We start from the raw sequence: 72,089 nt of genomic DNA, 5'->3' as shown, positions 1-72,089 counted from the left end.
TCTTTTGTCCTGCTGTCCATTTGGGTCTCTGGGAGGGAGACACCATGATGGCTGCTCCGAAGCCCCGAGGGGAACAATCACACCCGTCCATTAATTTTGGCAGCTCAGCTTGATCAGGCAGAGGCAGTCTTGAGCTTTAGGTTTTCTGAGCTGTTCTCCAGCTCTGAGGGGTTGCAGTAAGCCTACCACGCAGGAGCGAGACCACTCACTGCATCCCGGAAGCTGGTGGGATCCTGGTGAGGTGGACCACTGGCTGGAGGACAGACCAAGGATGGGGCAGAGGGTCCGCGGCCTGCAGGCAGGAGCAATGAAAGGGGTCCAAGACAGCACAGGGGAGAAAGGACCACCTTCTCCACTCCAGCCTCCCTTACGTTGCTGAAAGAAGCCTGTTCTGTGTCCCCTTGGACAGACCCCTTACCACTCTGGGCATAGATGGGGTAATCTCTCGAAAGCTCCCTCTTATCATGAAATTCTATGATTCTACAATTCAAACCAATGTCAAACTTCCTCCTAATGCATACAATTTGTAATATTAATACAACTTAAAGTCATAGATAAACATAGTATCCCAAGAGAGTTGTGACAGAGTTATGAGGCCTCATACTTAATGCATTTCAGACATATTGCCTCAACAAAAACGTCCTCTATCATTATATTCAAAAAAAGACTTAACCGAGGGACGCCTGAGTGGCTCAGTCGGTTAAGCATCTGCCTTCTGCTCAGGTCATGATCCCAGGGTGCTGGGACCCAAGTCCCTCATCGGGCTCCCTGTTCAGTGGGGAGCCTGCTTCTCCTTCTGTCTGCTCTGCCTACTGTTCTCCTGCTTGTGCTCTCTCTCTGACAAATAAATAAAATATTAAGAAAAAAACATTTAACCGAATTAGCAAACTCCTATTTTACTGATTGCAAGAGCAGATATTAAAACTCTGTATTCCTTACTGCTCAGCCCTAAAATGCTACAAACCACTGATCTAGGCAACAATATGACGACTCTCAAAATAATTATGTTGAGCGAAGGAAACCAGGCACAAAAAGGGACATTTTGTAGGATTCCATTTCATTAAAATTTAATGATGACAGAAGGCAGATCCGTGGTTGCTTGGGATGGGGGTGCACAGAGGGGATTACCAAAGGGGCGTGAGGAGACTTTTGGGGGTAATGGATGTGTTCACTATGTTGATTATTGGTGATGGTCTCACAAGTGTATACATATGCCAAAATTTAGGAAATTTGTATGCTTTAAATAAGTGCAGTTTACTATGTGCCATTTATGCTCCAATAAATCTGTTTTGTTTTTAAATATTTTATTCATTTATTTGACAGGGAGAGAGTGAACACAAGCAGGGGGAGTGAAAGAGGGTGAAGCAGGCTTCCCGCTGAGCAGAGAACCTGATGTGGGGCTCAGTCGCAGGACCCTGGGATCACGACCTGAGCCGAAGGCAGACACTTAATGACTCAGTCACCAGGTGCACCACTAAATCTGTTTTTTAAAAGATTAAATTTTACAGAGTAAAAGAAACTATAAATTCCTTCCTTTGTCAACTTCAGTAAGAAATACATGCTGAAATGGAAATGTTGACCCTCTCATCGTTTCTCGGACTTTTGGCTAAGATCAAGAGTAAATGTTGACTCTTAGCTATTATATATAAGGAGGAAAAAAATGAAAGAGTGCATCTGTATATGTAGGATATATAATATATAATGTGTAATTGTAATATATATATTTATATTACATTATATTATATATAATACATGCATATTATATATAAGTATATATAATATTAACATACTATATATACTTATTAACATATTATATATACTTATTAAAGTATATGATCAAGTAAGGCCTTGCCCTTTAATGGTCACAACACTGAATTCAGACTGACTAGACTTGACTAGAAAGTTGTCATCCCACAAAGTAATGAAATGTTAAATCCTTAAGAAGCCATACTTTTCTAAAGTATACATGGTTTGAGATACTTAAACCTCAAGGATTTAAGTAATAGTATTATCACTTGTTTAGGTTTCACTCAGTCAGTCCTTGAGATGCTGTTTATCTCCTTTGGAATGCTCTACCTGCAATGAAAGTAGGCCGTCACCAGTGAGCAGTTATTTTATTGATTCGTCTCAATTTTAGCCAACAGGTGTAAACAGCAGGTCTTCCACCTTGGGTGTGGCTAAGTGAGAGAAAGCTGCAGAAATGAGCACTGACCTTTAAAAGAGCAAATGAAAGTTCTTCAAATGTATGCTCGTCAGTATTACTCATGTTCATTTATTTTAATTTTAAAGGCAATTTAAGAAATTAATATAGAAGTATAATTTGATTCTTTCCATGCAGATTACTAATTGTTATACCTCTTAGTCCTCTTCTTTAGAGAGGAAAGTTTTTTTTTTTTTTTTAGAGAGGAAGAGGGAGCAGGAGAGGGGCAAAAGGAGAGAGAGAATCCGAAGCAGGCTCCACACCCAGTGCGGAGCCCAGCCTCACGACCATGGGATCATGACCTGAGCTGACATCAAGAATTGGATGCCTAACCGACTGAGCCACCCAGGTACCCCGAGGAGTGTTTTTAAGAAGGAAACACTGCAACTAAAAGAGAGAGCATGAGAAAAGCGTGTCAGAGTAGCAAAAACAAAAATCCTTTGTTCTGGAGAAATCTGTGGATTCAAAAAGATTAGCAGAAGATCAGCTCAATTCATATAACGGCATACACATTTTTAGTAGAACTTCGAACTGCTTTTTGTTTTCAGGCGTTAGGCTAGTGGACAATGGGATTAAGGCCATGTGCATTAGACTTTGCTTGTGTAACATCCAAAGCTGACTTTGGATTCTGAAGTTGACTTTTCTCTTAGAAACAGTGAAGCTGTTAAGCTGAGGTTCAGGGCACATAGTGACTCAATATTTCTAGCTCCATTTCAAATTCACTGAAGGCCCTCTTCATTCTGGCGTAGTTGGAATCTTGAACTTATAGGGTCAGTGACTATCCATGTTTCATTGTCCTGTCATCATACGAAAAGAAGTGGAGAATGAGGCCAGAAGACCAGCACGGGAGAAGAGCCTGCGGGAGTATGGTTGGGTTAGAAATATAGAGGAGATTGTTTTACTGGGGATGGTGGGTGGACCTCCTGGTGGGGAGGTAGAGGGCAGGACAAAGGGTTTGTACTGGATGTTTCCTCCCCTGGAGAGAGCCCCTAGGTTTTTTGTTTGTTTTATTTTTTTAAAGATTTTATTTATTTATTTGACAGAGAGAGACACAGAGAGAGAGTGAACACAAGCAGGGGGAGTGGGAGAGGGAGAAGCAGGCTTCCAGCCGTGCAGGGAGCCTCATTCGGGGCTCGATATCAGGGAGTTGGGATCACAACCCAACCGAAGGCATTCAATGAGCCACCCAGGTGCCCCTAACCCCTAGGTTTAACTTTGAGGGAAGCACCCCTCTCCCATCACCAGCCATGTTTGGGTGGGACTGGCCCCCAACTCCATTTTAGAAGGGGCTGTTAGCTTAAGCCACCCTGGGCCCCTTAGTCACTGTGGTCTTTTCCAAAATAGGCACACAGTGCAATTGGAAGGCAACTAGATGCACGGAGGCCCTGGGACAACTGGGTGGGGGTGGTGAGGACAGTTTGCTTTCCCTGCAGTGGGAATATCACCGAAGACTCTCCTCCTCTGAAGAGTACTGATAAGGACTGCATGCCTGAGCCACTTGTATTCCAAGCTCACTTAGGATCCCTGGACACCTCACCCACTTGTTCAAAATCTACCTTTGCCACAGTCCTCTCAGAGGGCTGTGTCTGCTGATGTGTGTAGGCATCCTGCCTTGATGGGAGCAGCTTTTATTCTTTTATTATTTCCAGACCACTTGGGCCCCAGTAGAAAAAGGGCCACTGACTCCCAACAGGGCACTTGCTCCATATAGGCGTTGTGCTGAGTAATTTGTGTGTATCATCTGCTTTCCTTTTAGTAGGTACTACTCTCCTTCTCCTACCTATTTTATGGGTGGAAAAGATGAGGGTTAGAGGAGATAAGAAATTTGCCCAGGTTCATATCAGCGACAATGTCAGGGGCCGGGCCTTGAACTCTCCCAGGGCCACACTGCAGGGTAAAAGCTATGGCTGATACTGTTAGTTATTAGTGGGCAAAGCCAAAGAGGCTGGTCTAAAGTCTCTGAGGCATAGGGAAGCTGTAGCCAACGTTTCCTCGTCGCCAGGAGAGGAAGGCAGAAAAACAAACATTGCTTAGCAGCACACGTCCTTCTGCAACAATTCTGTGAAACCCCAGGATCATTTATTTCTGATTAGAAACTTCCTGACCAGATCTGCTTTGGGGAAAAGAACGGAGATTTCCTCAGCTCCTGTCACTTTTGCACTGGCAGTGTGTGTGCTAGATGTGGGGGTGGGACCAGGGGCAGGACCAGAGCCAGCCAGAGAGGGAGGCTGAAGAGAAACGGGAAGGGTTTTGAAGGACTCTCTGAAATAAGGGGGTGTTTTTGTTTTATTTTTAAGATTTTTAAAAATTTAATTGACATAGAGAAAGAAAGAGACAGCACAAGCACAAGCAGGGGGAGAGGCAGAAGCCTGATGCGAGACTCGATCTCAAACCAGGGAATCGTGACCTGTGCCGAAGGCAGACGCTTAATGAGTGAGCCACCCAGGTGCCCCTGAAGTCATGAGTTTTGAGCAAGACAGTGACTTTGGGGATGGGTGGGTGGCTCAGTAGTTAAATATCTGCCTTCGGCTCAGGTCATGAATCCAGGGGACTTGGATTGAGTCCCACATTAGGCTCCTTGCTCAGCAGAGACCCTACTTCTCCCTCTCCCTCTGCCTGCTGCTCTGCCTACTTGCGCTCTCTCTCTGTCTCTCTGTCAAATGAATAAATAAAATCTTTTTAAAAACAAAAACAGTGACTTGGACAATTGTCTGAAGGACAAACGTGAATCTGAGATGTAGCACGAGTTGAGCTCCAAGGAGGTAGCCTGGGAGCGCCCCAATTCTAAAATGGGCAGATTCCACAGCACAGAATGAGAAGAAACTGGTGCCCAGATCTCCCCCCTATGATAATGGCTTTGACATTCTGTATCTCTTGCATCACATGTCAACAAATTGATTCCTTTGACAAACATTTACAGATGTCCTGCTGTGTGCTGGGCACTGTCCTAGGAGCTAAGGGTATAGGATAATATACAAGAGAGACCCCCTGTCTTCTGGGAGCTTATAGCTTAATGAAGAAAATAAATATTTGAGAAAATAAAACATGGGACGCTAAGTCCTAAATTGGAGCTATGTGAAGAATTCTAACAAAGAAGCTTGAAAAAGATAATAAAATTGGGGCTGAGTCTTGAAGGATAAGTAGGGATTTTTCAAGGACATTATAGGAAGGGAAAATTCTAGGGGGAGGAACTGAGGTTTGCAGGGGTGTAAAAGACTGTGGTCTGCCTATAGATGAGCGTCATTAATCTGTGAGACTACAGTGTCTCAAGAAGGATTTTGTGGGGGTGGGAAGTAGTATGGGAGAAGTAAAGCCTCAAGACAATTCAGACGTCAAAAGGGCATTAATGTGGAATAGATTTGCTTCTCTTTTTTGAGTTGACTGAGAGGTAAGATAGTAGGAGGTAAGCTGTGATATGCACCAAGGTCTCTCTGTCAGGGTATAATCAGGAAAGAGAAATCACATAGTCATTGCAACAGGAAAAGTACAACATAAGAAATTATTAACTATAACAGGAATTTGCAGTAATGAATGATTAACTAGTAAGAAGTAAAGAGAACTCTTAAGTATAGGAATAGCAGTTCTATTATCTATGTTATATCTAATAGCAATTACCTCTAAGGTTTAGTTAGAGCACTGAAGGAAGAGCCCTCATGGCCCCCGGTTGGGACCTTATGGAATCTGTTTGTTTTTTAAGTAGGCTCTGGTATACTTAGCATGGAGCCCAACGTGGGGCCTGAACTCATGATCCTGAGATCAAGACCCAAGCTGAGATCCAGAGTCAGAGGCTTAACTGACTGAACCACCCACGTGCCCCAAGACCTTGTTGGAGAGGGTTTGGCCAAGGCTCACCCGATGGCCAAGAAGTCTCTTGCCCTATCCATCTGCCCTCTGGAGTGCACACCACTGTAACACTGCGTGAGAGTGGGACCAGGGGAATCCGGCTGCTGGGCCACCGTGCACCTCAAGGATAGGACAGTAGGGAAGCCCGCCAAGCAATGGGAGTTGGGCACTATGGGAATCACCTGTGCTGCGGAGCCTGAGGTTGGAGGAGGGTGCACGGGAGCTCAGGTATGCTGAGGGAACCAAGAAATAAAATCCTGTTCTTCTCTAATGTCTCTCCAGCACCCTCTACTGACAAAGCTCCAGGGTCAGCAGGTGGCGGACAAATACTAAAAGGCCCAAACCCATTTTCACAGACCAGGCCAAAAGGTGGAATTGGAGCTCAGAGGCAAGACATCTGTAACCGGCATTCAAGGACAGCTGAAAACACTTTGGACATACTCTGAGAAAATTGTTTCTGAGCTAAATTCACACTTTCAAAGGGTCGAAACTAATAAAATCTTATCTAGTGGTTACAAATCTGTCCTGGAAGATTTGTACCAGCACACCCCACTTTCTGTTGTTAATATGGGAGAAAGTTGTTTCAATCTGTATTTGTCATTAAAAGTTGTGTCGTGAGGGGCGCCTGGGTGGCTCAGTGGGTTAAAGCCTCTGCCTTCGGCTTGGGTCATGATCCCAGGGTCCTGGGATTGAGCCCCGCATTGGACTCTCTGCTTGGGAGGGAGCCTGCTTCTCCTCCTCCTCTCTCTCTGCCTGCCTCTCTGCCTACTTGTGATCTCTGTCAAATAAATAAAATCTTAAAAAAAAAAAAAAGTGGTGTCGTGGACCCTATTTTTGAATGGTAGTTAAGGACAGGAGCTTTGGAGTCGACATGTCTGGGTGTGGCCACGTACTTGACTGCCGGGTGCACACAAGTATTATCAGACGGCTAATAATAGCAGCTCAAGAGACTGATAGCTAGCTACTATGATAATAACACTTAAAATAATTTACTACCTGTTAGACGTAACAATGGCTTGAAAATATCATTTGCTCATCTAAGATTATATATCAATATTAATTAAATCTTGGCATGTGGCAGAGACTGGTTATAGACGTCATGAAGTCATAGCATTACGGCAATTAGCATGCATCTCTCTTTTCTCTGTACTTCTGAAATGCCTTATTTGTGGACCTCATATAGCACTTATTTCATTCTCTGTGGCATCGTGATATGACACAAGATGGTTTTCACAATGATTCCTTCATGAGGAATACTGTTTAGTCATTTTCCTTTTCCCTCCAGACTTTTAAAAATTGTGTATTTTGCATAATAGACACTCAGATAATTGTTAAAATGGAATTCTTATTTTGTCAGCAGTCTTTCCTTATTCTTGCATGTCTTGAAATTCTTACAAATGCCTTATAAAGCTGTGAAAAGACAAAAGCGTTTAATAATCCTGTTTTACAGGAGATTCTGAGACTGGAGTGTCACCTGCCCACGGTCACATAGCTAGTGTAAAGACAGGCCCAGGACTAGAACCTCAGTTTCATTTATGTGTTAGTCATTTGTCAAATATTGAGCTAGGTGCTGTGTTGGGCTCTGTGGTTCTACGAATTAAGCACGAAATCTTTGCTTTCAAAGAGTTGGCAATATACTGGGGTGGGGGCAAGTAAAAATAATCCTGTGAATACCAAGCAGTGTGACAAGTGCACTACAGGAAAATGTGGGCTGGTGCTGAGCTGACGTCCAGACTGGCGTGATGGCCCAAATACGGAAATATTTTTACGTCATTGTTCAATAGCCCGCTGCCCTGCTCCTGTCTCCCAGACATTCCCATGATCCAGAAACTAAGAGATTAATGCACGAGTATCCAGAACTCCATTCCAGTTGTTGGGATCAGGCCGCTGTTCTGATTATTCGTTCCCAAAGCAAAGTCAGGTTTTTATTTATCTTTTATGTAATTTCAATATCATCCCTGGAAATATGCATGAAGAGTTAGAATTCGATGGGATTGTAACTCAGGAGAGGGACCTAATTCAGAACAAAAGTTTAGGGTGCCTGGGTGGCTCAGTCAGTGAAGCGTCTACTTTTGGCTCAGGCCATGATCCCAGGATCCTGGGATCAGCCCCAAGTCGGGCTCCCTGCTCAGTGGGAAGCCTGCTTCTCCCTCTCCCACTCCCCCTGCTTATGTTCCTTCTCTCACTGTTTCTCTCACTGTCAAATAAATAAAATCTTAAAGAAAAAAAGGGAAAAAAGTTTAAAAAAACATTTTCAAGAACTATAAAAATACTTTTTAAAAAAATCTGATTATAACAGAGAATTTATGAAATCCATATGTTATGTAAGATGATAGCCTGGGGTAAACTGAGTGAAGGATACAAAAAAACCTTTCTGTATTATTTTTGCCACCTCCTATGAATCTTTAATTATTTGAAAATAAAAAGTTTTTGTTAAACGTGAAGGAAGCCTGTCTACCTAGGTTGGTATTGTTAATACAAAGATATTCAATATACCATTGCAAATGGAATTCTGCTTGTGCTGAATTAAAACACACAAATTTTAGTGAAAAAAAAAAGATCAAGTCTAAATTAGACCTGATATATTTCATGTCACCAGTTTGCAGTATAACACAAGAAAATCTTTCAACAGTCAAATATAAAATATAAAGGACTTAAGACTTATGGAAAGTCCCTCCTTCTGAGGATCTCCATCACAGAGGCCCATTCCCCATGTTGCCTGTGGCACCTGCGGCATGGCCCAACCCTGGAAACGCAGGCTGCAGAGCAGTGCTGGGAAACACTGACTCACAGCTGCTATCCACTTGGAGAGCTCGGTCAGGAAGGTTCTAGAGTCCACCACGTGTACAACCTGCAAGTATTCTGTCCAAGCACGGATGCAGTCATCATCCGTAAATTCTCCCAAACTAAAGGCAGACCCCACCATGCAGATGAGGCACGATAGTCCACAGGACTTCCCCTTTACTCTCTGAACGGTCTAACTGAAATTACTAGAATTTTAGAAAGCCATTTATCCCTCTTCTTCAAAGTCACAGGATGGCTAAAGACAAGCTCAATTTGCATTACTAGGCAGAACACGAAATCTCAGTCAATGGCATCAGTGTACGAATATAAGGTGAGCTGCCTGGCTTTCTTAGAGATCTGCGGGTAAACGCTTGCCTTATATAAACATAAATAAAGAGCCCGTTGTGGTGAGTTTCCCAAAACCAAAGAGTCAGCTCCAAAGGCAACTCCAGAAGCTAAAACAAATGACAGCTCCCTTAGACGAACTGAATGTACACACAGCACACACATGCACACACACGAACCCCTATATACACAATTGTGCACATACACTTACATATTTTAGTCTAAGATTTTTCTTACTATAAATATATATATGTATATATATATTTGAGTTCTTCTGGTACCCCACAAGATAATAAAATAGAGCAACATAAACACACAGTTACAAATAAAGAAAGTTAAATTATTTTTAAAGATTTTACTTATTTGACAGAGAGAGATCACAAGTAGGCAGAGGCAGGCAGAGAGCAGGCTTCCTGCTGAGCAGAGAGCCCAGTGTAGGGCTTGATCCCAGGACCCTGAGATCATGACCTGAACTGAAGGCAGAGGCTTAACGCACTGAGCCACCCAGGTACTCCAGAAATTAAATTTTAGGAGTATCTTTTTAACTCTCCTCCTACTGCATGTAAATACACACAAATGAACATATACATGTCACTCCAATGCAACCACTAAGTAAGGTGCATAAAAATCATACTTTAAATGATATATGTGAAATTCCCTATCTGCCAAAGTGCAGATGTGCTGGCAAGAGGAGAGGCTGGGAAGGAAATAAGCTGCAGGAAGTTAACATTTGAAGGTATGGTAGCTGTCTCCAAAGATGTCCCCCATGAACCAGTATTCCTAGTAGTGACACCTCCACGTAGTCCCCTCCCACGGTAAATCTGGGCTGGCCCTGCTACTTGCTTTAACCCATAGAACACAGTGGAAGCAACGCCGAACAACAAAAGCGTTTTGTAACAATCAGTTGCTATAGAGAATTTAAAATAAAATGTATTGGGGTGCCTGGGTGGCTCAATCGGTTGAGTGTCTGCCTTCTGCTCAGGCTATGATCTCAGGGTCCCGGGATGGACCCTTGTGTTGGGTTCCCTGCTCAGCAGAAGAGAGTCTGCTTCTCCCTTTCCTTCCCCGCGCCTCCTCCCCTCTTGTGCTCATGCTCTCTCTCAAATGAATGAATGAATGAATGAATAAAATATTTTAAAAACAATAAAATAGAAAGTATTATATATCTTATTGTCTGTTTTGTCTATTCATCTTTTATAAAGTACAAAATACAACAACACATACATATGTGTGTATTTCACATGCACAGACATACACACACACACACACACACACACGCGCGCGCGCGCACACAGAGCTTTCCCCCAAAAAGCCGGTTGTTGCACATTCACCAGCACCGCTGGGCTTGCCTCAACTCAGCATACCTTCCTGAAGTCGTAATCATCTGGAAGAAAAACTAAGTCCTCAATCCTCTTACTCTGAAATTCAGAGTTACTAAAATCTGCCAGAGGGGACTTTGGTGACCCTTTGATGCCTGTGATAGGAAGCACAAAAAACTCACTGCAATAAAAGTCCCCGTGAGGTTAGAAAGAGCTGGCGGCAGTGGGCTTGCTTCAGCACTACGCGAAAGCAAATAAAGGTCCCTGGTCCATGAGAAGCCCTGGCCCAACTTCCAGAAAGGCAAACTTCCAGAGAACGGCAGTGTTGGGGATGCTGAGCTGCCGTGGCTCGGAGCTAGGGGTGATCTGGACGGAGAGCACCTTGGCATCAGGACCATCAGCCTCTGTCCCAAGTCTTGCCCGCCAGACTCTCAGCAGGCAGCGAGACCTAGCTCCGGGGGACAGAATTGAGCAGAAACTTCTCTGCACGCAGCGCAGGTTTCCACTGGAGCAAGCGGGCAGCATCCGGGAGCACACGCCGAAGACTTCAGGCTCCAGCAGGTCAGTCTGACTTTCAGCTTCCGGAACCAAGCTGTGCTAATAATGCCCCAAGTCCCAGGAGGCTTTGGCTCTAAGTAAAGTTTTAGTGTCAGATGAGATTTATTTTCTAGAGAAGTAGCGGAAGCTTAATTTTAAAAAGGGAGAGGGGAGGGGGAAAGCGGAGGGAGAGGAGAAGGAATAAAACCTTTTGCTTGGTTTTTAAAGACCAGCATTAAGTTGTGTTCAAATGTAGCACCTCAGCAAAGTACATGACATTCATCCTTAAAACGGAAGTGGAGTGGGGGTGAAGGTTCTCACATAGTCACATCTTGGTAGGTCCCCGAAGGGCAATGTCCCAGCTTACAGGGGAGCTTGCCACCAAAGCCCGAGGTGGGGAACTGAAGGTAGAGGGTGTTTCCTAAATAAAGGAAGAAGGGACTTTAAAATGTGTGGTCTTTTCAAAGACCTGTTTTCTCGCCCTCTAAATCTGAGGCCCAACCACAGACAGAGCCCGAGTTACCGAATCATAGCTGTAGATCTCAGCTAGGTCATTCAACTGCTCTGAGTCAGGGTTCTCTCATATTGGTAAAATACACCTACCTCGTTGGATTATTGTGCAGGTTAAATATGAATACAGATGACGTGCTTGGCACACAGCAGTCAGTCAGTAAATGGGAACCAGAATTGATTCTACCGAGGCTTTTCAATAAGCATGAAATTAGCTTCGTACTAGATTTTTAGGTCTAAGAAAGTGTTCAGCTTTATTTAGGGTTCATGTCTTTAAATTCTTCTCTAAAATTAAGAATTGCTTCGGGGCACCTGGGTGGCTCAGTGGGTCAAAGCCCCTGCCTTCAGCTTGGGTCCTGATCCCAGGGTCCTCGGATCGAGCCCCTCATCGGGCTCTCTGCTCAGCGGGGAGCCTGCTTCCATCTCTCTCTCTCTCTATGCCTGCCTCTCTGCCTACTTGTGATCTCTGTCTGTCAAACAAATAAATAAAATCTTTTTTAAAAAGAAAAGAAAAAAAATTAAGAATTGCTTCATTAATGGGTTTTACAGAAAAGTAATTGAGGGTGTTCGATGAGCACAGTTTACCTGGGACTTAGGAAAAAACAATTCCGTTCAATATGTAGTCCTATAGAGATATGATCATGTTTTTTTCTTACCTAAATTTCAGGCATGGTGTATAGAAACAAACAGCCTCTAAAGGACTGTGCAAAGCAAATTTATGAGAACGTGGGTATTTTGGGGGAAAGTACCCCTGGTGATTCTGATGTGCACTCATAAATATTTATTCCAGTGAATGGATTTCCACTCCCCTAAACCCCACAGTGGAAAACCTCTGGGAGCATGTTCAAATTCTGTTGCCAAGCTGTGCTCACTTGCCCTAATTTCCAGTTAACTTTAGCATGCCCAGAGGGTACGTGGCACAACACTTTTAGACCTTCTAAGGACTTAGCAGCCAGATATGTCATGATAGGTCCCTGGCTCTGCCTGGGCTTGCCCTGCCCTCACCTGAGCCAGCACACACAGTACTTATAGGTGGCTCTGCTTTGTTCCTAGAGCCAATGAAAGGGAAGGGCCCAACATAAGTCCAGTGTCATCTTGAGAAGAAACAGAAGTGGGATTCATTTTGCACCTTTCACAGGGACTAATATGTTAAGTTAGTATAATTTTGGGTCCTTAGCCTCTTCGGACGACCCTGTAGAATTCTTTATAACCCCATCAGGACATTGTTGCTGGGATGGGAGTTCCACCTGCAATCCCCAGAGAGCTGGTTTGGCTCTGACTCAGGTGCACGCCTTTCTCTACTGCGGTTCCTGCATTCTGTTCAGACTGGGCTTCTGGCTTCTTCCTGACTCATCTGCTAGGGTTTCTGCCCGAAACATGTGACTTCTCCCTCTACTAACAGGCTAGCAGCAAACGGTGGCCAGCGGTGATTCATGGACATGTGTGATGTTCCCTGGGAACTTCATAAATGCTGGGAGGGAGAAAAATCTGACAGATACCATAACGTCTCCAAATCAATGAAGTCAGGGCCTGGAGCTTGGAGGGTCTAGAGGTAATGTTCAAAATGATCCCCAGAATTCAAGCCAAGTATCAGGGAGGTTATTCCAAATTTCAGTTCCACAACACTCCCCAATGTTTTCAGGAAAACCCTGGAAACAATTTGAGTCCCTGCTAGTCAGTTAGGGAAGGTCTTGGAGCAACAAGTTGAGCGGTATTGGTGGCTTAGGGGGAGTCGGTATTGGGATGTTGTGACTTCGTATATGTATCCCAACCTGTGAAACATGAGACCTAAGAGCTAGGGGTGGTTCTGTTGTTCTGATCCAGCAGCCTATGCCTGGCAGGCCCTGGGTGTTTCCAAGCACTATCACTGCTTCTTAGTAGAGCCGACACCTGATTGTATCACTGCTGAGACTTCATAATCTGAGCCTCAGCAACTCCACGGGGTGCTGTTTTAGGTCTTCAGTTTTACTGGGCATAATAGAAATATTCTTCCATTAGCAAGGTAGCACTGCTCTGTGCTAGGCTCCTGAAAGGGATGCTCCATAAGAAAGATTTCTGGTGTATTCTCCAGGACCATACTGACATCATTTGAATTAAGACCAGATCCTCACCCCCACCTCACACTGAATACACTGAGGCCACCAGGGTCAAACTGATACCCCTTAGAGTGAGGGGAACCAACCCCTCTGTTCATTAGTGCAGAATCTGCCATGCTCCGGGAAGTGGTTGGGACCAATCTCCTCTGCCCTCCCCATTCCTGTCTACCATGCCACATTAGTCACTTGTTTTACATTACCTCCGTGGTCTGGAGGGATGGTCCTTGGATCAGAGAGCATTCACATCACTTATAATACAACATGTCATACAAATTCTCAGGCGCCCTGCCCAGATCCACTCAACCATAAATCTGGGAGTGGGTCCTAGCGGTCTGTGTTATAACAAGCCCTCCCCCCAGGATTCTCAGGCACATTAAAGTTTGAGAATGCCAGCACTGGGACACCATCACCATATGCTCCGTATTTCTGTGTTCCCTGCTCCCCTCGCTGTTTTCCAATGTGCCCCCTGGAGCAGCTGCTCTGTGGTCAGCAAATTCACCTTCACCCTCCACATCTTCCAGGGATGTTCTCCATACCTCCTTGCATTAACTGAAACCCTCTTCTCTTCTAGAGAGTCCTTGGTGGTGGTGGATATACACTCATATCTATTTACTGCAGGACAGCCCCTTGTCCTTCCTCTCCATCAGTATTTCAAAGCCGCTACTCTCATAAAAACACCTACTCCATGGAGGCTCATGTCCTGTGGTTACTCCAACCTCCCCCCTCTCATCATTCAGGTCTTTTGTACCAGGCTCATCCTCGGTCACTTTGAAGTCTCTTGTGATGGCGAACACCCGAGTCCCTCAGTTTCTTGACAACCTTATCTCCAATGACCTTCTCCTTGGTCCTCTAACATAGACTTGCACAAGACACATAGAAACTGTGTCCCTCTGCTTTCCCTCTAAAATCACAAACACAAGGATCCCATTCCTGACCACAAATTCTTGCATTACTCTTCTGCTTGACTAGCTTTTCCCATTATGATCATTTCCCAACCTCTTTGGAATATCTAATTCTAAACCTTCCCCTTTCTCTTCATCTAGTCCCCTCTTTTGTTCCTTTCCCAGCTTTGATCGGATGGTCTATCATTTTGTCAGTCTTTGGCATACATCTTCATTGACTTTGTCTTTCTGACCTTCTGTCTCTACTCTGGCAAAATCCCATCATAGTTGACATCAGCCATCAATAAATCAGATATTGAATAAGCACCAACTTCATGACAGGTATTTTTATAAGCACTAAAGAAAGATGCAAAATGGACAAGATGGATCATGGCCTTGGCCTTGTGAAGTTTATCCCCTATTGGAGGGTAGATGGGGGATGAAAAAAACAGGCTTAGAGATATTTAATACATGTCAGGATCATGATAAGTGCTTCCAGGAAAAATAAGTGCCAAGAAGGGAGACAGAAAGTAATGGGAGTGGGAGGATGGGGAGAGGAGGTGGTGCTATTTTAGACACCATGGTCTAAGAAGGCATCAGGAGGAGGTGACTTTTGAGCAGAGACCTGAATAAGCTGAGAACCAAGGTGTGGGAGGAGGCTCCAGAGAATAGCAGGTGCAAAGATCCTGGGGTGGGCAGGTGTTTCACCTGTTAGAGGAAGAACAAGGTGATAGCGTGACTGAAATGCAGACAGTAGTAGAAGATGTGGTGGGAAGGGTGCCCAGAGGACACATCATGAAGGCCTTATGGATCCAAACGAGGACTTGGGAGTTTGTTCCAGAGGAGCTACTGAAGGGTTTTACGCCTTTGTCTGAAATGATCTGACTTTCCTTGGAAAACATCACTCTGGGGACTGTGTAGAAATTATACTGTGGGGAAGGCATGAATGGAGCAGGACACAATGAGGGAATTCTGCTGTGATCCAACTGGGAGATGAAGGTGTAACCATAGAGTTTCTCTGTACTTTTCCCTGAAAGTGTAGTCCCTGAACCAGCATCATCCATATCATCTTCTAATGCAAATCCCCAGGTTCCCCTCATCGACCTACATTTATTAAACTTCTGATCTTTTTTATTTTTCTAAGATTTTTTATTTATTTGACAGAGAGAGAGAAATCACAAGTAGGCAGAGAGGCAGGCAGAGAGAGAGAGAGAGAGAGAGAGGAGGAAGCAGGCTCCCCATGGAGCAGAGAGCCCGATGTGGGGCTCGATCCCAGGACCTTGGGATCATGACCTGAGCTGAAGTCAGAGGCTTTAACCCACTGAGCCACCCAGACGCCCCTAAACTTCTGATCTCTTACATATCCTCTCATTCTCAGAAAATAACTCTCACTTCATACTTCATGGGGCGGGGGAGGGGGGAGGAATACATCATGTAAGAATTCCTCCATTTCTGCCTACCATATCTATAAAATGGTAAATAAAATTAAAATAAAAAGTAAAATAAAATTTCACTCTATTCATATGAAAGAGGTATCCCTGCTTTTAACTGTGGCCTCTCTGTCTTATCTGTGTTTATGGTCCATGCCTGTTCAGGTCCCTGCCAACATGTTAAAAATAATTTCCCCCCACCTCTACTTCCAGCCCTCACTCAGTCCAAAAGCTGAACAAAGCTCTTGGAAGAACTGCTACATCCATTCTCTCTGTCCTCTGGTCCTCCTCCCTTCCCCAACCTACTTGAACCCGGCTTTGGTTCCCACCCTTACACAGGAAGATCTCTCACCAGGTTCCCAATGATCTTTTGCTGCTAAAACCATAGAAAACATTGAGCCATATCACACAAGTATATCTGTGCTTTGTGTTATTAGAATACTTCTGTATGAGATTTATAAAGAGCTGTCACCACGCCAACCCCACCCCGTTACCTCTTCTCTTTCCCTGTCCCAGACCCTCCTCCTTGGACCTCCATCACCTAGTAACTGAGGGGTTAAGCCATCACAGCAAGGGTCCCCCTCGCCCAACTCCCATATCAGGCTAACAGACTTTCTGATTGGTTTGCGTGTTACATTTTTTAGTATAACCCATCTCAGTTAAAATCAACAGATTTTCCAGAATCCTTCTTGACTGTTCAGAATCATTTAACACACTCAGATACTTGAAATAGTCTCTTTCTCTGATCTCTGTGATCCCACACTCTTTTCTTCCTGCACTTTTCAGTTTGCTGCACTGACTTTCCCCCATTGACACAACCTTTAAATGTTGATATTGTTCTGGATCCTCTTCTCTTTAAAATCTCAATAGATCTCACTTATTCTCACCTCAGGCTTTCAATTACCATCTGTATGTGAATAAATTCTACATTAAATGTTTAACTGAACCTCTCCTCTGAACTCCAGACCTGACTCAAATATCTGCTTAGCATACCATTTGGATGTCTCATAAAGTCTACAAATGTTACATGAAATTGCACTTCCTAGCTCCTAGCTCCCCATCTGGTCCTTCTGCTGAGTGTGTTCTACCATCCACCCAGATGTACAAATCAGACAACTAGGAGTCATCTGTAACTCCTCCCTTCCCCTCACCACCCCCTCATCTTCCATCAATTACCATGTTCTATTTAGTCTCTTTCTTTTAAAAAAAAAATATTTATTTACTTGTCTAGAAGGAGAGAGTGCACACACACATGAATGGGAGGAGGGGCGTAGGGAGAGGGAGAGAGAGAATTCCAAGCAAACTCCATACTGAGTGTGGAGCTTAATGTGGGGCTCAATCTCACAACCCTGAGGTCAGGTCATGACCTGAGCTGAAATCAAGAGTCAAACACTCAACCAACTGGAGCCACCCAGGCTGCCCCCTATTTAGTCTCTTTCTAACCTACATGGGATATATATTAAATCCATTCCATTGGCTTCCATATCCCCTCCCGTCTATGGTTCAAGCCACCATCCCCTCTCACCTCTCTGATCATAGAGGCCTCTTGGATTCCTGCATCCATATCTGCCTCTCTCCATTGTATTTTCTCTAAAACAGCCAGAGTGATCTTTTGCAAAATGCAAATCTGATTAAACCAATATATTCTGTTTCACTCCCCTGGGATTCAAAATGAGGTCACATTCCTCTTAATGTTCAAATCAGATAAGTTAGAGCCTTCAACTTGTCTGCCTGGTGTGATAATTTCAGATTCCAAAGGTTCAAATTGTCTTCATAGATGGAACTGAAAAATCTGCCTATATTCTTTTTGACTGCTTGGCTGTCTGTAGAACACCAGAGTGTACTAGTCCTCTGCCATAGGATAGTCCTTGCCCATTGCAGTATGATCTGTAGTGACCAGGCACTGATGTCCACCAAATACCCCAGGGTAATCTTTACCCAGCAAAAGAAAGTGTTTCGATGGTCTAAGCCTAACAGTGTTTCAGTTCTGGAAGATGGGGGAGGAAACCTTGCTTTACAAATGTCATAGCCCACTACGATGGCTCAATGTCACAGTAGGCATGGGACCCAAATGTTAGACCTCTTCCCCTCTTCATACACATGGACAAGGAGAGATGGTGGGTGTCAGAACCCGCTTACATTTCCCAAAACAAAGCCATAATACCTTTGTGAATTTGTGCATGCAGACTGATTTGCTCTCACCCAGGCCTTAAGACCCAAATGCAAAGGATGTTACCAGAGGCCAGCAGCCTGAGCTCCAACACTAATCAGAATGGACCTGAAGCTTAACCAGTCAGGGTATAGTCTACTTCTATTTGAGAAAGAAGATAATTTTCAATCCAAATGTCCTTGACACTCTTTAGTTCCTGTCTTTAGTAGGTGGTCTGACTTCTAACTCAAGGTAGAAACATAGGAGAATCCCAGGAGTTGCCTTCTCCCTCTGTCACATATAACCAGCCACAAATCCTTGACTATTCTACCTATGAACACCCATAGAATTCAGCTCTGACACTTAGTTCAAGCCCTTCTTTGTTCTTTTACCATTTTAATCATTCCTACATGTCACCCTGGCTTGACTTCCAGTCTTAACCTCCATATTGCCTCGTTGATCTTTCTAAAATATAAATCTGATCCCTCCCCTGTTCTGTTTAAAGCTCTTTAATTAATCCCCTTTTAACTACTGCAAGGATGGGATTCTTAGTCTGAGATGCATGAAGTAGGAGTCAATGGATGGGCATCAGAGGAATTGTGAATGATGTACAAAATTTTGTATGTGTATTTCTCCGAGATAGCGCATGGTTTTCATCAGAGCTTCAGGGGGATATATTTCCATAGAAAAGCTAAGGTCTACAGTTGAAGCTCAAGCTGTTTAGCTGAGATGAAAGGGATTTTCATGACCTGGTTGCTACTGACCTGGTCAATCTTATCATTTGCATCTCCTTCCTGCCATCCCTCTCCACTTAACACTCCAACAATATAAAACTGCTTAGGATTGCTAAAACACACCATACGATCTTATGCCTTCCTGTACTTTTGGGCATCGTGCTCCCTCTGCCTGCAATGCTCTTTTCTTTATCCCCTCTCATCTGCTTGTAAAATTTATCTTTCAAAATCTGGCACTGGCAACATTTTTAGAGAGATTTCCCTGGTTCCCTCCTATAAAGAGTTAGCTGCTCTGGCTTATATATGAGCCACGTCTCTTTCTTGTACAGGCTTGTACAGCACCCCCCCCCCCATCCAGCTTCTTTGGTTCAACATTCTGTGCCTCAGGCTCACTCATGTTCCTAGTAATAGTTTGTTAATTTTCGCTGCTGTATGGTATTCTGTTGTATAATTTATCATTTTTTACTACTGACAGACATTTGAATTGTTTCCATTTTCAGCTACTAAGAACAGGTTGCTATGAACTTTCTTTTTTTTTTTTTAAAGATTTTATTTATGTATTTGACAGACAGAGATCACAAGTAGGCAGAGAGGCAGGCAGAGAGAGAGAGAGTGAGGAGGAAGCAGGCTCCCTGCAGAGCAGAGAGCCCGATGTGGGGCTCAATCACAGGACCCTGGGATCATGACCTGAGCCGAAGGCAGAGCCTTTAACCCACTGAGTCACCCAGGCGCCCTGCTATGAACTTTCTTATCCCTATCTTTCAGTTACGTTACATATGGTGCTCGCTTTGGCAGCACATATACTAACATCAGTTACCTTACATATGCATTTCTATTAAGTATGTATCTAAAAGTACAATTTCTGGGTTATGGGGTATGTGATCATCGAGCTGCCAAATACCATCGAGCTGCCAAATACTGTCCTAAAGTGGTTGGGTCAGTCCTAAAGCAGTTGGGTCAATTTCAACTCCCATCAACTGTCTGAGAGTTCAGCTGCTGTACATTCTTGCCATTACTTGGTCATTTCATTTTTAAGTTTTAGCCATTTTGGTGATATACTGGTACACAGTATATACTATACTGAATTTTATTTATGTAGCGGTCTACTCTTCTTAACACTGATTTCCTTGAGGCCATGGGACTCTGTCTTAGGCAGCACTGTGTACCGACAGGTAGTGTCTGGCACACTCCGGTGCTAAGGAACTGTTTGTTGAGTGAACAAAGAGTTGGAGAAGCGAGAAGGGGCTGACAAGTCTTCCTAATGCGAAAATCAAGCTTTTAAGGTGAGTGACTGTCTATTTTTGCCTAACTTTGAGACAAGTCCTAATTATCAGACTTGTTTGAATGTCTGTCCCCTACCAGTATTGTTCTTCTGGTACTTTCTCAAGGAATCACTAGCTAGGTACTCCTTAGCATTGACTGCGAATTTATATACCAAGGCAGTGACAATTCTGACCATAAAGTTAAAAGACACCTTGAAAATAACTGTATTTCCCTACTTTTTGGCAAAATCACATCTAAGCCACCCAAAGCAGAGAAGAGGCTAATCCTTATTTACAGATGTTAATCTTTACTTAAGTCCATGATTAAAGAAGTTAATCCTTGTTTGAACCTTGTGGGTTTAATGCACATCACTTTTTACTGAGGTAACATTCACTAGGATAGCTTTAGTAAAAAAAATGGATAATAAGTGTCGGCGAGGATGTGGAGAAATGGGAAACCTCATATGTGGCTGGTAGGAGGGTAAAACGGTGTAGCTGTTTTGAAAAACAGTTTGACTGTTGCTCAAAAACATGAATGCAGAGGTGCCTGGCTGGCTCAGTCGGTAGAGCATGTGACTCCTGATCTTGGGGTTGTGAGTTCAAGCCCCTCATTGGACATGAAAATTACTTAAAAAAAAAAAAAATCTTTAAAACAAACAGAAAAACATGAATGTAGAGTTACTACTTGACCCAAATATTCTTCTCTAGACATATATCTAGAAAATTAAAAATGTATGTTCACACAAAAAGTTGTAAACAAATGTTCATAGCAGCATTATCCATAATAATCAAGAAGTGGAAACACCCCAAATGTCCATCAGCTGATGAATGGAATCCCTACAATGGCATACTACTCAGTCATAAAAAGGGATGAAATATACGCTAGAACATGAGCAAATCTTGAAAATATTCTTCTAAGTGAAATCAGCCACAGAGGCCACATATCATATAGGGCCATCTATATAAAATGCCCACGATAGGCAAATTCACGGAGACAGAAATTAGGTTAGTGGTAGTTAGAGGCAGGAAGAAGGAATAAATGGGGCGTAATTGCTCATAGGTATGTGTTACTTTGGGGGGTGATAAAAATGTACTAAAATTAGATAATGGTAATGCTTGCATGACTCTACAAATACACTAAAAACCACTGAATTGTACACCTTAAAAGGATGAATTTTATGGTATGTTAATTGTATCTCAATAAAGCTGTTATACAATACCTCAAACTATTACACTTACTTTTTTGCATAATTTGCTTCTTACCTGAACTATTTGCTATAAGCTTGCATTATTCTTGCAAATTTCAAGAAAACAAAGGTTTTTAAAAATACGGGTGACCCTTGAATTGTGGGTGTTAAGGACCTATTTAGCCACAGCAACTCCATCTTGGTTAAAAGCCATTTTGTTGTTTGTGCAGTAAAACTTAAACTGACACTGCCCCACCCCCCCCGAGAAACTTACTTAGAAGCAAGTCTGGGAAACCAGTAAAATATGGTCAGCTAGTTCCTAATAACAGAACCCAGAATACAAGGCCAGGTCGGCCAGTTCTTAATAACAGAGCCCAGGATACAAGGACGAGTCGGGCCAGGTGGAGACATCCAGTCAGTTAGAAACACACATACCTTTTCCCTAACCACCAAGGAATGTAAACCCCGCTGTTTGGGCGCCAACCTTGAGCACCAATTCTGACCAGAGTAATAAGTTAGGTCAAACAGCTACTATAGGGTAAATTGTAATTCAATTGGCCACCTGCGTGTGACCTAACATGACTACAATCTCATTGGCCACCTATGTGTGGTCAGACTTTTGCTCTATTAAAGGTATCTGTAAGATGGGGACGGGTCGTCCTCTTCGGAGGCAGCCCTGACCGGTCGGTCAGTCAGTCAATTCTTGAGCCTCTAAGCTGGGGGTGGTCTCTCTCTTTGGAGAGGCCTGGTCAGTCTGACATCTAATGCTTAGCATAGAATAGAGCTTTGTGTAACTTTCACCTTGTCTCAGTCTCCCCTGACCAATCAGTCTAACTTCTAATACTTACCATAAAATAAAGCTTTAAACAACTTTCACTTTGTCTCAGTCTCGTTTTGTTTAATAATGGACTTAACAGTGGGATCATGGTCTGAGCCAAAGGCATACACTTGACTGAGCCATCCAGGCACCCCAATATACACGGATTTTTGATTATGCAGGGGAAGGGTCAACTGTATATTTAATTATGATTTGTATTTTATTCCTGTATTATTACCTCTTCTTTTTCTCTCATTGAACCAACCCATACCGTCCTAAAGGATCACGTATATGATCAAGTAGGACAGGACTGCCACAGGCATTTGGTTTAGACAAGAACAACCTGGGTAAAACTTTGCTGGTTTCTTCCCTCATTATTCTCTGGAAGCAACATCTTAATCCAGTAAGACTGGCCCAATCAATGTCCTCTCTTATTTTTCTCTTCTGATCTCTTGAAGAGGAAACTACGAAGCAAAAAAAAGATGCATAAAACATGGTATTAGAGACTACTACTGTCACCTTTGATTACTTTTTATGAGACTGACACGCTGCCTACTGCGCTAAGGAGGCACCTACCTTTGATTACTTTTAAAAATTTCGTCTTCCCCTTAGTTTTTTTTCCCTCACTCCAATGGTTTTTAAAAAACTTAAAAATTCCTCTAATCCTGTACTTCTCAAAATGTGGTTCCCAGCTGAGCAGCACCCACATCACCAGAGGACTTGTCAGAAATGTAAATTATAGGCTTCAGGGATTTGAACGGGCTGGTACTGGGGGTGCCCCCCAACCCCCAACCGCCGCCCCTGCCCCCAACCCCCAACCGCCGCCCCTGCCCCCAACCGTCCGCGAGCTGGGGGGGGGGGGGGCGGGGCTTAAGTAGTCCGCCAGGTGAGTGTGGAGTCGGCTGGCTTTAGTTCCTGCCCCTCTTCCCCAGCCATCAGCTATCCAGGCATAATGCACATTATTAGTAGACTGCTGCAGATCTGCTGAGTCACCTTTCTTTCCCTTACCCTACCTTCCCTTCGCCACTCTGCTTGGATTCTTCCCTCAGCCTGTTTCTCTCAGCATTTTCTCTCCCATCTTGGAATCTGCTCTTGCCCAAATCGCAACACGTGTTTCTGTCCTTTCCCACATACCTGGTGATTGTCAACATCCCCTACTTAAGAAACCCTCACAGCACGTCCCCGGGGAGAAAGAGAAGAGGGTAACCGTGAGAAGAAAGATTTTTGTTTGAACATGTATGGTACTTACTCTGGCAAAAATAAGCATGCTACTTCAGTGGAGCAGAGACTGACAAACTTCAATGTGCAGAGGGGAGTTTGTGGTTTTTAAAATGCACGTTACTAAGCTTCAGATTCTGGGCTCCAGAGGCAGTATCTGGGTTGGAGTTCAGGAAGCTTCATTCTCACAAGTGCCTCAGGTGATTTGGAAGGTGTAGACCTTGCCCACTTTGAGAAAAAACAGGTAAAGCATGAATCTTATGGGGGTGGGATGGGGGGGGAGCTTCCATACCTCTCCCCTTTGCAGAGTCTCCACCCACTGGAAGTTTCTACAAAAAGAAAGTAACACAGGACCCACATCTTTTAGTGACATTTTCCATGTCATTAATTTAGCAATGGAGTGCTTAGGAGACTTTTAAATCAAGTACTTAGACTCTCAAAAAAGAAAAAAAAAAATGTTCTTAACACCTGAAGGGTAAACTGTTAATGTAGGGGCAGTTCTGCTGTGGAGTGGTAAAGTCATTCTTGAAATAATATATATCCTATATAATTGTAGAAATAATCCTGAATAAGCTAATTACCTTTGCACTTATGTTCTCCTAGCATATAACTGAGATACATAAAGTTTCATTCCTTCTAAAGTTGTCACTTTGGAGGAAGCTTTCTCAGATTATTGTTCACAGTGGGTTATAAGTATTAGTGGAAGAAACGAATATATATATTATATATTACCTGAGAAAAATCATGATTGTGCATCAGTTGCCAAGGTGTGAGATGATAATCTCACAGTTTACAGTTTACAGTTCAGTGTTACATCCTTCCACATTTTCTTTCTTTAAAAAAATTTTTTTTAAGACGTTATTTATTTATTTGAAAGAACACAAGCAGGGAGGAGGAGTCAGAGGGAGCCCAACGTGGGGTCTTAATCCCAGGACCCTGGGACCATGACCAGAGCCAAAGGCAGATGCTTAAATGACTGAGCCAACCAGGCACCCCCTTTTAAAATTATATTATTTTTTAAAAAGATTTTATTTATTTATTTATTTGAGAGAGAGAATAAAAGAGAGCATGAAAGAGGAGAAAGTCAGAGGGAGATGCAGACTTCCTGCTGAGCAGGCTGCCCTGGGACTTAATCCTGGGATTCCAGGATCCTGACCTGAGCTGAAGGCAGTCACTTTTTTTTTTTTTTTTTAAGATTTTATTTACTTGACAGAAATCACAGGTAGGCAGAAAGGCAGGCAGAGAGAGAGGGGGAAGCAGAGAGCCCAATGTGGGGCTTGATCCCAGGATGCTGGGATCATGACCTAAGCTGAAGGCAGAGGCTTTAACCCACTGAGCCACCCAGGTGCCTCTGAAGGCAGTCACTTAACCTAACTGAGCCACCCAGGTGCCCCCCCCCCAACCTTTCAAAATTATTTTTAAAAGATTTTATTTTTTTGAGAGAGTGAGCGAGCAAGAGAGTGAGCACAGGAGCAGGGACAGAGGGAGAGCAAGAAGCAGAAGCCCCTGCTGAGTAGGGAGCCTACCACAGGGTTCAATTCTAGGACTCTGGGATCATGGTCTGAGCCCAAGGTGAACACTTCACTGACTGAGCTACCCAGGTGCCTCCTAGCACATTTTCTTTCTTAAGACTCCCCCACCCCATCATTGTCATCCCAATATTTTTACTTGTGAAGTACTGGAGGAAATGGCATTTTTGGCCCCATACAATAGAGCTGCCCGATTTCAGCAGTATCAGTATTTTGGTCTGGATAATTCTGTGCTGTCCAGTGAATTGCAGGATTAGAAGCACCCTTAGCCTCTGCCCTCTAGATGTCAGAAGCACCTGCCCCCCACCCCCCCAAGCTGTGACAGCTTAAAAATACCTCCAGACATTGTCAAATCTCCTCGGGGGAGCAAAATTGCCACAGGTTGAGAATCATTGAAGTAGAACATTAAGTGAAGAAAATACAATTCACATGGTAACTCTATGGAACATTTTGATGTCTGCGGTCAAAGTATTTTTGCTTTTATGTTGAAAATAGTGTGTAGCTTCTTGAGAGTGTTTAATTAGAAATGACAGTGTTTTGTGAAACCCAAAAAAACCCCTATTCTGGACATATTGTACCTCTACAAAATATGAAGCATATCTCTAAAAGTGATATTAACTTAAAATTAAGGTGGACACATGAAAATGTAAGTGGACAAGAATGTTATCTCAGTATGTGAGAGGTAGTGTGGGCCAACAATAATAATAATATCAATACTGTGCTGATATGCTCATACAGTAGGCAATATTGACCAAACATTTGTGCCAGGGGGCACCTGGGTGGCTCAGTCGGTTGAGTGTCTGACTCCAGCTTTTGGCTCAGGTCATGCTCTCAAGGTTGTGGGATCGAGCACCATGTCGGGCTCCTCGCTCAGTGTGGAGTCTGCTTCAGATTCTTTCTTCCTCCCTCTTTGTCTCTCCTTGATTTCTCTCTCTCTCTCTCTCTCAAGTAAATAAAATCTTAAAAAAAAATTTTGTGCCAGGCACATTATTGCTTCTGAGAACGCAGAGATAAGAAAACAAGTGTCTTCTCTCGGAAGGCTCAGAGTCTAGTGGGGAGACTCAAGGACATGTGGATGAATAATTACAATTCTGAATTACCATTTCAAAGGGCAGAACTGGAAAAAACTTATAGCAATGTTTACAGTGCATTTGTAGTAACATGACTGAAAAACAAATTAAGAGGCTTGAAAAGCCTTAGCTGTGTGGGCAGTTCATACCTGGGCTAGGTTTCTGTCACTCTGACACAGAGAGTTAATGTAATTCAGATGAAATTTCCCCTCTTTTCCTTATCATAAATGAACTTGGCATTAGTTTATTGGATGATTGAAGTTGAAGCAGGTGGACTATATTGCCAAAATGATCAGGATAAATAGTTCAGTTATTCACTTCACTTGCCTATGAAGACTTCAGCATGCTATGATCTAATGAATGAAATGAATGCCAACTTGGGAAAAAGATTTTATCCATTTAGGGGTGCCTGGGTGGCTCAGTTGGTTAAGTGGCTAACTGCAGCTGAGGTCACGATCCCAGGGTCCTGGTATTGAGCCCGCTTCTCCTCCTCCTTCTGCCCCTCCTCTCTGCTTGTGCTCGCTCTCAAATATTTAGAGAGACAGTACAAGTAGGGAGGAAGAGCAGGAGAGTGGGGAGCCCAATGTGGGGCTTGATCCCAGGAACCTGGGATCATGACCCGAGCTGAAGACAGCTGCTTAACTGAGCCACCCAGGCACCCCCAAAAATACATTAATATTGACTATAACTTTTTTTTTAAATAAAGATTTTATATATTTATTTGACAGAGATCACAAGTAGGCAGAGGAGCAGGCAGAGAGAGAGGGGGGAAGCAGGCTCCCCACTGAGCAGAGAGCCCGATGAGGGGCTCGGTCCCAGGACCCTGGGATCATGACCTGAGCTGAAGACAGAGGCTTTAACCCACTGAGCTACCCAGACGCCCCTTGACTATAACGTTAAAACCAACTTTTTTAGAGTGTTTTCCATTTACAAGCATCTCATTTGTTGTGCTTTGCAAATACTGAGTTTTTTTTTTTTAATTGAAGGTTTGTGGCAACCCTGTGTTGAGCAAACAGCATCTTCTTTATGTCTGTCTCTGTCACTACTTGGTAATTCTCAGTATTTCAAACTTTTTCAACATTATATTTGCTATCGTGTTCTGTTCTGTGATCAGTGATAGTGACTTGCTCAAAGCTCAGATGACGGTTTGCATTTTTCAACAATATTTTTAAATTAAGGAACATACATTATGTTTTAGACCTATTACTGCACACTTAATAGACTATAGTATAGTGTTAACAAAACTTTTATATGCACTGGGAAACCAAAACATTCATGTAACTTGCTTTATTGCAAAATTTGCTTTATTGTGGTGGTCTGGAACTGAATGCAGAATATCTCCAAAGTATACCTGTATAGACATATGCTGCTCTCCCTCTCCCACAGGTTTGCTCTCCCAGTGGTTTGCTCCCACTGGTTTACTTTTTCTTGTTTCTTTAGTGACACAATGCCCCCAAGCTACTGCATGGCTTTGGATTAGAAAAAAAGGCTAAAAAAAAAATTTATATATATATATATTATATATAATATAATATATATATATATATATAAATAAAGGATTAAAAATCCACATAAACATAGCTTCAGTCCTGTCAAGTAGGAAATAGACAAATTCGATTAGCTGGGACCATGGCATTGAACTGGGAGGAAGTCAGACTAAAGACATTGATTTGCCTTAAGATGTATTGGTCTTCCTGGACTTGCTGACCTGAATGCACAACTATGAAAATGTCTGAAACCCAAGGAAATGGGATTGGGGTCACTGTATTGTAGGAAGTGACAGCATGGACAGGTATGCACATTCACCAAACATTTCTGGTTCATCTGGCTTCCTGCAAGGTATTTGATAGGGTAGCACCTCTTGGTTGTGGGATCATGTGATTCTTTCTGGCCAATGGGGTGTGAGCACACAGGTGGCAAGACTGGGCTATTGACCAGAGATACTCCCTACTTCGCTTTCCTTATGACCAGCAGCACATGAGATATGGCTTCTTCATCAACCTCAATCTACTGACTACAGTGGACATAGCCCTCTGCTGAACCATGGTGGATACATGTTTTCAGCAGAAAATTGGCTTCTTCCGGTATGAGTATTTTAGGTTTTGTACACCAGACTGTCTCTGTCACTACTATTCAACTCTGCTCTGTTGTGGCATGAAAGCAGCTGTAGGAAAGATATACATGGATGGGGCTGCAACCCTCCAAAAAGCTTTACAAAAAGGCCACTTGACCCTGGGACTATAGTTTGCAGACCCCCTTTTGTCACAGACCTTTTAGGATTGTTACTGCAGCGTAACTTAGCCTATTTTGATATACTGGGGCTGTGAGATGGCCCCCCAAGTGAGATCTTTTGTCACCTGTGTTGTCATCTTTCCTGCTCCCTCTCCATAATCTTTCCTTTTTCTTGGAAGAACAGCGTAACTTAGCTGACTGTGGGTCTTTATGCTTCCATACCTGTTACTGTATCATGTGCCCATGAAAGGCACAAGAGGCCTCTCTTTCACACAAGCCCTCTTCAGCTCAAACCTGAATCCTTCATTAGCGGTCTCCAAATCATTGGTTTCCATACTTTAGAATCACCAGAAGGGGGTTTAAAAAGCAAAAACAAAAACAGGGTGCTGGGCTCCACCCCTGGAATTTCTGGGGAGAATTTATCTAGTAGAATATGACATGATTTTGACATTGGTCAAGTTCTAAGGAATAAAGCAGTGACTTTTTCAAACTTCTGTGTGCACACAGATCAGCTGAGGATCTTGTTAAAATGCAGATTCACACAGTAGGTCCAGGATGAGGCCCGAGGTTTTGAGAGTGATAGTGGCCAGGGTGAGCACACTTAAGACATACAAGGGGCTAAAGGATTCTAATCTTCCCTTCTAGCCTCTAGGTGTAGCACAGTACAAGTGCTTCAGTCTTGGATAACCTTAGGTCAACTATGACTTCTCTTCACACCTTACAATTTGTTAGCAAATACTGTTGGTTCTATTACAATATGCAAAGCATCCAGCCACCAGTCACCACCTTCACTGTAGCACCCTGTCCTTGGCCACCCCCATCTCTGGGCCATATTATTTCAACAGCCTCCTTGTTGGGCTTCCAGCTTCTCCTCTTGCCCCACTCTCCCTCTTAATCCACACACATGGTAAATTCTTTACACAGCAGTGAGAGGATTTCTTTAAAACCCAGGGTGACCCTGTCACGCCCCTGCTTAAAATTGAAACTATGTATGCAGTGCTACCCATTTCACTTGGCAAAGGACAAAGTCCTTACCATGGCCCGGCAGGCTTCAAAACACTGTATACCTCTTTTTTGTCTTTGACCTCATCTCCTACTCTCTGCTTTAGTTACTGTGGCCTGCTTGCTGTTCTTGAACCCTCCGAGCACACTCCCATCTCAGATCCTGAAACTTGGCTGTTTCCTCTACCTGGAAAATTCTTCCTCCAAGATAACAGCTTGGCCTCACACCCTTCTTTGCCTCAAGTGCCAGTAAGGCTTTTCCTGACAACCCTGTTTTGTTTTTTTCTTCTGTACCATTTCACTATCTGACATTTACTTTTCTTTTCCACACTTAAAACGAAATCCCACAAAGATAATTTTGTTTTGGTCACAATCCCTAGCATTAAAGAGTTCCTAACACACACTAAGGTGCTCAATAAATATTTGAACAAATAGCTAACATACTTTGCCGCTAACTGGAGTATCTTGAGCCTGGAGGCTGCAGTCGTTTCCCTAGCCTCCCTCAGGATACACTGTTGCCAGCCAGAATTACTCATTTTATTCCCTAGAGAATAGTGGGGTTTGCTACAATCTTCTTCAAAACCCTTCTTCAGAGAATTTAAATTATAAATTGGTCATTTGCTGTTGTCACACATTATGTGGCTGAGATCTCTCAGATTATGTTCCTTTAATACATTTTCTTCCAGCACTTGGCTTTATTGTCTGTTCCTTGTCCACACCCATCCCGCCCCTAGTTTAATTACAGGACTGGAATAATTCTCTTAGAGAAAAAAAAATTGTTTTGTATCCGTTCAACATTCTCTTATTAAAGAGTATTAGGTAAATCCGAAACAAAAATTAAACAGTCTAATTTGTATTATTCGGGTTTATTGGATAAGTGTCATTTTAAGACATATGATTTTTAACCCGAATCCAGAGTTTTAAGATTTTTAATAAGCCACCCATCTTGCTCATTTCCAGCGCGTTCTACAGAGGACTCCTAGGTTACCTATCCGGTGATTGTTTTGTGGGGAAAGCAGCGAACTGTCTTTTTTCAAAAGACCTTTTGGGATGTGAGAGTGTGCTTGCTCTACACACAGAAGGAATTCTAGAAACTGGGATTGCACCACCCACCCCACGCACCTCTTACTTGCAGAAACCTTTGCCCCCCCCCCACCCCCCCCCCCCCCCCCCCCCCCCCCCCGCCAAGGGCTCTTTACAGGGCAGACGCCAGCTCCGATCCAGCTGCTTGACACCTATTGTCCCCGTTTGGATGTCAAGCGACTTTGCCTGAAGGACCCTAGCCTCGATTTCGCTCCAAACTCAAGGCGCCGCTCCTGCAGCACCGCCGGGGCCGTCCAGACCTACGCTTAGCGGCCGCCCCCCAACGACATAAGCTAGAGCAGCGCGGTAGGAGGCCCGGTGGGCCCTTCCCCGCAGGCGTTCGCGCTGGGCAGCCCGAGCGGCCGCGAAGGCCCCCTCCCGCAGCTTCTCCCGCCCCCTCCGCCCCAGAGGGCCGGCTGGCTAAGTCCCTCCCGCTCTCGGCTCTCCGCCTCACTAGCAGCGGCTCTCGGTGCTGTGGGGATAGGGCGAAGCGGCCTGCGCCCACGGAGCGCACGACACTGCCCGGAACGCACAGCCACCCTTGCCCCCTCAGCCGCCCACTCGGGATCTCCAGCGGCCTCCGCGCGCGCACGGTGAGCGCCACCCGGACCGAGGCGCTGACCGGGAAGAGGGCTGCTGCCCCGAGTGTCCTTTACCTCCGGATCGGCTGGACCTTCTCGAGGGGCTTGCTCCCCAAGTCTCCCCTCCCCCCAACCCCCCCACCCCGGTTATTACCAGTGCCCTTCTCCACCCTTCTCCACCCTTCTCCGCCTTCTAGCCCCGACCTCTCCTCCCTCCCTTCTCCGCCAGGTGACGAGTGCCGGCCCTCCCCGGCGGGGACCGTTGCACTGGCCGTTGGCGGCCGGCGCTGCGAGGCCCCGCCCCCGGCGCGAGCCTCGGTTCCCCGGGGCGGGTAGGCCGAGCCGGCGGCCCGCGCGGGGGAGGGGCGGGGCGGGGGGCGGCGCGAGGCCGGGCCGGGCGCCCCGCTGGCGGGTCGCGCGCGCGTCCTCGGTCTCTTCCTGCCCTCGCGGCGCGCGCCGGCCCCATCCCCACCCCCACCCGCTCGCGCAGGCTCCCGCCGGCTGCGCGTTTTGTCCCGCGTCTCGCCCCGTCCGCCGTCTGACTCGCCGCTCTTGTCCTCCTTCCTCCCGCTTTTTCTTCTCTCCTCTCACGGTCTAAAGATGCCCTCGGCCACCAGCCACAGCGGAAGCGGCAGCAAGTCGTCCGGACCGCCACCCCCGTCGGGTTCCTCCGGGAGTGAGGCGGGGGCCGGGGCAGCTGCGCCGGCTTCCCAGCACCCCGCAACCGGCACCGGTGCTGTCCAGACCGAGGCCATGAAGCAGATCCTCGGGGTGATCGACAAGAAACTTCGGAACCTGGAGAAGAAAAAGGTGCCAGGAGTTGGCGGGGATGGGAGGGTTGGATGCTCCGACCCTGACTGCCGGGGCCTGCCCTCTGCCCGTCCCTGGCACAGCCCCTCCACTCACCCCCACCCCCCACGCCCGGCCTGCTCAGTCAACGGAGCTTGGAGCCCAGAAAACGGGCTCCTAGGGGAGGTGCTTGTCACCTGACCCGGACGCGGCGCTCCCCCCCGCCCCCGCCGCCCGGGCCGCTTTATTACTCTCCTCCCGCGGTGGGCCAGGCGTTTCGGCCTTTGGGAGTGGGATGCGTGAGGGCGGGGGACTGTCCTGTCGCCAGGCTGAACTGAGTGATGCCTCTCTCTCTCACCGAGGCCCGATTTCTTTGACAGAGGGCCAGCGGGGAGAAATGAAGGGGTCCCGGTGAGGGGACTGAGGGCTCAACCGACCGCCTCGTGGAGTTGGGGCGGCCTACGTTGTGTCGCCATGGGGCTGGTCCGCTCCGTTACCGTATACTCGAGGCCTGTTCAGTGTCTCCTCTCGGGAGGGGGGAGTGTGTTTAGGACCTTCATCTAGAATTGGTTCTCTGTCAGGCCCCTTTGGAGTGGGGCTTGGATTTGCTGCCCCCCCCCCCCCCCCGCCCCCGTCTGATGGGCGCCCCCACGTTTCCTTCTTTGTTTCAATTGTCTAGGTGTCCCCTGAGCCTCACGCTCAACTTGACCCCGGGAAGATTTTCTGCAGCGGCTCTTTGCCCCACCGGGACTGTAAAGAGGGATGGGAGGGAGACTGCCACGATTGAGATTCGTTGGGGGGCGTGGGTCCGGGTTAGACCGAGGGGATCGCCAGGTCTCTGGGCACATGGAGAGAGCGTCTAACATGGCGGCGGCTGCGAGGAGAGGGAAGCGCTTTACAGGAGCTGCATTGTGAGCACAAAGCGAAAGCAGAGGGGGAGGGCAGAGACCAGGCAGCCGCCCCGGCTGGCCTTCGTCGCCCCCCACTCCAAAAAGCAGTTGAGCCACACCCACAATTTTTTGGATTCAAGTTGGCATTCTAGGTCACACCGTGAGGTTGATCTTCAAGTAGGTCTTTTGTTTTATGCTCTCAGTGCAGGACAGTGTACCAACTCTGTTGAGAGCGACACGTGTGTGTGTGTGTGTGTGTGTGTGGGTGTGGGTGTGGGTGTGTATGTATATAGGGAAAGGGTCTCGGTAGAGTGAATAATTCAACCTTCAGTAAGACTGGAGGTGGAAAGGAAGAAGCAAATCAGTAGAACAAAAAATAGGGTAATTACATCTGTGACTGTTCTGCAAACTTTTTGTCTTTTACCTTAAAAATAAGAACTTTGCTTAGATGACTTCCGCTTGTTTGCTTTTAGTAAAACATATTTATTATAACATTTTGAATTTTGACGAAGTCATTTAAAAATGTTTATTTAGCCACCTACCTAACAGTGTTACTTAAGATGCTGAGACTTACTTAGCTAAAATTTGGGCCATAACAAATAACTTGAAGAAAATGGTGTAGGCCATAATTATTTTAATTGCTTGTTTTAGGATTTATTTTCTATTTCTTGGGAGTTTTAAAACATTTTTAGATTCTATGCTAATCTGTCTCATTTTTCTTACTGGGAATTTTACTTGAATTTCTTCGATTTTATTAGAAATAGAAATCAAGAGATGCACTGCTTGTAAATGCCCACCTTATTGGTGATATTTTGATAAGCAAGTGTGGTTTATTATAAATGAAAGATAATAGATTTATCAGTAGCAATAAAACAAAAAGTATTTTACTTGTAAAGTAGCTACATTTAAATATGTAATGGAATTAGCCTGCCCAAGGCTAGTATCTTCTGAGTGTGCCCTCTGATTTAGTTTTTGCTACTCTATTTGAACTTGAGACTTAGGTATCTTTTTAAAACATCTTACTGCAATAAGCAATTCTGTCAATTTGGTTGATACCTGAGTGGCTTAATTTCCAAAATTCTTAGGAAATGCCTGTTTTCTTTTAGGATAAGAATCAAAAGGTAAATAGTAATGATGTAATACTGTAAATATAGACATTTGAATATAGATATATATTTTTTAATGACTCAAAAATAATTTTTCAAAGTTCTTAGTTAAAGGCAGGCACTGGAATTACAGCCAGTTTATTTGTGAGCTGACTGAGTCTAGTGTTCCAGATACGAATGGGAGTTCAGTTTATAAGCTCTATGAAGACCTGGCAGTGACAGGTCACTCATGTGTGTGGATTTATATTATATTATATATTATATTATATTATATATATTGCCTAACACCCGCCCTCCAGCCCCCCTCTGTAACTATTATTACAGAGATAATAGACTAGGCTAGTAAGTACTGAAAAATTTCTTGTATTGGGGTGGGGTGGAGGGGAGGGGGGAGGACTACACAAAGTAACAAAAAGTATTTCATGTCCCCCCCCCCCCATCTTCTCAGTGTTTTGGATCAAATTACAGTTATGTGAGGTTTTTTTAATAACTCACAGAATGAGCTACCTACTTGTTAAATAGTAAGTCTTGGCAGTTGTTGTGACTTAGTTACTATTGAAATTAAGTTTTACTTTTTCAGAAACTCAAGGCATTTGGATTTTTCTCTAAACATTCAGTTTCTAATTTAAATTGTATTCTATATCTAGAGGATTTACTGTATGAAAGGATTTAACTGTGATTTTTTGGTAGTGAGTGAGCATTTCTAAAACACCTAAAATAGGATTTACTTTACAAATCAGTTTTGAACCTTTGTGGAAATCCTTGTGCAGTAAAGTAAGATGATATTTATACCTGGATTTCCTTTTATGTCAGTCCACATAGCAACTTATATTTGAGCTGTATTTCAGACTTGACTTATTCATAAGTCTTCTGGATAGAATCTCTTTTTTTAATGGATTCTAAAATCCAGTATCCTGACCAAAATAAATACCAGATATGTAGTGTTACTTTAAGAGTTGGAGAATTGCGGGCGCCTGGGTGGCTCAGTGGGTTAAGCCGCTGCCTTCGGCTCAGGTCATGATCTCAGGTCATGATCTCGGGGTCCTGGGATCAAGTCCCGCATTGGGCTCTCTGCTCAGCAGGGAGCCTGCTTCTCTCTCTCTTTCTCTCTCTCTGCCTGCCTCTCTGTCTACTTGTGATCTCTCTCTGTCAAATAAATAAATAAATCTTTAAAAAAAAAAAAGTTGGAGAATTGCAATAATATTGCATTTCATATAAAATATAGAGTTATTCATTAGTTTTCTAATACGTTGAGCCAAGAGAGGAAAGCTAAGCATCTGTTTAGTGAAAATGCGTGCTTAACTTTAATGAAATATGATCCTTCTGTGTAATGCAACTAAATGGCCTGGTAGTTTTTGAAATTTGGGCTTATAGATCCTATGTGTGTATTTAGCAAAGAGAAGAAATGTAGCTGTAATCAAAAGAATGAAGTGCAAAACTTCATTTACAGATCTTTGAACTTTTATAAGTAATAATCAATTGACTGATTGCCTGGTCAGTTTGTTGGTATAGAATTGGGTTCTAGGCTATGCAAGATGGTACTTTGAAACCAAGCCTTAATTTTAATTGAAGAGAGAGCTCATTTATATGGTAAGATGCAATCAGTTTAATGTAGAGTAAAGGATGTTTCAATAGATGACATTTTAAAATTTTATGCTTTTTGGAAATATAAAAGGTTTAGACACTAGTGATTTTGGTAGGTGTGAGATTAACCAAGTGTTTTATTGCAAGACAGCTTGACAACTTTGTAACCAATATGTGACCATAAGTGATAGCCAAAGTGTACTTAACTGTTTTACATACTACTCCCTAAAGTCCTTTTGCTCTATATCTTTTCAGTAAATATACTGAAAAAGGATGCTGTCATTGTTAGAGAAAACATTTCTTTGCAGAGCACTGCAGTGTGTCGCTACTTAGAATATTCAGTGCAGCTGTTGTACAGAATTTCTGTTAAGTATTTTGAAATAAAAACATTCTTAACTATTTTGTAAGTAATATCTTTCTTGGGGCTAACACCTAAAGTTTTTCTTGACAGAGTTAAAAATCTCTGATGTATTCGCTTCTCGCATTGGTTGCATGAAGTATTTCTCTGCAATGCAGAGAGCAAGATTACTTTGTTTTGCATTCACCTTGTTAACAGGGGAAAAAAAAGCATTTGTAATCCTTTATTTGCTTCTCTCTGCCTTACTGGGTGTGTTGTGTGTGTGTGTGAGAGAGAGAGAGAGAGAGAGAGGGAGAGAGAGAAAAGTATTTAAAATTTGAATTTAAAAAAGAAAAGACAATTTCTTCATGTGATAATACGGGTATCTTTTTCTTGCATGAGTAGAATTCCAAGTATTGTAATGAGGATGAATTGGTTTAACCTGAGCATGTTATTTTACTCTAGATGATTCCCATGTAGCAGATATTTCTGTCCAAATACATTTTGTGTGACTTAGAGATTAAACATACAATTTGTCATTTTATGTATTTAATATTTAGTTTATATTTAGGAAGATTAGTACTGTTTCATCTTTAAAGGTTACTTTCAGATATTAAAATTATAACAACATGGTGTTAATTTTATTACTATATTGTTGATAGAATCTAAGATATAACACCTTAAAGTAATTTTAGGATTTGGTGGAATTCATTTTACAGAAAGTAAATTGAGGTGCTCAGGTAAAATGATCCAGTTTAGAATGAGTGAATTCCAAGGTCTCTTGAATTATGAGGGTAATTAGAATTTGTAATGCTCTGCAACATAAGTAATTTTTCATATTTAAACTGATCCTTTAGAACCAAGTGAGGCTTTTTACATTAAATTTTTTAATTAGAGTTCCTCTGTTTTACAAAGCTGTGAAAGCAAAAGGACAAAGCTTTTTTATATCTTCGTTGTTTAACCTTTATTAATACCTTGTTAAATTTGTGTTTGTAGGCTGTTCAGATAAATGGGGTCTTGAGAATAATAGTATAGGTAAAGTCCCAATATATCAGGTATTATTGGGACATCTGTATTGTTGTAATGGAATGAATTTTTAAAGTCTAAATTCTGAAGTGACTATGCATAGTTAAGCCCTGAACCCACATTTGCCCCTCTGGACTCAGGCTTGATATGATTGTAGACCAGATAATTTGGGAAAAGCATTACCAGTGGAAGGAAGTTGGAGGAAGGAAAGTCATCCTTTCTATCTTAATTCTTGTATTTCAAGATTCTGGGTATCTTAGTAATAGGTCCCTTTTTCTGGGGTCAATGAATTGTAGGTAGCACTAGAGAAGGATGAGAGGAGTAGCAGAAGAGACAGCCAAAGTTGGAATTGTAAATTGCTTGGCTTCTGTTCTTTATTTCTCGCACTAGTTACACTGGTGCTTTTGTTGGCTAGAGTATGAGGGTAAAAACATATATGAAAGAGACTGTAGGGCAGAGTTCAGAATTCATATTTCCTTAGGAAAAGGAAAGGTATGATTCTTGGCCATGTTCAGCTAAAGTCTGTTTCCTTTAATGTCCTGTACTGTCTGTATCTGTATACTTCCTTGACATTTTAGTACTGTCTTATGTTCTTACCTTTTGTGTTTTCCTAAATAGGTGGTTAAGCTCCTCTGGGGCAGAGACTATGATTGATACTACAGTGTGACTTATGCATGGGAAATGCTAAATAAATACTTGTTAGTTTGACTAACTCATTATATAGAAATATTTGTAGCTTCATCAACAAAATCCTGTTCAGATAGATTAATCCATGAAGGAGGAAAGTTTTTTGTACAGAGCTATTTACTGCAGTGTTTTACTGAAACAGATTTTTTCCTGAAGAATTTTCTTTTTTGATTCATTTTTTAAGTCAGTAGCATAGATACAGCACATTTTAAAATCTTGGTACCATAAGCATGATTTGTAAATAGTCTTAGGAACGAGGACATAGATGGATCTTGGTATTTGAACTATTGTAAATTATTAGAAATTTCATTGCATTTCCCTTAATATTGTTATCTAGACATAGAAGTAAGTGAAATACACTTTTAAATCATTGAAAAAAATCCTTTTGGTCTCCATTTTAAATGAATTACAGTTCCCATTTTTTTATATAACTCAGCAGTGTGTATAAAATCATTCAGTTGTATTGACTCATCCTAATGAGTAGTTTGGTTAAAACAACTAATAATTCAAAAGATACTAAGATTATCAATAATCATTTGTTTTTCGTATGCACAAGCTTTAGACTTCTTAAGACTATAATTCAAAGTAGGTGATGCTGGAACTCTTCAACATTATACTAGGATCAGCTGCTTCCATTCATTCAGACTTAACTGCATAATTACAGCTATGGACAAGGAATAAGGATTTTTATAGGACTACTTTTTACCTTTTTTTTTCCTTTTCAGTGGGACTGAAAGTCTTACCAAATTAAACTCCTGGTTACTTATTTGCTTGAAAAACTGTCTTACAGTGGGATCTTAGATAACATCTAGTTTAGCATTCTCTTATTCTTATTGTTGAAGAAATCCTGAATTCTTGACAAATACTCAGTTTCGGCCTTAATCAGTCTTGTAGGGCCTGGTAAAATGCTCATTACTCAGTCTGTTTCATTTTTGGACAACTCTTTAGGGTCTTGATGTTAGAGTCACCTCTCAATCCACCCTTACCATATTTCTGGAACAGCTCAGACTTCTGCTACATGAGAAGACTTCCAGAATTTGAAGAGCTGTTACGGATCACCTATGGATTGTAGTATATGTTCTCTCTACCCTTCTTTTTACAGTTGGAAACTTGTTCCTTAATCTTTGTTTCCTGTGAATTTTACTAGTAACTAATTTTTGGTTGAATTGGTGGAGGGTGAGCAGGAGGCAATCAGCTGCCCACCATTATGTGGGCAAAGTCAGAATTGATATTTCTAGGTGAAGAACAGGGAATGTAGGGATTGGAAGCTTGAAATAGGATATAGAAATGCCACTGATGATTCTAGAAAGTGAGAAGAAAAGAAATCCTTGTCTTTTGGTTTTGCATTTGTCTTTCTGTAGGTTTTCAATACTGTAGAAGGGATTTATTTGGCCTGGAGACAAAATAATTTATAGGTAGGTGCTCTTACTATTTTTGTTATTTTAGGCTTCATTTTCAACTTTTCTGTTTAAGTTTGGAGATTGCTTTGAGAACAGAGGTTACATAGTTTCCTGGATAGCCAAGCTAGTTTGTTTTCAGATGTTGTCCCCTCCTAATCTTTCTTGTGTGACTATTTATAATTGTCTAGTTAAAGAATATTTGTTTTTTTGGAGTCTCTCTTTTCTATTTCTTTCTAATTATGTAATTTTAAAATGTTTTCTTCATTTATAGAATTTGTTGGATAGAAGAGGAAGGAAGGAAAGTTCAGGATAGCTATTTTGGATATTTATCTTCTGGCACCCACATAGCACTGTCCTGAAATTTTTAAAAAACCATTTCAGTAAAGTAACTTTAGTGGTCATGAAAAAAATCTTAGGGAAGAACAGAAGATCTAGTTGTATTGTGATTCAATAGTATAATATAATAGAACTCTGGAGAAAGGAAGGGAGGAAAACAGCAGGGCAAAAATGAGATGTAGCAATGGCTAGAATCCAGAGTGACATAAAGGAGGAACATAATGAGGCTCAGATGATTTTTCTGAGATGGATGACCTTAGGCAAGTTATTAACTGCCCTGTCTTTCAGGTTCTAGTTATGTGAAATATGGTTGGTTATAGCCCTTGCTGATAGGGTTAGCTGCCTGATACTTTAAATTTGAATGTCTGTCACATAGTGAATACTGTCAACTATTAAAAGCAACAAACTGGAGATGGGGTGGGACTGGGCAGCACTTCTTGGAGTAATTATTTCTTTAGGACCATGTTGTCCTTTTTTTCCCTTTTCTCTTTCTTTCTTTCTTTCTTTTTTTTCTTTTTTTTTTTTTTTTTTTTGAGTATACACAAATAAGCAGCTGAGGTGGCAGAGGGAGAAGGAGAGGCAGACTCCATACCCAGCAGGGAGCCTGATGTGGGGCTTGATCCTAGGACCCTGGGATCATGACCTGAGCTGAAAGTAGGCACTCAACTTAACAAGCCACCCAGGTGCCCCTACATACTGCCTTTTGACATTTATGGGGTATAGTCACATCTCTATCCTATGGTTCCCCTTTAAAGACTGGATAATCTGTGAAATGGCTGTATTTTTATCTTGCTCATATGTGGTGCTATAAATGAATGGTTAATATTCTCAGAATGTTCAGTAGTTTGAAAAGGAACCCTAAATTGAATTTCAAGATAGGTATTTCAAGATAGAATTTAAGAGGTCAGGTTTTTGCTACCAGTATTGTGATAGACTTCTGATGAAGATATCTTTTTATGCTAGGAAAACAGCTCTATTTTCCAGAAAAAATACTTAATATTCATTTTATGTGGATGCTATGAGTAATTGACCAGTTTGTTAGTTCTAGGTGTTAGGTAGCCATGTTCTAGCTTAGGGAAGAAAAAAGCTGTATTTGGAGCTGTCTGGAGCCCTTTGCTCCTGTACTTGCCCCTTTACATTCATTGGAGTTAATGTTGGATCAGTCATTGTGAAAAGCAAGTTATTTGCTTATTGATACAGTTCATACTGCAAATTTAACCCCAAATGAAGAGTTTTTTCTACTTGGACTTTAAGCCATTTGAATGGGATGTGACAGTAGGAACGAAGCCAGTTATGATAGTGCCATTCGTCTTTGAGTTATCTGCTCTTGGGACTAGAGCAGATACCATGTCTTTTTTTTTTTTTTTAATCTCTGAAAGCTGTTTAGGAGTGAGCTGGGATTGCAAGCCACCCTCATTTTGAAAGGCAGAAAATTAGACCAATTGATTGTCCTAAGAGGCTTTCTGTTGCTAGTGTGAAATTTGGCACTCATCAGTAAGTTTAATTATAAAGCACTCTGAACTTCTGGACAGTGCATGGTTTAATAAAAGTAGCGTGAATGGAAGATGGTAACTCTTCAGTGTTCAGATCATAAATGGGTCTTATGTAAATGGCTAGGTTAAACAGATTCATAAACTGGTTTAGAAAACCACCATTCAACAAATTTTCTGAATTTGTTTAAAGCTAAACCTTTAAGTAACCAAATTGAGGCTGCCATATAATGATTTTTATGGTCACAATTTGTATTAGGTGTTTGATTCAAAATAATTTATTTCTGTCTTCTACTAGATTATTACAAGGGAATTACAATGTATTTGATTGAGGTGACTGTTTCTCAAACTTAAGCACACGTTAGAATCATCCAGAGGGCTTGATAAAACAGATTGTGGGGTCCCATCCCCAGATGCATCTGGGGTGGTGTCTGAGAACTTACATTTTTCTTTTTCTTTTTAAGATTTATTTTTTTTTAAAGTGATCTCTATACCCAATGGGGTTTAAACTCACAACCCTAAGATCCAGAGTCGCATCTCCACCAACTGAGCCAGGCCATCCAGGCACCTTGAGAATTTACATTTATAACAAGTTCCTAATGGGTGCTGATGTATTGCTGGTTTGGAGACCACACTTTGGCTTGTAGATCAACACAGGGTCTCTGCTATGTACAGGTCTAGTTATATGTAATGGGCAACAGAGCTCCCCCTTAGTTTAAATTCCATGATGATAAAACCCAAGCAGTCAGGAGATCCTATATTATACTGATAAAAACAAAAACTAGTCCTTTAATATAGAACAGTTTTTTAATTTTCCCTGCAGGCTTATTAGTAAGTTTGAGTTTCCTCAAATGAGGGCTATTTATTAGGAACTTTGACCAGACTTAGAATCTTGCTTTTTTGAAGATTGGGCCAGGATAAGGGGATAGGGTATTTATAAAAGTAGTATAGCAAGTGTTAATGGCTGTAGAGGAATGTGAAGCTTTAATGAAACTTTTGTTTTATTATGGTTAGAAAAATGTTTTAGATAAGACCCATAGTTTCCATTCATGTAATTAATGACATTTTTTTATTGCATCACTAAAGCTGCCTTAATTCAACTCACCAGGTATAAGGTGTGGTCAGCTTTTGAAAATCCCCTGTTAAAGAGCCTTGAGATTGTTCACTTATATCATGATTTTTTAACATGTTTCTTCTGTCACAGTAAACTGTCATTTCTTGTGGTGTCAGTGGCAGCCCTCACTTTGAAAATCATGGCTCTTAAATTATTATAGATTGAAATATTTGAAACCTGTTATAGCAGTATAAAAAGCAGAAGAAATAGATGTATGATTTTTAATGAAAAAATCTTTGTTTTGGCTGCGGAGTCTTTGCATAGTTTTGGTGATGGTATTCAATGAAGTTAAGTACTGTGAAGCTGAGTTTCACGTAACAGCTGCTTTCCCTTTCTTTTGAGTTCCCTTTCACCATTTTTCCAGTTATTCCTATGTGATATATTACTCCAAAACTTACTCCATTTTCTGATGCACAGAGACTCTGCCTGTCAGGGATTCAGACAGCCACACAGTGGAGTTGGTATCTCTGCTCTGTGATTCCTGGGGCCCCAGGCGGGAAGACTAAGGCTTGTTCACTCACATGTCTGATCCCTGGGTTAGAATGATTCTAATACTAGTATTGCTAATCTTATATAAGGCCTCTTCATTGGCTTGCCTTCCTCATAGCTTGGCAACCTCAGGGTTATTGGACTTCTTACAGGATATCTTGGGGCTCCAGACATGAGTGTTTTTAGTGACTAGCAAACAGAACAGAGATATATTGCTTTTATGATAATAGCCTTGGAAGTTTACAGGATTGCTTCCATGTGGTCTGTTGGTGGAAGCCCACTGAATACAGTTGCAGGGGAATTGGACTAGTTCTTCATGGGGCAGTGTCAAGGTCACATGGTAGAAGAGTATGTAGAACTGCAAATGTAGCTGTCTTTGGAAAATGTAATCTGTCATAGAAATTTGGGATGGATGAATACTAAATTTGTTGTTGTGTAGAAAATCGGGGGTTTTCTGCTTTAGGATATCTTGTCCTGGTATAGGACGGTATAGATTTCTATTCAAGGATTATTATAGTTAAAGTCCTGGCAGTGTCCTGAAATCTGTCATTCTTACTATCTTCTATAGTATGAAATTTCAATTTTTTATTATAAAAACTGTTCGTCGCAAATTATTTAAGTACACAAAACAAAGCAAAAGGAAACAAGTTCCACCTATAATTCTACCACTCAGGTACCATTCTTAACAATAAAAAAAAAAAAACTTGTCATATATGTTTATATATGTACATGTTTTAGGATTTGATTTGACATCCATTTTAATTGGCATATATGTTTTAAGTTCTTAAGACATTAAATGATAAAGCTAAGCCAGGTACGTAAAACTGTACCCTATGAGGGGTATATAGTATACTCAACTCTATTACTTTAGATTTAGCAGCAGCTTCTTTGAAAAATGTATAAAAAGGGAAGATAATAAATGCCAGGTATAAATTAATAGCAGTTTTTCTCTTGCCTAATAGTTAATTCAGAATTTTTACTGTAGTAGCATTACATTGCGGGCTCTCTTTCCATTCTTATATCTTCTATTATCTACATATTTCTAAACAGGAATCCTTACTATAATAAAATATTATTATACCCTAAGTCCTCACCATTAAAAGCAAATCTGGTATGGTTTGTTATTTATTTTAAAAGAAAAGTAGCGTACTCTTTTAAAAAAGAAGTGAACTGTCTTTATTCATCCTCAAAGAGTGTTCAAAGGCAGTTGAGCATATCTTTTGTACCTGGAATTAGGCCTGCTGTCATTTTTCAGCAGTCAACCTTAGACAAATTTTATACTTTTCCAGCTGAAGGTTATTTTGTGAAATAATCCAACTGAGAATACAATTGGATACTTTCAACAGCCTTTAATGTTTTAATGTTTATCTTGGTTTTATTTACCTCCAAGATAACTAAGGAATTGTTACGCTTTTTTTTTTTTGGAGGTTTTATTTATTTATTGAAAGAGAGTGAGAATAAGCAGGAGAGGGGCAGGGCGTGATACCAGGACCCTGGTCTCATGACCTGAGCCAGTGGCAGACGCTTAACCAATTGTGAGCCATCCAGGCATCCTGTTAGGCTTTTTAATTTAGGGTGGAATGGTTATGCAAGTTGACTGTTTCTGGTATAAGGAAAATGGATCATTTGACCTAAAACTAATTAGTATTGTTTTTAAATTTATTTGACCCTGAATGCATTTTATTGGATTTTGTATTTTGTTTCATGCTTAGTCTTATTTTTGCTAAGGGTAAGGAATAATGTATGTTCATAATTTATTGTGATTATATTAATTAAAAATATTTTTCCTCCTTGGGGTCTCTGGGTTCTTAGTTAAGTGTCCAACTCTTGATTTCAGCTCAAGTAATAATCTCAGGGTTGTGAGATTGAGCCCCAATGTCAGGTGTAGCGCTGGGTGGGGAGTCTGCTTAAGATTTTCCCTCTCTCTTCGTCTGCCCCTCCCCCCCTTAAAAAATTTCTTCCCCTTAATTTAGGTTTCTGTTTACTCCCTCTCCTGACCTTTAAAACAATAACTTAATTCTTGACTTTTGCATTACCTGTATATCTTTTCTTTGGGGTCTTATCAAATAGTAGTATTCTGGGAAACTGCCACAGTTTTCATTTTAGTGAAACTAAAGATGACTTAAACCAGAGGTTAATTTTCTGTTCCTACTTTCTCACATTTAATTCCGTTTGTGAGAAAATAAAACAAAGTCTTTGACTGGCACACTATCTAAGAGGGATGGAATAACTGAAGTATCATGTTACTCAAAAGGAATGGATGAAGCACATCAAAGATAGTAAGTACTTGGGTCTAATCAGGAAAAATACACTCTTTTTCTATGACTTAGTCACAGGATTTTTTTCTTTTTTTTTTTTTAAGTCACATGAATTCTTTTCGAGGGACAAGAATTCAACACTATAAAATGTCTATGTCTGTATGCTCCTGTATAAGTAGGATTGTAACCAAATTGTATCCCTCACTCATGTGGGTAGGAACCATTTATGCAGGCCATCTGATGCATATCTTTTTTTGAGAAACCTAAAGAATAAGCATTGCTGTGTCATGTCATTGGCTTATAGTACAAAATTTGGTATCATTCAGCAGGCTGGAGTACCTACATTCATTTTTTTAGCTTACTGTTTATTAAATAACTTACTTTATGCACTAACTTAAACTGAAATTAACTAGGGGTGCCTGGGTAGCTCGGTGGGTTAAGCCTCTGCCTTCGGCTCAGGTCATGATCTTAGGGTCCTGGGATCGAGCTCTGTATTGGACTCTGCTCAGCGGGAAGCCTGTTTCCCCCTCTCTCTGCTTGCCTCTCTGCCTAGTTGTGTTCTCTCTCTCTCTGTCAAATAAATAAATGAAATCTTAAAAAAACAAACCCACCCTGAAATTAACTAAAAAAGCATCTTTAGGGCAATATTTGAGACAAACTTAGAGGATGATATGGGTTTGTATTTCAGCATGGTTAGGCTGGTATGTATTTTAATGTGGGGCATAATTTTTTTTTTTTCTTTTAACATAGGGCAAGCTTGATGATTACCAGGAACGAATGAACAAAGGGGAAAGGCTTAATCAAGATCAGCTGGTAAAGATGCTACATTTTATTAAGGATTGTATGTTTGCTATTTTTAATAAGAAAATTAATTTGTGGTTCTTTGTGTTTTAGTAAAATTGGGTTTTGTCTTTGTTATTTTAGGATGCCGTATCTAAGTACCAGGAAGTCACAAATAACTTGGAGTTTGCAAAAGAATTACAGAGGAGTTTCATGGCATTAAGTCAAGATGTAAGTAAAAGATTATATATATGTTTATGAAATATTAAAAGTAAGGCAGAACATTTTTTTGTTTCTTTGGGTTTTAGTCCTTGTATTACTGTTGATAAGCTCTCTGCAAGTTGAGAGGATTGTATTCAGTTATACCTAAGATGCTTTCCAGTTCTGTAAAGTTTAATGTAATACCTGAAAGATGCCTGAGAACCAAGGTTTCAGATATGACAAACTTAATATAGTAGTTACCCTAAAGATTTCATTGTTAAAAAAAATTAGCTTACTTATATACACACATGCATTTATTTTCTGTATATTCCTTGTATGTGTGCACTTTTATTTTTCATATATTTCTTTTTGCCTAATGACCATCTTACAATCCTGTTAACTATCAGAAAATAGAGTCTTGTTTTTATATTTGGTAATCACTGTCTCCATTAGGAATCTTAAGGAATGTGGCAGACTGGGATACATTCCTCTTGTATCAATTTGTGATCCACCAACGTGGTGTTTTTCCCAACATCTTTGGATGTGATAGAAGTCTTTGGGAACAGGACAAAAATTAAATACAAGCAAAGTCAAATAATTTGTTGAAAGTTGAGACCAGAAAATTCCTATCCTGAATTGGTGTTAGCTTATTTGGAGAGGGGTTAACACATTAAATACAAAGTTGCCTCTGATTTTGTAAAATGAATAAACAAAACAATTTGTTATGTGAGGAGAGACATTGCACTACAGAGATAAAAATTTCTGATTCTGGAACTAGACTGTTTTGAATCCTGATTCTGCCACTTTTACTTAGTAGTTGTAGGACTTTGAGTTACTGTTAACTTTTAGTTACTTGTCTGTCCCTATAACATTCAGGGTTTTCCAGAGAAATAGGAGCAGTAGTATCAGAAGAGAAGCAGGGAGAGGCTGTCCCACTACTTCAGTTTTCTAATCTGTAAAGTGGTGATAATAATGGTCCCTACCTCATCACAGAGTTGTGCTTGGAACAGCATTTGACTTACGGCTAATATATTTCAGGCACTTAATATTATTATTACTTATTAAATTTGATTAAAGGTGGAAAATATAAATGATATCCCTCCAAATGGAATAAAGGAAGCTTAATTTACACCAAAATGGGGAATTGTTCCACTTCACCTAGGTCAGACCCTTAGGCTTGATGAATCCTGGCCAATTTGTTTTTCTGATTTCTTTTAAAAAATATGGATCGTAGAAGTAGGATTGCTATACAGTTTAATAATACAGTCATCACAATTTCTCAGGCTACTAACACTGTATAAGTGAAAATACTTGCATTCTCCTTTGCTTTTGATATAATACTGATGTTTGCAGGAACTTTTTTCACCAGGCATTTAAATTCATTTGCAGTCTTTATTGAACTCTGATCCTTTATTGCACCTTTCCACAGTTAAACACCTTTTTTGTTTTGCATTCAAGAGTTCTTGGGGCACCTGTATGGCTCTGTTGGTTAAGCTTTGGCTTGGGTCATGATCCCAGAGTCCTGGGATCGAATCCCAAGTCCAGTTCCTGGCTCTGCGGGGAGCCTGCTTCTCCCTCTCCCCCCTGCTCATGCTCTCTCACTCACTTGCTCTCTCAAATTAAAAAAAAAAAAAAAGAAAAAAGAATTCTTTAAAGTTGCTCCAGCCTACCTTTTTGAGTTTTTCATATTCTTTACTTGAACTCACTTTATCCAAAGTGGCATTCTTTATCTCTTTTCTTTTGCTTTCTTGACTTATTTCACATTCCTGCCCCCCCTCCTGTATTTTTTGGCCTCTGGCTACTGGCTACCTCTCTGTCCTAAAGTTGTACACACACAGAATTGCACAAAATTGCACATACCCAGCCTCTGCTCCCCAGTAAGATGGAAGGCTTATCTATCTTAGGAATAGATGTCACTTTCTCCTTGAAAGCTTTCTGTACTGCCCTTAGATTTCATCTGTATGTTCACATGTTACTTACTGCTAAATATCATTTAATCTGCTACCCTCTCTGCTGCCATCCTAAATTTGTCTTATTGTAGACTACATTGTTCTCCTAGTTCTCTCTTTCCCATTTCTCCCTTTATTATACATTTCGTATGCTTTTATCTGGTTTTCTCTGTCTCAGTTTATGCTAGCGAGGCTTGAGAAAGAGGGAAAGGTGGTAAGTAAAACACTTTTAGGACTCTTGAAAAGAGTGACCTTTTTTTAAAAGTCTGACTTTTGACCCCAGGCTGGCACTATGCATGAGAAAAAAGACCTACTGGGTCTCCCTTTACCTTCCCAGGAAAATAAAAGAATAGCAGAAGAAAAAGAATAGTGGGGAAAAAAATATGTGTACTTAGTATATATCTCTGTTCTTCTGCCACCCTCTTTTTGTCTGCCAGCATACTCTTATTCATAAAAACAAGTTTCTTTTTCTTTTGTTAATTTTTTATTGTTTTTAAGTAAGTTCCACATCCAACATGGGTCTTGAACTCATGACATTTGAGATCAAGAGTTGCATGCTTTACTAACTGAGCCAGTCAGGTACTCCACAGTCACTATTTTAAAAAAAAAATATTTTATTTGTTTTTTAAGATTCTATTTATTTGACAGAGAGAGATCACAAGTAGGCAGAGAGGCAGGCAGAGAGAGAGGGGGAAGCAGTCTCTCTGCTAAGCAGAGACCCCGATGCAGGGCTCGATCCCAGGACCCTGAGATTATAACCTGAGCCGAAGGCAGAAACTTAACCCACTGAGCCACCCAGGCGCCCCATAGTCACAATTTTCAATATGTTGGAATAATACAATACTAATGTGGATAGTTGGGGATGAGGAAGGCAGTGGTGGGTTGTGGCATCCCACAACCCAGTCATCCCTGTGAGTCGATAGTAGGTATTTAAAATGAAAAACTTTGAACCATTTTTCCAGAGAAGAGATGGATATAGATAAGATTTTTTATTGTTGCTGTGTTTGGGTTTCTTTTTTAATTGACTCAGGGCTTAATTAGAAATTTTAGTTTTTATGCTTTTTATTATGAAAAATGGCAAAACTAAAGAAAGGGATATAATATCCACACTCAGCTTCTATGGTTTTCATCTCATGGCAGTCCAATTTCATACATACCCACAACTACTTACTCCCTTGCTCGCTATCAGCTAGGTTATTTTGAAGCCAATCCCAAATACATCCTTTACTGGTAACATTTCATTAATATAATAGTTTATATGGAGGGGAGGATGTGTTCTAAATTTCTAACAACTGTTTAAAACAGATGTATTAAATATTAAATTCTTACTTGTAATTTGGGAATCATCATTTTATATGTCAGGGTCACATACTCAATGAGTAGGTCTTATTTTTATTGGACCTGAAATTGGTTGAACTGTATTAGGAATTTTGTGAAATTAATTTCAGTGTCTTATGCTTACACTTTTAATGCAGATTCAGAAAACAATAAAGAAGACGGCGCGTCGGGAGCAGCTTATGAGAGAAGAAGCAGAACAAAAACGTTTAAAAACTGTACTTGAGCTCCAGTATGTTTTGGACAAATTGGGAGATGATGAGGTGAGAACTGACCTGAAGCAAGGTTTGAATGGAGTGCCAATATTGTCTGAAGAGGAATTGTCATTGTTGGATGAATTCTACAAATTAGCAGACCCTGAACGGGACATGAGCTTAAGGTATAGTTATTTGATAGTAGAAACTTCTAAATGTTGACTTGACAACTAAAATGTAATTAATTAATTTTTAAATTACTATTATTATTAAAAGGTTGAATGAGCAGTATGAACATGCTTCCATTCACCTATGGGACTTGCTGGAAGGAAAGGAAAAATCTGTATGTGGAACAACCTGTGAGTATTACCATAATTTTTTATTTTTTAACTAAGAATCTTTAAAAATTAGTTTTCTGTTTAAAAGTATTGTTAATTGGGTGCCTGGGTAGCTCAGTGGGTTAAGCCGCTGCCTTCGGCTCAGGTCATGATCTCAGGGTCCTGGGATTGAGTCTCGCATCAGGCTCTCTGCTCAGCAGGGAGCCTGCTTCCCTCTATCTCTCTCTCTGCCTGCCTCTCCATCTACTTGTGATCTCTCTCTGTCAAATAAATAAATAGAATCTTTTTAAAAAAAATTAAAAAAAAGTATTGTTAATTGAAGAAATTTCAGAACTGTGTAAATAGCATTGATCTGTTTACTTTTGGTTTATTGATTTGTTTCCTTTTTTTTTTCCTTTTTGCTGTGTATGTGTGTGTATAAGTCACAAACACCAATCATAAATTGGTAGAGATGGGAATCCTAACTTACCATGGTTTTGTGTATAACTTACTGTGCTTGAAGTTGGACAGATTAACACCAAATAAACTTTTCAGAGTTGTTGGTATTAGATAGGGACAGGTTTTTTTCCTTGTTTGTGAAATTTTATGAAGAATATTTTCTGTACCTCATACATTTTACTCATGGTCCTTGCTTTCGTTTTTGCTTATTTTTTAGACTTCGGCTAATTTGAGGATGTTATTTTCTTTGTATTTTTTTTAAAACTTAATCTCAAATGAATGGTGCATATTCATTTTAAAGAAAATAAAGGGACATTTAAGTTTCACTACCGGGGTGCCTGGGTGACTCAGTGGGTTAAGCCTCTGCCTTTGGCTCAGGTCATGATCTCAGGGTCCTGGGATCGAGCCCCGCATCTCTGCTCAGCAGGGAGCCTGCTTCCCTCTGTCCCCCCCACCCCCTGCCTCTCTGCCTCCTTGTGATCTCTGTCAAATAAATAAAAAAAATCTTTTTAAAAAAAGATTTATTTATTTATTTGACAGACACCACAAGGAGGCAGAGAGGCAGGCAGAGAGAGGGAAGCAGTTTCTCTGCTGAGCAGAGAACCCGCTGCGGGACTCGATCCCAGGACCCTGAGATCATGACCTGAGCTGAAGGCAGTGGCTTAACCCACTGAGCCACCCAGACGCCCTAAATAAATAAAATCTTTAGAAAAAAAACCACTTTCACTACCTCAGTAAATTAGGAATTTTAGGTTTATTTCCTTAGTAAATAAGGGAATAGGTTCTTATCTTTGCTATTTATTAAGTTGATTTAGGAAGTAGATTTTGAACATATTAAGATCAGTGTATCTGTGTTTATACCTTATTTTTAGCTGTTTGGTGGAATATTGGATAAAAAGTTTTAATTGGCAAAACTGTATGATGTAATTTGGAGTGTATTTGCTTTAAGGAAAAGGTAAATCAAATATGGGAACCAATCTTTTTGTATCTTTTCATGTAAGAAATAATTTTCTTGGTTTGTTAACTTGCATTATTTACTGTATTCATTAAAAAATCATATTTGCTTCTTAATTTTAGATCTGCATCAAATATGTACTTAATTTATCATTTGAAGTTTGAATAGAAAGAAATCTACATGTGTGTATAAACTTGTTAGCTTAAAAAGTAGTTTTAGGTCAAGCCTGATCAAATTTTCATGAACGTTACTGAGGAGAAACGAGGGTTAAATGTCTAAGCTTATATCTTACTTGGGTGTTATTTTCTACCTAGTCTTGTTTATCTTAAGAATGTAACATCTTTATTGCTAATGAAAAGTTACTAATGACTCAAATTGGTGTTTTTATGTACATTTAGTTTTCACAAGTTTTTTAAAACAAGTAATTCTTAGTTACGAGGCTCTGATGCAGAGGAAGGGAGATGTGAAATGTTCATTCAAAAACTTGTTAGTTTTATTGTTAACAAGATTAACTATATTGTGATAATGTCCTTGAAGTTTTATTTATCTGTAAAGTGACCTATTAGGGATAGATACATTCTACATACATAGGTACATTTTGCATGTACTATATAAAAGGCCAGGAAGTTGAGATTAATTCTTTTTTTTTTTTTAAGATTTTATTTGTTTATTTGACAGACAGAGATCACAGGTAGGCAGAGAGGCAGGCAGAGAGAGAGGGGGAAGCAGGCTCTCTGCTAAGCAGAGACCCCGGTGCAGGGCTCGATCCCAGGACCCTGGGATCATGACCTGAGCTGAAGGCAGAGGCTTTAACCCACTGAGCCACCCAGGTGCCCCGAGATTAATTCTTGACACATACCTTCACCTGCTGCCCTGTCCCCTTATGTCCAGGTGTATCAAATTTTGACAGCTTTCCTTTTTAAATATGTTTTGAATCTGTCTACTTCTTTTTCTCTTCCTTCTACTTTTCTTCCTGTCTTTTGTCTAATGCAATCTCTTAACTAAATCCACCCTCCCCATCCTTCTTTAAATTCTTTTAATGGCTTTCTTATATTATATTTTACATACAGTTGTTTTTGACTTAAAGACCTTGCATGTTCTGGCCTTTACCAGATTTGTCTTTTCTTTGTTTTTTCTTGCTCCCTATGGCTCAAGCCACAGCACATGCTTTCATTTTCTTGTATTTGGCACCATTTATCTTCATATAGGGCTTTTGTAAATGCTTTTGTCTCTCCCTTGAAGCACTTCTCTTCTTTCTACTACTCATCTTCCAGATCTGTGCTCTTGAAGCACTTACGAGGAAAGCCTTTCAAGTTTCTTCCTGCCTAGGTCCAATCCATTATATCTTTGTGTAGTATTTTTCACATATGTGATTTTACTGTTTTTGTATCTGATAATTCTCTATTAGACTATAAACTTAGGGCAGATATTGTATCTTTTACAAATCTTTTTTGTAGCCCCATTGCCTACTGCATTGCCCAACATATACGTAGGCGTTAAATATATACTAAATGAATAAATAATAACATCAGCTTTTTATTTTGAACTAACTTCCTTTAAGTGTGTAAAGTTTAATACTAATAGGTTCTTTTTGTTCTCTATCATTCCATCATTTCTGTTTTTGGTGGATTTTAATGTTTTTTTTTTTTTTTTTTTTTTTTAAGATTTTATTTATTTACTTGACAGAGAGAGATCACAGTAGGAGAGAGGAAGGGAAGAGATCACAGAGAGGAAGGGAAGCAGGCCCCCCGCTGAGCAGAGAGCCTGATGTGGGACTTGATCCTAGGACCCTGAGATCATGTATGACCCGAGCCGAAGGCAGCGGCTTAACCCACTGAGCCACCCAGGCGCCCCGATTTTAATGTTTTTTATATGTATGTTTCAGTAAGGGTTGACAAGTTTTTTTTTCTTGGAGCAGTATTTTGTAGCGCGTTGAATCTTACTCAAGTCAGGCATTCTGAGATGGTCTAACATTATAATTCATATCAATTTCTAGATAAAGCTCTAAAGGAAATTGTTGAGCGTGTTTTCCAGTCAAACTACTTTGACAGCACCCACAACCACCAGAATGGGCTGTGTGAGGAAGAAGAGTCAGCTTCAGCACCTACAGCTGAAGACCAGGTAGCTGAAGCTGGTAAGTACTTGGGTGGATATGAGCTTTAGTTTATAGTCCTAGTTTTACTTCTTTTGCCACAAGTTCAGGCCATACATTTACTTAGTTACATAAGCACATTGAGGTTTTTAATGAAACTTTAAGCATGACAAAATATTAAATGTGTATTAAGAGTTATTCCAGAAGTATTAAGTATCAGTCATTTAGGGGCACCTGGGTAGCTTAGGCCATTGAGTGTCCTAGTCTTGACTGCATCTCACGTCATGATCTCAAGGTTGTGAGATAGAGCCTGCGTATGGCTTCATGCTGGGTCAGGAATCTGTTTAAGATTGTCTCCCTTTCCCTCTGCCCAAATACCAGTCATTTACTTACTGGTTCAAATGTTCAGTTGGATCACTGTTACAAACCGGTATTTTTTTGTTGCAGTATTGCTGGGCTCTTGTAATATAGATGAGGAGAAATGTTGTAGGGCTTTTTAAATTACATTTTGGCTGACATGCCCAGATTTATCATTGTTTACCATGCTAGTATATGAAGTGAGTAGTATGAGGGCACATATATGCATGTGTATGTTTTAAATGGGGTGATTATAACTCCGTAATCTTCAAGTGTAAATATCTCAATGGAATGAGATTTTTTCCAGTTAACTTTAACACTTGACATAAACTAGTAAGTATGTAAGCACTCATTAGGAGTCCTTTTATGATAACTTAAGTCTGAGTATCATTGGAAGCATTGTCAGAGCATAAATTTTGTAGTAGTGGTTAAAAAGCATGGATTCTTGATTCAGATTGCCTGGATTGAAATCTTGGCTATGACACTCATTAGTTATGAAACTTTGGGCAAGTGACTGAATTTCTCTGTACCTCAGGTTCTCTGTTTAGAGAGAAGTATGTATCAGGTATCTGGCACATAGTAAGCGCTTCATACAATGTTAGCTATTAGGTTGAAGCTACAAAGGGAGATTGCACGTTGGTGGAATTTATGGTTGCAGATCAACATAGCAAAGTCTTTTCTCCACCTTTAAATGTTTTCACCAAGTGATTAAAATAGAGAGGATGATTTCAATCTGTATGCTGCTTTATAATATTACTTCTTAGGCTAGAGAGAGAAGTTTTAACTTAGCTCTTTATTGGCATTATACCTAATCCAGGATAACTACTCTTGAGCCTGTTCATTCTGGAGTAAATGTAAAGAAAACTCTTTCTAAATACATTATTGTAAGAATGATTAAAATATAGAAACTTAAATCTAATTATAACTCTGTTAATAAGTTCTGGTTATTTGATGGTAAACTGCTAACTTATTTGGAGTTTAAAATAATTGCTAATTTTAAAAAAACTTTTCTTAGGGCGCCTGGGTGGCTTAGTGGGTTAAAGCCTTTGCCTTCAGCTCAGGTCATGATCCCAGGGTCCTGGGATTGAGCCTCTGAATCCGCGCTCTGCTCAGCAGGGAGCCTGCTTCTCTGCCTACTTGTGATCTCTGTCTGTCAAATAAATAAATAAATAAAATATTTAAATAAGATTTTTTTTTCTTACTCTTCATTTATATCATCTTTTAACATCTTAGAACCTGAGCCAGCAGAAGAGTACACCGAACAAAGTGAAGTTGAATCAACAGAGGTATGATTTTTATTTAATGCTGGCTTGCTTTTTCTGCCTTTCAAGCAGAACTCTGAAACATTTACTTTGCTTTGCAGTATGTAAATAGACAATTTATGGCAGAAACACAGTTCAGCAGTGGTGAAAAGGAGCAGGTAGATGAGTGGACAGTCGAAACAGTTGAGGTAAGAGTTCTCTTGGGTGCAAGGTTGTTGTCTTTTTTTATTAGTAATTTTTATCTCCTAAGAAGAAATTAAGATTGTATGTTTTTAATACATTATCATAACAAACTTATTAAACTTAAAAGATCATTATGTTTAAAAGATTATTTATACTTGTGGATGTTTAGTAGAATCTCTAGTTGATCCAACTATAGAACATATATATAAAGTTATATGTGTGTGACTTGGGGTTATTAAAGTACATGATTTGTATATTGTTGATACCAGGTTGCTCTATAAAAAATCTGGGAACCCACATGGATAGCCTTTAGAAAAGGCCCACCTTCCAAGGGAATATGTTGGAGTGTCATCTTAGACTCCTTCTCCCTAATGCTCTAGATCTCTCTAGTGTTTCTTAATTCTGTTTCTCAATTGACATTACCTTTCTTCAGGTCCTCATGTCTAGTTCAGGTGTCCCTTTCATATTTCTCTTTCCTGAGTGCTCCAGGCTATCTTACTCATTTTTATAGGCCAATTATTAGAAGAGTTTTAATTAAGTTACTTTTACTTGAAACTCTTGATGGTGCTGTGTAACCTATAAGGTAAAATCAGAATGCCTTACCAAGTTGGTCCTTGCCATCCTTTCCATCCTCCTTTTGGTTGCTGCTTTTATATATCTGAAGTACAGAAAAAATAGCTTTCAGCTGTGAATAATAATGCTTATCTCTTTAATATTATTCCATCAAGATCATTCTTCAAAGGTGTGTTAGTACCTTTAGTTCTTTATAGATGTGCCAAAATGCACTGTTGATAGATTGAGTAAAGAACTTGCCCTGTATTCTACAAAGTTACCTAGTTTGGATGAAAATAGTGTCCCATGAAGCCCTAGCAAGACAGTATATGTATTTGCTGAATTGTGCAAGGCAGTTCAGAAGTATTAGAGGAGGGTTAGAAGAAAAATAGATCTAAGAGATCTCTCTGTAGAATGGTGATTTGTGTAAGGTATGCAAACCTCCTGGGCCTTGACAAAGTAGATTTGGCATATGTTTTTAGGGAAATGAGGTAATAGGTATATATTAGCATGAATATAGGGGTAGAAATATGAATTAGCATTTTAAAAACATTGAATGTTAGGGATGAAAAGTATGTGTTGGCATAGTAGAAAAGTTTTGAGAAGTAACAGTGCTTAGTAGAACTTTTTGCTTTTTATTGGGAGAGAATAGTATATTTTCTTACTTAGTACTGTACCAGTATGGTTTTTTCTTAAGTACTTGGTAGGTGGGACCTTTCCAAAGGCTATTCGGATGGAATTCTAAAGAATTTTTTGAGATGTAGATGTAGATGACACATCAGTTGGTGTTCATAACAGTTTAAGTAGTGATTATCTCACAATTGCTTATAAGAGAAATAAGCTTATGATTTATCCAGGCTCACCAGATATGACTTGCCCAGGATTAGAAGCCAGACAGAACATAAATTTAAAAATCAGTGAGATTTCCCAGAAGAGTGGGGAATTACTAAATAATAATCAGAAGAAATTATTAGAGGTAGGTAAAAGGTAGGTATAGTGATCTTTGGCTTTTGTAGCAAGTTCTATAAGGTGATAGGGCTTCATCCTAGAGAGAATGAAATAGTAGGAACTCAAAGTTTGATGATGATAACAACTAACTTTTCTTGAGTGCTGACTCAGTCAAGTATTGAGGTAAATACAGGTTTAATTTCTTTCTATAGAAGGCATAGCAGTTTTAAGCACAGTACATTCTTTTAGGAAGCAAGCACGGGTAATCTTTGAAAGCAGGTTATAAAGTTAATCTGAAATGCTACATAGTCGTCCTGTGGAATTGAGAACACTGTAGAAGTGACAGCACTCAATGTTAAATTTATAACTATGGTCAGTTTGAGAAACTACATTAAAGCCTGCTACTTTGTTTATAGTATATATAGTGCCATATAGAGTTTGGGGACCTATCATGATGGTAATGAATGGAGCTTTTTCATGCTCCCAGTCTGCATCTCTCCCCTCATTTTCCCCTTTAGGTGGTAAATTCACTCCAGCAGCAACCTCAGGCTGCATCTCCTTCAGTGCCAGAGCCCCATTCTTTGACTCCAGTGGCTCAGGCAGATCCTGTTGTGAGAAGACAGCGAGTCCAGGACCTTATGGCGCAAATGCAGGGGCCCTATAATTTCATACAGGTAGGTGCAGTTGAGTCAAACACTAACTGAAAGTTTAAGTGTTTACATTATTTAATCTAATTCCATTATATCCTGACTTGCAGGATTCAATGCTGGATTTTGAAAACCAGACACTTGATCCTGCCATTGTATCTGCACAGCCTATGAATCCGACACAAAACATGGACATGCCCCAGCTGGTTTGCCCTCCGGGTTAGTAATGGTGTATTCTTTTGTGAGAAATGCAGGGCCAGTGCTCTCAGGTTTTGTAAAGTATGTGAAAATTAATTATTTCCTTTTAATGTTTGCTTAACTTTTGGATCTTGGGTCTTTTAATTTGGTAGGAAATACTGTTTTTCCCTATAATATGAATAACTGTCGTTACGTGACTTTTTTTTAACCTTTTATTATCATATATAAACTTAAGTATGTGCAAATGTAGTTTGATGAGTTTCACAGACTGAACACACCAGCACCCAGAAATGGGACATACCTGTACCTCAGAAGCCTATTTGTGTCCCTTTTCAGTTACTAGTTTACCCTCTCTTTTGGCTCTGTGGACCATTTCCTGATTTGTAACATTACAGACCAGTTTTGCTTATTACTGTAATTTATATAAGTTAAATTGTGCTTGGCTTTTTAAATTTCAAAATTAAGCATAAAAATAATAGAGGTGTCTTTCTTTGAAGGGTGTTTGCAGCTTTTTAGGAGAATTTCTGAACATTTTATTACCTAAATAAAAATGAGATGCAACAGTGAGGTGGTTAAGGGGCTGCTTAAGAGGAAAGGGGAAGATTGGCCTAAAGACAGTTGAAGTTTCTGGGTGCCTGGGTGGCTCAGTTGGTTAAGCGACAGCCTTCGGCTCAGGTCATGATCCTGGAGTCCTGCGATTGAGTCCCGCATCAGGCTCCCTGCTCAGCAGGGAGTCTGCTTCTCCCTCTAACCCTCTCCCTTCTCATGCTTTCTCTCACCCTCTCTCAAGTGAATAAATTAAAAAAAAATCTTAAAAAATAAAAAAACAGTTTAAGTTTCAGGCTTGTATTACTAGTCTTACACCATTACTAGAAATAGCACTAAAGAGGATTGGCATCTTGTATGTGGTTAAGTGGTCTATTTTTCTCCAGGACCGTCAGTCATTTTGAGTCTTGGTGTTTTTCCCAAAACTATTAAGGGTACAAAAGTGGGACTATATAAAATAACATACTTGGGGAGCCTGGGTGGCTCAGTCGGTTAAGTGTCTGCCTTCGGCTCAGGTCGTGATCCCTAGGGTCCTGGGATTGAGCCCTGTGTTAGGTTTTTTGCTCAAGGGGCGAGTCTCATTCTCTCTCTCCCTCTGCTGCTGCTCTGCCTGCTTTTATCTCACTGTCAAATAATAAATGGATAGGATCTTAAATAAATAAAATAACATATTTAATATCATGTAAATCTTCAGTCACAAAAGGAATTGCTGAGGAAAGCATGTTTAATGACACTGTTAGTTTGTTAGTTACAATTTCTCCAAAGTAAAGGAAGCTCATATCTAATATTTCTACCAAGAGTTAGAAAATAAATTATGGTTAGGCCTATGGAAAAGAAACAGTTATTAGTGTTCGTTTTCCAAGTTCTACCAGAGAAAGACAACACATAGTTTTTACAACTGAAAAATTGTGGCAGAATCAACATATACAGCATTGATAGAACCTGTAAGCCATTTAGATACTCAGTTAATGTGGAGTTCATTAGCCTCTCTTAGCAAAATGGGTGATTTCTAAAGGACTAACCACAGATCCAAATTTTTGATTCTTTAACCATGGTTGAGGAAGGGAGTAGAAGACTTGTGGGAGTTGACAGTTTGCACACTGAATTGAATATAGGCGTTTTAAAAGCGTATTCTTATTTTTTCCTGTGGAAGCATTATGACTAGAAGGAAACCAGAAAAGCTCACTTAAAAGCTAAAATCCTAACGATACTTTTCCAGTTTATTTTCATGATCACTAAAGTGTTTTTAGGATTTGGCTATAGAAGTTTTCTCTGAAGAAATTTGATTTTTGGATTAACAGTGGATTTTTTGGGGTCAATTTTACAGTTCATTCTGAATCTAGACTTGCTCAGCCTAATCAAGTTCCGGTACAACCAGAAGCTACACAGGTAAGAGTGACAGAAATACTGCTGTAGGTTTGTTTTTAATCAGTTCTTGGGTCTCTTTAATGGCTCATGAAAGTGAGGTATGAATTTTATCATTGTCCAAGTCTGTTGTGGGTAGCTGTCAGCCTTTATTTCCATGTTATATCTACTTTTGTTTTAATAACCTAAAAAACATTGTTTTTGTTAAGTCTCATGTTTATAATAATTTTTTAATTTTGAACTGAGCAGAATTTGAGAAGACCTGTTTAAATGTCAAAATTCTAAAATTCAGTGTTGATATTGCCATTTAGAAGCATTTGTTGGGGACTTCATAAGTGGATTTGGGTGTATTTAACTTTCAGTTTTAATATTAGATATAGTTTTTGCAGTTGTTACATTTTATAGTCTCTTTAACAGGTATATCTGTTTCTTAGCCCTGTCTGTGTTAGAGTTTATAACAGAAAGCAGCTTTGATTGCTTTGTTTCTGTGTAGGTTCCTTTGGTTTCATCCACAAGTGAGGGATATACAGCATCTCAACCCTTGTACCAGCCTTCTCACGCTACAGAGCAGCGACCACAAAAGGAACCAATTGACCAGATTCAGGCAAGTTTCTGTTACTAGGTGACATAAACTTGATGAGGCACTTACTCATGAATTGGGCAGAGGTAAATTACTATTAATATTGTTATTCTTTTTGGACCTAATGCAAGCAATACAGTATTTTGCTTTTATGAAATAGTTGAATTTCTTAACATACTAAGTCTTGGATAGTAGACTTGTCTAAATATAGTTTATCACTAAAGTGCATCTATTCATTTTGTGTTTAGGCAACAATCTCCTTAAATACAGACCAGACTACAGCATCATCTTCCCTTCCGGCTGCTTCTCAGCCTCAGGTGTTCCAGGCTGGGACAAGCAAACCATTACATAGCAGTGGAATCAATGTAAATGCAGCTCCATTCCAATCCATGCAAACGGTGAGTAATTAATTGAACTGATATTAAATGCCTAGTGTGTAGTATGATCATGCCAGAGTCTCAACAAAAAAGTCTTCATTTAGCTTTGTATTTGAGTTTGCATCTCTCCAAACTGTAGAGTATACTTAATTGAACATAAACTCTAATTTTTTCCTGATCCCAGAGATAATATTTGAGTTTTAGGAATTGTGTGCTCACATCTTTGTTTTTTATAGTTTCATCCTTTTTGGTTTGATTAATAAAAGTAAATGTTCAGAAAAGTAGACTACTATGATATTTATATATAAATCATTACCTAGATTTAACAGTTGTCTACTTTTTTCCATACTTGCTTAATCTTTTATGGACATTTCTCATAGTAAATTTCACATATAGTTCATTGTGGTTTTTCAGTAAGCATCTCTAAACTGTGGGGTTTCTAGAAAATGATGAAAATACCATAATTAATGGGATACAGCTAAATTGGTGCTCATGGGAAAGTTCAGAATTAAATATTAAAGTAGTAACTTGCTGAAAATGTCAATAAAAATAAAAAATGATTAAGGATTCAACTCAGAGTTAAAGTTCATAGAATTAAGTTCTGTAAGTGACATTGTATCAGTGGTTTGCATCTTTAAAAAGCTTTCTCATTTATAATTTCATTTCCAAGCTGCTGATTTTTGTGTCTTTTTAGATTCTGATCCCCTTATGCTCTCCTTTAAGTGCTGTGTGGTGTGTATGTCTGTATATTAAAAAATACATATATATATATATATACACTGTATATATAGAGAGTGAGTGTGTGTATGTGTTTGGAACTGTAATGCATTTACAGTTGAGGTAAAACCAGCATTGAGGTCTGCCTTATTAAAAATAGGGAAATTATTAGCGTAAAGGGATGATGTAATCATTTACTTTATTTACTTACAGGTGTTCAATATGAATGCCCCGGTTCCTCCTGTTAATGAACCAGAACCTTTGAAACAGCAAAATCAGTACCAGGCCAGTTACAACCAGAGCTTTTCTAGTCAGCCTCACCAAGTAGAACAAACAGACCTTCAACAAGAACAGCTTCAAACAGGTAGGAAAACCAGTGTCACTTCCTTGGCTTCTTGCCCTCCAACACAGTTAACTGACGGTGGTAGGAGAGTTTAGATTTTTAGAGTGTCGGGGTCCAAGAGTTTTTGTTTTAGTAGTAGACCTTACAGATTTTTCATTACAGAACCTGAATTCAATTGAGTTCATATTTATTGTATGTGCCTGCACTTTTTTTGGAGGCCTTACACCAGTTTTCTTTTGATCAGTAAGCGCTCATAATATCCCTTTTTCGTTCTATGATTTTAGTGGAATTAAGCTTGTTACTTAAATTATGATCAACTTTGATTGCTAATTAATTGAAGCCAAATAGCGTGATACCTGGTAGGTAGTAAGTCAGTTAGTTATACAGTTAAGAAGCAGTAAGGAGTTGGCTTGGTTGTCAGTATGCTAGTTAGAATAAAGCAGGCAAAAATCCCATGGTAGCTGTCTTTGGTAGACTAGGTTGAAACAGAGTCTTTTGTTGGCAAGTAAGGTCATTCATAAGTTGGCTGGTTACCACATCCATTGTAGTAATGTAGCTGGAGGTATTGTAGATTTCTTAACTTTGTAAGGCATGAAATAACTGCTTTAGGTCTTTGGTTATTTAGATCCCAGGTTGTTTAATTGGAATCCCATAGCAAACTAACAGACCTTTCTAAAATAGTAGGAGTTAATAGCTTGATTTTATCAGACTGATTTAAATAACTATGAGATATTTTAATTGTCTAAATTCTTGATAGACCTGGATCAACATTATGGATTTTTCAGTACTAAATTCTTACATGTATTTCCTATAATTTTAAGCACCAGTAATTAGTAAGGAGTTTGAATCAGCTATAATCTGATGTTTATCCATTACGCTATTTGTGTTTAGCTGCTGAGGGATAAAACTGGGTTTCATGCCCTCATGCTCCTTTAATTATTGCCATGTACTCATAAGCATGTCAGCACAATGTCTAAAGGCCCCAAATACACCTGCTCCACAGCAAATTGTACTGTTTAGTCAGGAATAACATGAAAACGGGATAAGGCAAGAATCTGGCTCTTTATGGACTTGAAGTTTATGATACACACTTTAATAGAAATTCTGTTTTTTAAAAAGAATTCTGGTATTTAAAATTTTTTTTAAAAAATTTTATTTTTATCTATTTTTGTGAGAGAGAGAGAGAGAACGAAGATATGAGCCTGGGGGGAGGCACAAAGGGAGAAGCAGACTCCCCACTGAGCAGGCACCTGATGCAGATCTTAATCCCAGAACCCTGGGATCATGACCTGAGCCAAAGGCACAGATGCTTAAAACAACTGAACCACCCAGGTGCCCTGAATTTCTGGTATTTTTAAATAAAGATTACACTTTAATTGTACCACTAAGAGTTTTCTTGCAGTGAGATTTGACCAAGACTAATAAAATTCTTACTGATAAAAAGTTGAGTTGAAAATTCACTTTTGACCACTCTTCTACATGCATGTGAATGAATCTCTTCAGATAGAAAATGTTACCTGTAATCATGATAGTTGCCTGTAATTTTAAATTTGGGGAATGTAGTGAAAGGCAGTCTATAGAAAGATCACACTGTAGATAGTATAATTGGTCCATTAATTACATAGTTCAAAAAGGAGCCACCACTCTTTCTCCTCTTAGGCATACTTGGGCTTACTCACTCCAGATATCATTCTGAGAACTGATAAATGTGTTTGGGGTTTCTTCAGGATATAAAATATATCAGGTGAAGTTTTTCAGGAGTCACACCACCTGTTCTCTTTGCCTAAACATGGGAAGTTTTGGGCTGGCAAGAGGTGCTGATTGTTTTTGTTCCTGGGGTATAGGCCTTCCTTTAGTCTCTACCTTCCTCACCTTCCAAAGGTAGTGTTTGCATCCTGTTTTGTCTCCTCTGTGAATTATAAACATTGGGATAGTATCAGAAAGGTGCCTCAGGATTTAGTTTTGTTTTTTTTTTTTTAATATTTTATTTATTTATTTGACAGAGAGAGATCACAAGTAGGCAGAGAGGCAGGCAGAGAGAGAGGAGGAAGCAGGCTCCCCGCTGAGCAGAGAGCCCGATGTGGGACTCGATCCCAGGACCCTGAGATCATGACCTGAGCCAAAGGCAGCGGCTTAACCCACTGAGCCACCCAGGCGTCCCAGGATTTAGTTTTTGAAGATTTCTAGATTCTAGACTTCTCTCCATTGGGAAGGAGGAGGGGGTGTGCAAGGTTAGTGTAAACCTTTTAGAATCTTCTCTTCACCTCATCAGGTTGAGTGCCACTGTGAGTAATATTTAACTGTCTTCTAAATTGGTTGTACTCAAAAGGACTTGAAGTGCAATCAGGCAGTAAGGGGGGGGGTATAAGCTGAAGGCCTCTGCTGATTTATCTTTTTAATTGACTGGATATTCCACCATATGGTTGCCTAGGTGTGGGAGAGCATGGTTTTGTATGTTTCATTAAGTAGCAAGGGCAATTTAAAAGGATATGAGGGGCGCCTGGGTGGCTCAGTGGGTTAAAGCCTCTGCCTTCGGCTCGGGTCGTGATCCCAGGGTCCTGGGATCGAGTCCCTCGTCGGGCGCTCTGCTCAGCGGGGAGCCTGCTTCCTCCCCTCTCTCTCTGCCTGCCTCTCTGCCTGCCTCTCTGCCTACTTGTGATCTCTGTCTGTCAAATAAATAAATAAATAAAATCTTTAAAAGGATATGAAAACTTTTACCACAAAGGAACTTTTTAGTGAAAAGAAATAAATGTTATAAAAATTAAATTGTACTGTTCCAGTATGTAAGATCTTTTGAGTTATTGTGGGTCTCTTGTGCTAATAGACAGGTGCCTCTTAGAAGATATTTAATAATATAGGTTTTTTTTCATTTGGAAGGATAGAATTTTGTGCTCTTACACATTTGTGTGCTTCTAAAGGTTTGGAATTATTGTTAGAGAATTATATTCTCTTTAGTTAATTAACATATGGGTAGGAGGAAAATAGGGATTTAATAACTTAACTAATGGATAGTGATCACTATTGTTAATATGAAAATTTAAAGACAAGTTGAAGAGGAAGTACAAGGCACCTCTTAAACCAGAAACTGAGAGAACAGGTTGTAATGAGCTATGTGTATGTGGGGTATGAGTGTATAAATTTTTTCTTTTTATTATAGTGGTTGGCACCTACCATGGTTCCCAGGACCAGTCCCATCAAGTGACTGGTAACCACCAGCAACCTCCCCAGCAGAACACTGGATTTCCACGTAGCAATCAGCCGTATTACAACAGTCGTGGTGTGTCTCGTGGTGGTTCCCGTGGTGCTAGAGGCTTGATGAATGGATATAGGGGCCCTGCCAATGGATTCAGAGGTACCAAAAAAAGCAGCAGCAAATTTATGTTCTTTTTTTATTTATAAAATACATAGAAATATGTTGTATGGTTTTGGGGAAAGATATGTATCTGCATTAGTCTCTTATGTACAACTTAAACATTTTTAGTATGTTACAGGCCCTTTATTTACTTACTTATTAAAGATTTTATTTATTTGACAGAGATAGAGCGAGAGGGAACACAAACAGGGGGAGAGGAGAGGGAGAAGCAGGCTTCCCGCTGAGTGGGGAGTCCGAGATGGGTCTTGGTCCCAGGACCCTGGGATCATGACTGGAGCTGAAGGCAGACACTTAATGACTGAGCCACCCAGGCGCCCAGCAATTATTTATTTTTTATAAAAGATTTTATTTGAGAGAGCGAGAGAGAGCACAAGCCAGGCGGGGAGGGGCAGCAGGTGAGGGAAAACAGATTCCCTGCTGAGCACAAGCCTGATGTGGAGCTCCATTCCAGGACCCCAGATCATGACCTCAGCTGAAGGCAGGTCCTTAACCAACTGAGCCTTCTCAGGCGGTCCTGCTTTAGGCATTTAAACCGACAAAATTAGGAATGAATTTTTTTAGGTGTCAAATCCCTGACTTCTCTGTCTTCTAGGTGATACTTGTTTCCATTAATTATCAGACTTTATGGAGATTTTTTTGTGTGGGGGTGTGTGTGCATGAATGGGTAAAAGTGTTGTCTTCCAAGTAAGCTAATACTCAGAAATTCAGGAACAGATGGGATCAGGATAGGAAATTAGAAATTAGTTTAAATAATTAGCATGGCTTACAATTTTTCAGTTATTTTTTTGGTCAGTAGTAGGAAATAAAAATTCCTTGTGTAGATAAGAAAATTATTTTCTTGTCCTAAATTTTAGGAGGATATGATGGTTACCGCCCTTCATTCTCTAACACTCCAAACAGTGGTTATACACAGTCTCAGTTCAGTGCTCCCCGGGACTACTCTGGCTATCAGCGGGTAGGTAGAAGTTGTTTTAAAATACAAAGCTGACCTAAATACACCAATGAAATCGACTGATGCGGCTGTTTGTACTTTAGTAACTAAGTAATTTGGGGCTAATTTTGTAATTTTGTACAAGATACTTCATTATGGAAAATGATAACTTTTTCTTAAGCACTCAACATAGGTGCTCATTTAATAGAGTCTTGAAAACAATGATTTTCGTTCACTGTTTGTGGGGTTGCAAATTAGTGCAGCTACTGTGAAAAACAGTGTAGGGTTTCCTCAAAAAATTAAAAATAGAATTACCATATGACCCAGTAATTCCACTACTGGGTATCTACCCAAAGAAAATGAAAACACTAATTGAAAAAGATACATGCACTCTTGTGTTTATTGCAGCATTATTTATAACCCCAAGTAACCCCAAGTATCCATCACTAGATGAATGGATAAAGATGATGTGGTATATATAATGAAATATTATCAGCCACAGAAAAAAAAGAAAAGGAAATACTGCCATTTGGCAGGAAGTGTATGGACCTCTAGAGAGTGTGAAGCTAAGAGAAATAAGTCAGAGAAAGAAATACACGACACGATCTTACTCATATGTGGAATTTAAGAAACTAAACAGAGGTGGACAAAAAAAACACTTTTTTTTTTTTTAAAGATTTTATTTATTTATTTGACAGAGATCACAAGTAGGCAGAGAGGCAGTCAGAGAGAGAGAGAGAGAGAGAGAGAGAGAGAGAGAGAAGCAGGCTTCCTGCGGAGCAGGGAGCCTGATGCGGGGCTCGATCCCAGGACCCTGAGATCATGACCCGAGCCGAAGGCAGCAGCCCAAACCACTGAGCCACCCAGGCGCCCCAAAAAAAACACTTTTTTAAATGGAGAATAAACTTGGTAGTTGCCAGAGGGGCGGGGGTGGGTGGGGAATGGGTGAAATGGATAAAGGAGATTAAGAGCAGACTTACCTTGAGCACTAAGAAATGTATAAAATATTTGAATTCCCCTTTTGTACACCTGGAACTAATATACTATATGTTAATTATGTATGAATAAAAATAAGTTTGTGTAGGAGAAAAAAATGATTTTTAAGAGTAGAGACATTGAATGTTGAGAATAACAAGTACAATTACAGAATAACTTCTCTAGCTATATTATATTGAAATGTGCAAAAAATATAAGGAAGAATTTTGTGTTCTGTGTCAATAAGAATAGATAGATGATGAGTAAGCATTAAAAAATTACATTTCCTTCAGTACTAACTAGCTTGTCTTTTAGGATGGATATCAGCAGAATTTCAAGCGAGGCTCTGGGCAGAGTGGACCACGGGGAGCCCCACGAGGTAATATTTTGTGGTGGTGATCCTAGCTCCTAAGTGGAGCTTCTGTTCTGGCCTTGGAAGAGCTGTTCCATAGTCTGCATGTAGGTTACATGTTAGGAATACATTTATCATTACCAGACTTGTTGCTAGGGATTAAATGAAATGCTCTGTTTCTAAAACTTCTCTTGAACCCAAATTTAATTTTTTGAATGACTTTCCCTGTTACTATATAAATTGTCTTGAAAACTAAAACATTTCTCCTCCTCAGAAAAAGTGTTTTTCCAACTGCAAATTATTTTTCAGGTCCTAAAACCTGCTAAATGTTTTTAGGAAGTACTTACTGAAACATTTTTGTAAGACATTTTTGGAATGAGATTGAACATTTATATAAATTTATTATTCCTCTTTCATTTTTGAACATGCATATTATATTTTAGGGTCAGAAGTTCTTTAATGGCCAGATAAGCCATAGTTCCATTTAGAGAACCATTTAGAAGTGATAGAACCTAGTTGAAACTTCAATGCCTTTGGATCACTAATAGCGATACAAGTGTCGGATTATTTCTGACTTCTAAATAAAACATCCAAAATCCTAACTAATTTATTGAACTGTCTTTAAAAATTACAGGTTTAATGAGTTTCTGATTTTGTCTATTACCAGAGGAAAACTGCTTCCTATTTGGACAGGAAGTCAACCTGTGTAACAATTAGACAGGTAGCATTTCGTATGATCTGAAGTTCTAAATGGTTCTCTGATTTAAGGGAAGTTAAATTGAATAGGTTTCCTCTAGATATTGGCCATAACATGTATAAAATGTATATTAAGGAGGAATTACAAAGTACTTTGATTTCAATGCTAGTAGAAGCTGGCCAGCAAAAAGGTGCATTTTATTTTTAAATTAATGGATCACTTGGGAATTACTGACTTGAAGTATCAAAGGATATTTGCATGTGAATGTGGGTTATGTTCTTTCTCATCTTGTAGCATATTCTCTGAAAGTTGAGTTGACCAGTAGCTAAAAATCTGTTTTAACAGCATGTAAAAAGTTACTTTATCTGTTACAAGTCATTATACAATTTTGAATGTTATGTAGTTTCTTTTTAACAGTTAGGTAACAAGGTCTGTTTTTCATTCTGGTGCTTTTATTAATTTTGATAGTATGATGTTACTTACTACTGAAATGTAAGCTAGAGTGTACACTAGAATGTAAGCTCCATGAGAGCAGGTACCTTGTCTGTCTTTACTGCTGTATCTATTTCCAACGCCTGATGACAGTGCCTGGCACATAGTAGGCACTCAATAAATACTTGTTGAATGAATGAATGAATGAGTACTGGTGGAATACTCCATTAGCTCTACTCTTCTTTTAGCTAGAGAACATGAGCAAATTTGCGCATGACAACTTCCAGGACAGGTGAACACTGAAGAATTGACTTCTTAAACCTAATAATGTGGTGACAAGCTGCCCACATGCTTCTTGACTTCAGATGAAAATCTGCTTGAAGGCAAAGCAAATAATATTTGAAAGAAAAACCAAATGCCATTTTTGTCTTCTAGGTCGTGGAGGGCCCCCAAGACCCAACAGAGGGATGCCGCAAATGAACACTCAGCAAGTGAATTAATCTGATTCACAGGATTATGTTTAAACGCCAAAAACACACTGGCCAGTGTACCATAATATGTTACCAGAAGAGTTATTATCTATTTGTTCTCCCTTTCAGGAAACTTATTGTAAAGGGACTGTTTTCATCCCATAAAGACAGGACTACAATTGTCAGCTTTATATTACCTGGATATGGAAGGAAACTATTTTTATTCTGCATGTTCTGTCCTAAGCGTCATCTTGAGCCTTGCACATGATACTCAGATTCCTCACCCTTGCTTAGGAGTAAAACATAATACACTTTACAGGGTGATATCTCCATAGTTATTTGAAGTGGCTTGGAAAAAGCAAGATTGACTTTTGACATTGGACAAAATCTATAAATCAGCCCTAGAGTTATTCAGTGGTAACTGACAAAACTAAAATATTTCCCTTTGAGAAGGAGTGGAGTGTGGTTTGGCGGAACAACTGCATTTCACAGCTTTTCCAGTTAAATTGGAGCACTGAACGTTAGATGCATACCAAATTATGCATGGGCATATAAAAGGCTGGCTACCAGCTTTGACACAGCACTATTCATCCTATGGCCAAACGACTGTGGTTAAAAACACATGTAAATTGCTTTTTAACAGCTGATACTGTATAAGACAAAGCCAAAATGCAAAATTAGGCTTTGATTGGCACTTTTTGAAAAATATGCAACAAATATGGGATGTAATCTGGATGGCCGCTTCTGTACTTAATGTGAAGTATTTAGATACCTTTTTGAACACTTAACAGTTTCTTCGACAATGACTTTTGTAAGGATTGGTACTATATATCATTCCTTATAATGTACATTGTCTGTCACTAATCCTTGAATCTTGCTGTATTGTCACCTAAATTGGTACAGGTACTGATGAAAATATCTAATGGATAATCATAACACTCTTGGTCACATGTTTTTCCTGCAGCCTGAAGGTTTTCAAAAGAAAAATATCAAATGCCTGCTGCTACCACCCTTTTAAATTGCTATCTTTTGCAAAGCACCAGTATGTGTTTTAGATTGATTTCCCTATTTTAGGGAAATGACAGACAGTAGTTTCAGTTCTGATGGTATAAGCAAAACAAATAAAACATGTTTATAAAAGTTGTATCTTGAAACACTGGTGTTCAACAGCTAGCAGCTTATGTGGTTCACCCCATGCACTGTTAGTGTTTCAAATTTTACAGTTATCTCCAGCAGCTATTTCTGTAGTTGCATTTATCTTTTGTCTAACCCTGATTGAATTACCTTTTTCTCATGGAGGCATTTATATTCAAAATGGTGATTCCTTTACTTAGATGCATAGGGAGAGTCACAAGTTTGATGGAGATGACAGTTTAGTAATTTATGTACTGTTGGAATTTGTGCTAGCAGTTTGAGCACTAGTTCTGTGTGCCTATGAACTTAATGCTGCTTGTCATATCCCACCTTGACTTCATGGAGAATTAATCCCATCTATTCAGCAAAGGCTACTAATACTAAGTGAATGGTATTTTCTGTGCAGAAATGGAATTTTGTTTTATTAGCCTTTAGCTAAGGAATTCTTCCTGTAGGTGCTCAGCTACTAAAGAAAAACAAAAAATAAGACACAAAACTATACTCAAACATTCATTATTAGACAACTGGAGTTTTTGCTGGTTTTGTAACCTACTAAAATGGATAGGCTGTTGAACATTCCACATTCAAAAAGTTTTTTGTAGGGTGGTGGGGAAGGGGGCATATCTTCAATGTTTATTTTAAAATAAAGTAAGTTCTTTTCTCATGTGTGGTTGTGGTACATCATATTGGAAGGGTTCTGTTTACTTTTGCAAATGAGTATTTCTTTTGCTAGCACCTCCCGTTGTGTGCTTTAAATGACATCTGCCTGGGATGTACCACAACCATATGTTAGCTGTATTTTATGGGCAATAGATAAAATATTCATGGTTTACTGGGTAATCCCTAGATGTGTATGCTTACAATCCTATATATAAAACTAAATTTGCTATCTGTGTAGAAAACAATTTCATGACATTTAAAATTGAAGTAAATAAGTTCTTTATACTAGTGATCTCTATGAATCAGTTTAGAGATGGGATGGGGAGAAATGCGTTCTAGGTTTCAAACTTCTATGCATTAGTGTAGATGTTGTGAATGTGTAAAAGGTGTTAGCAGTTTTATTATTTCTATGTATTTAAAAGAATCGTTTGTTCTTTTGGAAATAGAATTTTTTTTTTTTTTTTGGCATTCTATTATCACAGTCTAAATGTTAAGCTTTTGTGTCACATTCAGACTATATTTTTCAAAGGAGTGCCTCATTATGAGGCAGAGAACTTTTTAAAAAAAAGTCCCATTAAGGTCTGAGTCTTGGTACTAAGCATCCTGCATAATATGTGAATACTTGTCCTACCTGCAGAAGGCCTTTTGTTTGGTCAAATGATTATTTTAGCAGAGTTGCAAGGAAATGACTGTCACATGTGTCACTGTAGCTTCTTGATACAGTAAGACTCCACATTATAAGGTACTTTTTAAATGTACAATATCAGTCATCTCATGTGGATAATGAGACTCCTTTTTTTAAGCTTTAAGTAGAATGTCATTGATGACCTTGGTTAGAGCAGTTTTGTTTCTAGATCCCAATATCCTAAAGAATATGGAAGGGTTTTTGCAATCACTGTATCCTGATATTAAAACAAATATCCTTTAAACATTTTAAATCAGTTAGCTTCTACAGTTCTTTTGTCTCCTATATATGCATTTCTGTTATGGTGGGAAACTTTTCCACTTAAAGGAGGCATGAAAATTTGTGTTTATTCTCAGAAGCCTCAGTAACTGAGGTGCTCTGTGACAACCAGTTCATAAAATGTAGAAGGCAGTTGAGTAGTTAGTTTCCTCAGTGTCTTAGGAAATTTGTACTGTTCATTATATTTCCAGTAATATATCTAATTAGGGGAGTGAGATACAGGGAAGCACTGAGTTCAAACTCTTCTCATTTCATCTTTAAGTTCCTGAATTCTCATCCTACTTGAGTTCTTATTAAGCACTTTTAAGTTTTACTGACTATAAATTATTTTCAAAGAATCAGTATTGCCCTTGAGCCTATCCCTTCTGTAGAGTCAGCGGGGAGGGAAACCATCAGGAAAATGAATGTAAATTAGTTAAGGCTTATCTCTATACCTTTTCCCATTCTGGGGTTTATAAAAATACTGGAAAAGACTATTTGTCTTAAATTACATTAGATTAAATATTAAAATCTGATTCTTGACTGTCCTTGAGTGAAGTCTACATTAGTTGTGTATACTATCCAGCGAAGCTCTGAAGTGCTACTTAGAAGAGGAGAAGGAAAAAGCTTAAAAGAAATCTCTCTGGTAGCCTTGTCTTCTAAAGAGACTAGATTACCATACCTTCTTTCAGTGAGGATCTTAATTTAACAGGAGTTGGCGAGGTCTAATCAGTCTCATGCAGAAGAGTGGCTCATTGAGTATAGACAGTGCAAGACCACCTGATCTAGTAAAGGCAATTCTCAGTGTTGTATTTTTATTTATAAATACAAGTTTTCTTTAAGTACTGTGTTTATATTCGGAGACACTGTGTTAAGCCACTGAACGAAGGCTTCATTAGGCAAATCTGGATGTCCTTTCTGAGCATTGTGGCAAGCACTAAGTATTCAGTAGTGACAAAAATCACTGTGGTTCCTGCTTTCACTGAACAATCTCATCAAAGATAATGATGTGGTGACACAAAAATGTACCAATGCCATGATGGAGCAACGTGATTGATGACAGGTATAAAGGCCGTGACTCAGATAGGTTATGACCTAGTCAAAATGATCAGGAGAGACTTTGGTGAAAGGAATAATTGAACTAAGACTTGACAGATGAGGAATAATTAGACAGAAGTGGAGAGAAAAGTAATGTCCAAAGGTGTCATCTCCAGTGATTGAGAAGGCTGGCTGCTCAAGTGGGAGAAGTGTGGGTGTTAATATATTGTTAGTGGCTGAAGAAACAGGTCAAGGGTACTATAGGGGGCTTTATAGTTAGGTTCCATGTTAAGTTTTGTCTCTTAACAGTTGGAAACTAAAGGGTTTCTAAACTGTGTGTATGGGACCAGGGGTGGGTTAAAGGATGGTCACCTAATAAAATTGCCATTTAAAGAATACACAATGCATTGTT

At 40.1% G+C, this 72,089-nt stretch overlaps 1 protein-coding gene across 1 annotated transcript; it reads left to right on the top strand.

The window, feature by feature from the left end:
- Positions 1 to 30,370: 30,370 nt before the first annotated feature.
- CAPRIN1 (cell cycle associated protein 1) lies at positions 30,371 to 69,700 on the top strand. Its single transcript, XM_059406021.1, has 19 exons — positions 30,371 to 30,821; positions 31,410 to 31,619; positions 45,066 to 45,128; positions 45,240 to 45,326; positions 48,721 to 48,959; positions 49,051 to 49,133; positions 52,502 to 52,639; positions 54,188 to 54,240; positions 54,318 to 54,404; positions 56,418 to 56,573; positions 56,657 to 56,765; positions 58,618 to 58,679; positions 59,149 to 59,259; positions 59,484 to 59,633; positions 60,543 to 60,693; positions 63,830 to 64,024; positions 64,900 to 65,000; positions 66,267 to 66,330; positions 67,868 to 69,700. Exons 2-19 carry the CDS (start codon positions 31,410 to 31,412, stop codon positions 67,930 to 67,932), a joined length of 2,124 nt encoding a protein of 707 aa, XP_059262004.1. The 5' UTR covers positions 30,371 to 30,821; the 3' UTR covers positions 67,933 to 69,700.
- Positions 69,701 to 72,089: the final 2,389 nt, after the last annotated feature.

Source organism: Mustela nigripes, chromosome 1 (assembly GCF_022355385.1).
Source record: "Mustela nigripes isolate SB6536 chromosome 1, MUSNIG.SB6536, whole genome shotgun sequence".
NCBI classification, from domain to species: Eukaryota; Metazoa; Chordata; class Mammalia; order Carnivora; family Mustelidae; genus Mustela; species Mustela nigripes.
Note: the sequence above shows the minus strand (reverse complement) of the source record. Positions and strands in the feature narration are given on the sequence as shown.

Coding starts and splice junctions, on each gene's coding strand:
- CAPRIN1 (XM_059406021.1), top strand. CDS start 31,410: ATGCCCTCGGCCACCAGCCACAGCGGAAGCGGCAGCAAGTCGTCCGGA. Junction 56,766..58,617: donor CCAGCTGGTTTGCCCTCCGG/GTTAGTAATGGT, acceptor TCAATTTTACAG/TTCATTCTGAATCTAGACTT. Junction 58,680..59,148: donor TACAACCAGAAGCTACACAG/GTAAGAGTGACA, acceptor GTTTCTGTGTAG/GTTCCTTTGGTTTCATCCAC.